Consider the following 72,089-nt stretch of genomic DNA (forward strand, 5'->3'; position numbering starts at 1 on the left):
AGAATAATAAAAGCATGACATTTGGCAAATTTTTGGGGAGCAGGCAAAATAGCATTGTTCTAAATGTCATGCAAAGGAATTTTTTTATTTATGCATCTTTGTTATAGCTAATGAGTTGCTGGAAAAATATATTAAAGCTGCTGATTTACTGAACTCATTTTCCCAAGGCATTTTGTATACCTGCACTGACTGCACATGCTTATGATTCTTAAGTCAATACTGCCTAAATATTGCAAGCATTGCCAAATTTTATGCTTTTATTATGGGTGACATCCATACTTGTACTGCACCTACCCATGGTAGTAGCATGAGTATAGATGTCACCCTCATTCAGTTTTAATTTCATACTAAGTTATTAAGTTACTAAACAAATGGCAACTATTGTTTATTAATATTATTGTTGGTGTTCATTTGTGCATGTCTTTACTGCACATTTTACGTTTCAGTTGTTTATATTTACAAAAGGACTTTTCTCTAAGATTGACAACTGTTGTCTATTCAAGGAGTATTCCTATTACCATGTTGTGTTTAGCGCGTTCAGACAGAGCCAAATACATTTCATGTGTCAGCTTAACTAAATGGCTTGCTTGCTTATGTTTGCCTATTTCCAATATGTATTTCTCATAAAGCAATATACTTGTCCCTAATCTATTTCTTGTTGGAACTCTTCTACAAGGTTTATAGATCTCTTATACAGGGTGATTCCAAAGTTTCCATCCTCATTTAGTGGGTCTACATGACTATGGAGGAATACTTCCTCTTCCTCAGAGAGTTCAACAAGAGATCTTGGTACAACCACATGATTATTTGTTTGCAATTGTGGGGTAGGCCCATCATCATCCACACCATACTCATTAAAGTTGACTGATTCAAAATCCAAAACATCTCGAACTGCTCTGTAGTCAGACTCAGCAAATTCATAAAAACCTGCTGTCCAAAGTTGTAATGGACTCTGATTTCCCTCGGTTCTGATGGGATGATGATTCCATTGGGCTATAAAGCAGTCAAGTGCCCGGTTCACTCTTGGCATGAAGACATATTGTAAAGCAAACATATGAATTTCATTGTCTGTATCAAGGTCACCATTTGCCTCAAGGAAATAGAAAAGATTATGGTAATGTTGCAGCACATATGTGAAGACATCCTTCCACAACCGTTCAATCCTCTGATTGTGGACCGATCTGCCTGTAATAACAGGATTGGATTGTATGTTGTACTTCTGCAACATGTATCTTGCAACTTCCACATTTTCTGTTCCATGATCTGTGCGTACACGACGAGGAAAGTGAAATTTTCTAGTACCATGCAAAAACTGTTCCAAGACAGTTACAGCCTCATTGTTATTAGAACATTGGAGGAACACAACTGCTCTGGAATACCCATCTATACCTCCATGAATCACCATTCTCCATCGTATGAGCTTATGATTCCCATCCAAATGCCTATGAGTAAACATTGCATTTATATTGGTAAATAAGTAAAATAACTAGTAATTGTGTATCCCTTATCTGGTCACCAAAAGCAAATTGCATTGATTGTATATTAGATAATATTCACTTGTATTATTTGATTATGAAATTCTTCCCAGTAATTGGAGGGTAAAAAACAGAAACCCATTGTTACACAAACAACTATTTCCAACACTCCCAAATTATTTCTCCTTGAATTTTTAGCATTGGGAATCCCAATACTAATAATTCCAGGAATAACAACTGGCATTACAAATTGTGCTTAAACGTTCTCCCATATTACATTTACACCTTTACCCACATACAATAGTGCATTTGGTGTGGGGACATTATAAACTCTTCTTTTGATTGAAGTATGTCTTCGAAGCATTCGATTCACTGGATCAACACGGAAAATTGATGCACGGACTCTCTCCCTTTTAACTTTAAGATTCTTTGAAGTAAGTGCGCCCATAACCATTCTTTCTCCTGAGTTTGGTGATGAAGTGAGAATAGATGAAATTTTCTCGTCCAATTTTTCATGTGTAATACAAGTATAAGTGTCCTCCCCAACTGGTAAAGAGAGTTCATGTCTTCGACGTAAAATTGTTTTTACAGACACACCAAGCATATCTGAAATTGCTTTCCATGTGAAGTTCAGTGAACGTAGACCAACAAGCTGGGCAAGGGGTATTAAAAATTTTGGACGTCCTTTCCCAGAATTTTGTCGCTTATCTATTGGGCACACATATTGTAAATCGTCTCTACCAAAGCCATCAAAACGTTCTTCATAAATTCACTTCATGCGCTAAAATTCATTGATTAATGAACAAAAGTCGTTGACTATTTCTTCAGTGAAAGCGACATTCCTTGAAATTGTGACGAGCCCTTCAATGAAGGCAGAACATCGATTATGAAGAACTTCGGCCAAATTTTCGTCGTACGTTAAGCGGTTACGATCCATTTCATTAAAAAGATCTTTTCCGAGAACAAGATATCGACGAATTTGCCCGTATTGTGCATTTCGTTGCACATTTTCTACAATTGTTTCTTCAACTATTTCCGCCTCCATGATTTACAAACTATTTTTTTTCTATTTTCGCGCGTTTGAGGATCCTATGATTGATTATACCTGCGCCCGCGATATTTTCTGAGCCCGCGATCAAATTAAAAAAGAAGTGTTATTAAAAGGAACAAGCCTTTTGCGTGGATAGTTTTAAAATATAGCAACTATTGTTCCAAAAAAAGTATATTATTCTCTTTGAAAAGGTGTAGTTTTTGTAAGATAAGTTTTAAATCCTTTGGAAAGTTCTATATGCGCACATTTATAGGTGTAATTTTCTAAAACAAGTCATGTATTTTAAAGGAAGTATTTTTGTCCCGTCTGGCGCGCCATATTTAATCCTTACTTAATATAAAGCAAGTTTCAAAGTTCACCAGAATCTGAAATGAATCCGAATGTTTACCGCAAAATCTTGTTTATCAGGTTTGAACCTGTTTGAACGGGGGTCAATTCATTAATCAATATTGTCAATGCATATAAATTAAGGTGGTCTTATATAAAAAGCATTTTTGTTTCCTTTTGAAAAATAAAAAAAAATCCTTTCAGTCATGTCATTTTGCAAGCCAAGTCCCTCTGAGTGAAAAAAGACTTGTAAGAGTTTTCAATAACCATTGTTACCTATACCAGACACACCCAATGGTGGAAATTTGACGATTTTTGTAAAAACGATAGCAAACTAGGTCTTAACGCTTGAATGATGGAATTGGTTTTATTTCGTTATAAATATTTTTGCCTCGGAGCTAAACTAGGGTAAATAAAACTTGTCCAGTATTAAATGTTTTACAGGCTATAAATATAAAACTTCTGCGATCTAAAATAAACAGTCGTTATTTTACTTAGACTGAACGAAATACAACACTCAGTTTAGGTTCATGACAGACCCAATTGTCTTTAAAGTCTACCATGAAAATTTGATCAAGTTTGAGTTTTGAGTTACTTACCTTTTCCCAAAACAAGGGGAATGAGAATTTTAGTTTGCTAAAAAAAGCGACGAAAAGGTTTTGGATATATTCAAAAATTATAGAGAATAATACAATAGAACAATGAAACAATAGAATAAGCCAATCGACCCCATTTGTTTGCTCGGGGTGAAACCCTAACTAATAAAACTTTTCGTTTAATTCTCGCGTTCTTATATTTTTTTTGAGTAAAATATTCGGGATTAATTAGGGAGACATTTAAGTTTCCCTCACTTGAAATTTGTATAAGATCACCTTAATATGAGCAGAATTCGTGATGTGACGACATCACCCGACATATAACCTGTCCCGCGCAGGCACGTATTAATACGTTAATTTGTTCATATTCTGTTATGAATTCGGTTTACCGGAAGTGATGTCAGCAAAAACGCATGGAAAAGAAACGAACGATAGACGTTTGGCATAGAACTCCAGATTTATTACAGTGTTTGATGATTCGATTTCAAATTAAGAAAAAAAGGCGAAAGATCTTAAGAGAAGTCCAGTGTAACTTCTCAAGAGAAGTCTAGGATGCAGTTGCAAAGGCGATGAAGGAGCGTGAGGACGAGCCACCCTCTGTCTTGGAATCGATTCCCCCAAGGCCTCATTCGGTGTTGTCGTCAACTTCGAATAAATCAGCCCAAGTTTCAGAAGCACGAGAAAAAGCGCATATTGCAAGATTAAAGTCCAAACAAATCGAAGAAGAGGCCGAAAGACGTAATAGAAGAACAGCGTCAAAGAGAACGAGCGGCTAGGGAAGAAGCGGAAAGGCGCAGCATACATGATTGTAAGGCTTTAGCTGCGCAAGCTGAACTTGCATTGAAGCTCAGTTGACCGAGGCGGAATCAAATGCACCCTGAAAATTTGAAAGAACGGCTCTGAGATTTCGAGGATGAGCCAGGGTGAAAAGTGAACGTTTCTGAGAAAATCACTCAAGGTAAGGTTACCAAATTATCTCAAAAAAATCCTACATGAAAACATTCCACCTAATGACGCTAACAGTGAGGGGCAAAACCGAATTACAACTTGATTGTGCACCTATCACCCCTACCATGGAACTAGTTCTACCAGCTGTTCAACCCCACTCTCCCCAGTCCCTGCCGCATGATAAGCAAGACAGCAATTGAGAAACTGCCAACATCTATGATATTAAAGTGGAACAAACACGCAGGGGCCCACGAACAGTTGTTAACGAGAGCCCAAATACAAGACTCCCTGGAAGTGAAATAGACCATCGCATGGCACGAGTGGACACGAAGGTGACGCAAATACCCAATTTAACAATGCCCTAACAGACCATTCAAATCCTGGAATGCCTACGCCCTGTGCTTTTGGGGATGGAAACCACCCGACCTTCCAGTGTCCACAGTTTACTGCATTGGAACCTGATGATGGAGCTGAAAAGGTGAAAAAAGAAAACTGTGCGTTTGTTCCCGCTTACCTGGCCACCGGTACCGCTTACGTGACTCAGAGTGAATGTAACACTAGTGGCTACAAGAAATGACACCACCCTCTGATGCATGATGCTAAGCGTGTTTATCAGAATCGTAAGTCTGAGCAACATGCTGGACTTCTATCCCAACAACCATCTCAAGTACGGCTTCAAGTTCTACCAGTAATCATTCACGGGCATCGACATGCAAAAGAGAAGAATCGTTGGATTCACTTCGCGGGCAAATCGCCCGCTGCCTTCAGCTAAGGATGTTGATATTACGGTTTTGCTGGGCACTGATGTTTTCGGCTTGATCGTACCCTTGGAAATGAGAACTGGTCCAAAGGGAACTCTAAGAGCAGTATGCACAGCTCTTGGGTGGACAGCGACATCTCGCATTCCAGCACAGCCACCGCACTCAAAGTCTATATAACGACTCCCGAAGAAGTCCATCAAGTCCAACAGTGGTGGAAGGCAGAAACGTTCATATACGCGGAGGAAACCTCCCGATCAGTTGAGGACAAGAAAGCACTGGAAATCTTAGAGACGACCACCAGACACGTCGGGAATCGATACGAAACTCTTCTCCTGTGGAAAGAGAGAGAATTTATACTGCCTGACAATCGTGCTGTGGCTGAGAAACAACTGTTCTTATTTCAACCCGCCTTCTGCCCCCCCTTTTTTGGGAGTTTGGGAGCGTTTAGTTCAATCGTGCAAACGAGTCATCAATGCGGTCGTCGAAACCAGACCTTGACGGATGAAGTCTTGTTGACGGTTATGGTAGAAGTGGAGCCTTTTAAACGGACGGCCACTTACTCATGTTAGCACACATCTTTCGGATAAGAAAGCGTTGACCCCCAACCATTTCCTTTTGAGACGATCTAACCCGAACTTGCCTCCGGTGTGTTCGTACAGACAAAAAGGTTCCAGCCGCAAGCGATGGCGACAGTTATTGTGGATCACGTGCGGGAACGTTGGCTTCAGGAATATGTCCCGAATCTTTTGGAACGACAGAAGTTGAAAGTAAAGGTTCGAAACGGGAAGCTAGGAGAACCTGTTCCCGTAGTTGATAAGGACGCCCCACGTGGGCCGTGTCACGAAGCCAATTGTTGGAGATCTAGGTGTAGTCCGAGCAGCTGAAGTTCAGACAAAAAAAGGACCGCTTGTCCGGTCGGTTGGAAAGCTTGCGTTTCTGGAAGAAGCTGCTGACATTTAGAGTCGTGTACGCCCTAAAAAATCAGGACAAATACAGGGCCGGCGATGTCCCGCCCGGACACGCATTAATACGTTAATTTGTTCATATTCTATTAGTGAATCCGGTTTACCGGAAGTGATGTCAGCGATAACGAATGAAAAAGAAACGAATGATAGACGTTTGTATGAGATAGAATTCCAGATTTATCAACGTAAATGATAAACCTTTTACAGTGTTTGATGATTCGTAACGTAAGGAGCCGAAACATGACCTTTGAGCCCAGTGAACTTTGATAATAAAATCTCGAAGGCTAACTGCACAAATTTGCCTTATGATCCGGCAGTGGCGTAGCCAGCATCGATAATTGGGGGGCCCATATTCATATATTCATGTTAACAGACTGTAAAGACAATTGATTTGAAAAGAAATTAAAGCTGCGTATCACGAATATATGAATATTGACCCCCCCAATTATCGTTCTAGCTACGCCAATGTATAATGATCGGTTATAGCCACCAAAAGTAAAAGAATGTGCAAGAAGTTAGCATATGTGCTGACCGACAAATTATTGAAAACGCTGTATCAAGTTATTGAAAACTATATATGGAGTAATCATTAATCAGAACATGACTTGGGTTGATCACGTGGACAACGTGTGTGCTAAAGTCACTCAAAGAATTGGGATTATTAGACGTATTAGGAAATTGATACCATTACATGCTAGACTAATATTTTGTATAATAGCCTTATCAGTCCTTTGTTTAATTATGTTGATTTTGTATACTCATATAGGGAGATTAGAATAATGTTTGTTTGATGAATCAGCTGCAAGTTTTACAGTACAAGGCTGCTTGATGTACCTATGTATTCATCTGCTACTGAGGCTTTAGAGAATTGGACTGGAAAACTCTAGATAAACACCGTTTATCCCACAGGCTTATAATGGCATTCGAGTACTTTCATGGACATATTGAAATTGATTTAGACGTTAGGTTTAATCGTGATATCAGAGAGGTTAAGATACCCCGGTTCCGGTGTACGGGTACGGGTGAATTACACGTACCCGTTACCGGTAAGACGGGTACGGTTTGCAACTTAAGAATTTTCTTAAATTCCGGGCAAGAACAACACCGGGTAAGAACTGACTATAAAAGTAAATATGTATTACACATCTCCATTGTAAGACCTACTTAACTTTTATATAACTATGGTATTTCGTGTGTTTGTTTTGAAAATAAAAAATATCAAGATGGCGTTCATAAATTATGTTTGCAAACCATTTTTGAGAAGCCTGTACTGTAGCTTGTATATAGACTATATAATTATACAACAATATGAACACTATATTAATACGTAAAATGTATTTTAAACGTGTTAAAGACACTCACCCGCTTCTCCATTTGTCTTTCATCACTTTGACCACTTTGTCTTTGTAGTTACCCGTTCGTTGTTTACGTGTAGACCGTCGTTTACAACGGGAAAATGGGTAGATTTACGGGTAAATATGCTGACATCAGCGAAAAATGGAAAACAAAATGGCGCTACCCGTACCCGTACACCGGAACCGGGGTATCTTGACTTAACCTCTCTATTCATAACTATGATACTGGAAGATCTAACGATGTCCGCCTGCATGCCGCTGACAAAGCGTGATTGGGGACAGCAAAGAGATAATTATATGTCATATTTTTAAGTATTGGAATAATTATATAAGAAATTGATAGTCTCTCTGTTTTTAAACGTATATATACTGTAATTCTCATTGTAATATACGTAATGTATTATTGTAATTAATTCTACAGGATGTCAGGACCTCCCTGAAAACCACGTATGTGATGGGAGCTTTCTGTGTAAATATTACTCTAACAATAATAATAATTATATGGGTTAGGGTAATCCTCTTTCGCAATGATGCTGCATTTGAAGCTTTTTACTCTGCTGCTGAAAGAAGGGTTTGTTCTCCAAACAGATGAACAGAGAGGGAAGTAAATTTTAGAAGACTTTACTGTGAGGTTATTGATTGTACTGTTTTCTATTGGTATGCTCAATGGAAAGTTTAGAGATGCTAAGAGTGAGAGGGTTTCCTTTTTTGATTTAGTCAACCAAAACTGTTTGTTCAGTGGCACGAAAGTGTCCCCAATGATAAAATACAACAACTATAGTAAGTAAATATGGCCCTCTCTTTGATATTCCAAAACTCAAGAGTCAACTTTTATCAAAATCAAGACTTCCTAAGAGAAAACGCCACAGAGCTTTTGGAATTTATCAGATAAATGTTCAGCATTGTATCCCAGACGTTGTGCAGTTACTCAAGCTGAATGGTGTTATGGCTGTCTCGAGTGCCTCTACTGAGAGACCTTTTTCTTGTTTGAAACGAGTGAAAACCTATTTGAGAAATACCATGGGGGATGACCGTCTTGGATCTTTGTGCCAAATATCTACCTATAGAAGATATTTTGAAAAAAAATAAATAAGATAAAAAGGAATTGCATGGGGCCATACTCGAGAAGTTCGTTGAGAAACCAAGAAGGCTTAATTTCAAATATAAATGAGTTCTTCCCTTTTTTCATTACGTGAACCTATCTAGTGCACTATGCTCGTGTGTTGAATAATGATTTTTCCAGGAAGTAGTATTACACTTACACAGTCTAGTACGGGTTATATTGCAAAGTCCTATCATTAATTTCTAGTTAACCATTAAACCACAATGCACCCCATGATCAAGTGTGATCAAGCCCTCTCCCTTAGGTCAGGTAATGAAAGATGCTGGGTGGGGGTTAAAGGGTTAGAAGAATACTTGGATGTGGTGAGTAATTGAGCAATCTCATCTCTATGTAATATCCAAAATGGTCACCCATTTCTAACCAAACTCTTTTTGTGGTGAGGTGTGAAGGCGAGGGTTTGGCACCCGAAAACGAGAAGGCTGTCCATTTTGGAATCACACATACCTGCGCTACCGGTATTGGTGTTTCCTAAACATGCTGATGAGCCTTGATATTGGGCGAAATTTAAAAAGCCTTCATTTTTTGCTCAAATATATTTTTATGTTCAAATATTGATGTACATTATACAATACTGTCGTTCGGTTCAGTAAATGAGAAAATGAAACATTAGTTTGTTCTCCAGATATCTGAACCCCCTGTTTACGCATACGAGAGCATGACCATGTTTTTTTACTACGCTGGCTATTTTTCCTTCAACTGTTCCTGCTTGAATTTAAAGTGTGTATAATTCCACTCGATTTTAAGACCCTTTATATATACCCTGGAATTTACGTGCATCGAGTGAAGTGCCAAAAACCACAATTGATTTACCCCCCAAAATGCGGGAAATCGCATTTGCTGCACTCTAGAATTTCAAAATTTTCTTGAAGTAAGTATATCCGTGTCAACTGATTGTTAGGGTTTGTTGATATTAGGGTTACTGAATGTGACTGTCATTAAAAATCACGTGGCGACTGGGTAAAGCTAATCTCCCATCTCTTTTTTCAGAAAAAATAAATAATTATATACCATGTACATTGTAACAAAATGTCACTCCTGATACAATTAGGTATCTTGAATGCCTCAAGTTTACATGCAGCTAGCATAAATATGGTGGTTTTTTTGGATTCGAATTCAAATCATGTTCTCCACATAACTTCACTACAATTAACATAAAAGATATAATTAGTACATCTTAGCAAAGACCCCTTCCAGGCGAAACAATGGCAAAGGTAAACCCATTGGTTATTCAAACTTAATTATGAGGGCTAATGTGAACAAGCATTGCGTGACAATTAATAAGCAAGCTTCACATACTACAACATAAATACTGTCAACAATTATACCAGCATTCTCTAATCTCATATGAGTGTGTCTAATTTTGTTTTAGCATTAATTCCAAACAAATGCGGCAAAAACCTAATCAAATATAAAGTGCTAAACCCGATATAACTTACGTCTATAATCTCCGTATCGTAGCGTAACGTGGCAAAACGTAGCGTATCTTACCGTGCGCATTTACGCATTGCATTTTCAACTTGTCGATTTTGACGAACCGTACAGAAACAGATAAATGATTTTTTTAATATGGGAGTTGTCAGTAAAAAACACTTTTGCTTTTTTTAGAAAGAGTAAATACAAAAAATCAATATGGGTACGAATACTATTATTTTGAACAACGCAAGACTAAAGCCAAAAGGGAAATCTAACATTTATTAGTTCAAGATTTGCGTTTGTTTGACGACGAATTCTTTTTCAAATATTTTCGCATTACTCCTGGTAAACACGTTGTTATGCAGGCACCAGCAAATTCTGGTTCGATGTTTTCTAATTGTAAAAAAATTATTTCCATTGTCCTAATGGCCATTTGAAATGCGAACTACCAATTTACATTGGTCGATATTGGTGACTCACGACGAAATAGTGATGGTGGTGTAATTTCTTACAGTACAATGGGTGATTCAATTAAGAAAAACAGCTTAGGTGTCCAACGACCAGAAGCACTTCCATATTCTCAGAGATGCTATCCATATGTCTTTGTGGCAGACGAGGCTTTTCAGCTACAGCAAAATATAATCCTAGAGAAGTTCTTCGAATATCTTTCCTTATCCTAGAGAAGTTCTTCAAATATCCGAGCGAGTATTCAACTATCGCTTGTCAAGGGCGAGGAGGTAATTGAAAATGCTTTTGGAATTGTAGCAGCGTTGAAATGGTTAGTAGAATCACACAAGCTGTAGTAATTCTGCACAATTACCATCAGGCTGAGAGATCCTTTTCGCACAGTACAAAATACTGTCCAGCTGGTTTCGTGGACATGACAAACAGAATGTAACACAAACCGGGAAATGGAGAGAAGTTGTTTAAGCAGATCAGGGATTAAGGGGCATCACCAACGCTGGATCACGGCGCTATATAAAACACGGGCGTGGAAACGCGCTCATAGCGCGCTGATCCATGTGTGATGCCGGAATGGAGAGTGGTACAATTAAGCGCGCGTTATGCAAAAAAAAGCAAGAAGAAACAGAAGCCGTGGCGGAAAAAGAGTTTTGTGCGACGTCGAAAACCAAGGAGATTAGAATGTAGATGTAGGACGCCATAGTATAGGAAAGTTAAAGTAGCACTGATAATTACAAGCATTGTGGAAAAATAGTGGGAGCACTGTTTCCATAGCAACAGAGAGATAGAGTAAATGACAAAATGTTTTCAAAACAAGCGTATCCCCTACTCTCTACTTGGATGCCAGGATGCAACGACTCTCGTTTCAACATTTCTGGCAATTTCTGTTGTATAGCAGTCTCCCCAAGACACTCAGCTATAACCACTCGAAGTTTTCCAGGTGTATCATAAGTTGAATCACTTGTTTCCATTCTTCATACAATAAAAATATGAACGACCATGCCATCAAACAGCACTGACTAAAATTGAATACTTCATTAAACACAATTAAAATGTTAGCAAAGGTTTTAAATAGCTCCGAAATTGTTATCGTTAAGCTTCATAATTATTCGTTTCGGTTGGAGAATAAAAGTGACTTTATTGATTATCGATATATGATATTCAAAAAAAAATCTATTGGTTTCTTTTCTAACAACAAATTTTCCCAGAAGCAAAATAAACCCCCTTTAGACTAGGAGCAACGTTTTCAATATTTCATGCAATTTCAGTCGTTGAAGAAGTCTTCCCTTGACACTGAGCTATAACCACTGGAGGTCTTTCAGGTGTATCATAAGTTGAATCATTTGTCTCCATTCTTTTGGCCGAGTCTTCCTGCGCAGTATTCTCCAACTTGTCGTACGGAACAAAAATTTGTCTGACACGTTGCATACCATCATAAACATGGTGACCATCCTCATCAACATTCCCCCACGCATTTCTTAGCCAACCAATAGCTAATGGTCGGAAAAACTGAAGTCTATCATACCATGAGCTTTGCGATAACCCTGTATTGACGTAATCTCCTTCGTGGTTTATAACACCACGTATGTGGCCTGGAATCGGGTCTCCATCTGTTGTCAAGTTTTGATAAACAACACCAGTACCAGTCTCTTGTGACGTACTCGCCCTTTCATTAGAAGGAACAAGACTTATACAGGGAAGTAGTTCGCCGTTTTCGCGAGGCTGATGTTGACCAAGGATTTGTTGAGAAGAAAATTTCACAATAGCGTAAAACGGAATTCCTAAATAGTGAATTGAAATAAAGACACGATATTGTTATACAAAAATTGAGAAATTGATAAGCGGTTTGGTTTGGCGATCATGAATGATTACCATGCCAGGAATTATCATTAAAATATTGATATGAAGACTATACGGAAATTGTCACCTTAATCTCACCTCTTTTTCCACGTCGTTTGCGACGAATGTAAAGATAGCTTAGGATTACGACGACAATCACAAATGTGGCAGCAACGATGAAACTAATCGTCTTGGTGTGGGAAACAACTGAAATATATTGATAAGTACAAAATATTATTACCTTAAATATTATTAGGAAGTAAATATTAGTAAGTATTATCAATAAATGCTGACAAATAATATTGGCGCAGTTCAATTCAAACTCTATTTGATATTGCAAGATACTCAGCACTCCACGTACGTTCTTACCCTGGCAAGCTTTCTTTGCGCACAGTCGATTTTCATGATCCGTTCCCTGCTTACTGCAGTTTCCACCATATTTTCCCGGGGGGTTATCACAGGATCGAATCCAGATTTCAACACCCTGACCACACGTAGCACTTCATGGCGACAATTTTGTCCAGTTGCCATAGTTACCATCAACTAAAAGTATAAATGTTCTTTGTGTCAATTTTGTGATCCTCAAATGATATCAACAGATCGTGCATTCTTATGTTGATCAATCTAGAACGGATTTAGCTATTCTGCGTCAACAAAAAAAATTTAGTTTTTAGTTGATTTCTGTATTGATATCGGATGATAAAAAATAATCTTTTTAAAGAAAACCCGTCGGAAGAACAGTTTGGAGAAAGACAAACTATCCTTGGTTATGTTTATGAACGATCAAAGTTAATTTAATGACTTTAATCCTCACCTGGACATGGTTTTTTGGCGCACTTCGTTAACCTCATTGACTTCCCCAGTTCACTGCAGTTACTGCCTCCGTATTTTGGTTCTGGATTATTGCAAGTACGTCGCCATATTTCAGTTCCATTACCACACGAAACATTGCAAGGAGAATTCAAACTCCAGTTGCTATAACCACCATCAACTAGAAATATGAGAAGAATGATACTGAAATATCTTCTCTCACGTGTACCTGTAATTCATTTGCGAAATATGTAAGTTTGAAGTAAAATCGTTTATAAAACGTCTAATAGAGATTTGTTCGTACTGCTGGCTTCTATCTTGTTGACCATCTTGTGACAGACCCCTCAAGAAAGAGATAGCTAGCTTACCAGGACATGGTGTTGTCTGACATGGTCTGTGCTCAATAGCCTCTCCTAGATGACTACAGTTTGTTCCATCAAACTTTGGCTCAGGATTGTTGCAATTTCGTGTCCATGTTTCAAAACCTTCACCACAAGTTACATTACACGGACTGCTCAATGACCAGTTGCCATAATTACCATGAACTAGTAAAACATTGAAGTTTGTTCAAGAATTGAGACTTTGATGAATACTTTCCTGCATGTTTATTTTCCTGGAAATGGTTCCAGATGACGCTCCAGTTCAAAGATAATTCAAGATTGTTTATGATTATCATACCTGGTGTACATTTAGGGATATCACAGTACTCCCATCTCTTGTTCCTATCTGTAGTAAAACACCAAGGTCGCTGTCCCGAGTTTTTGGGATTGCGACAGTAATTCTTCGCGTTGTTTAATTCTGGATACATGGTGTTCATGGTATGACGATGAGGACATTGTTCTGTCCATGACTGACATGGAATACCTGAGGCTGTCATTGATATGTTCCCATGGTAACTGCTTCCGTTTAAGTACAAACAATCCGTGTGAAAGATATGATAGTTTAATCTCTTTCCTGCTTAAATACAAAAAAAATATTACCGAGGCAGCTCGATGCGGAACAGTTTTTCAACAGTTTTTTCTTTGGCAAAATTTAAAGTTGAATCGTACCTAAAATTGTTGTCCATTCAGGAGATGAAATTGCAGCTAGAAAAAAAAGATCCTTAGTGGATTTTGAGTAGAGTTTTGTCGAGTAAAGATGTACTAGGTTTGTCGAATGATTTTCTAAGAGTAAATTTAATATTTTAGAAAATATTTTAGAAAGTTGAAGTGGTTGCAACACCCGAACTTTGCATCTGGTTCCACCCCTCGTATTACCTGTAGAATTTTCAAGATCACTGTACCAGCATTCTGGGGACTCACCAGCATTTCTGTAAGGCTGTAGTTCGCAAAGGACGCGCCTCTTTGACCCGGGAAATGGATGTCGAAGAACATAAACCTTTGTTATAAAATCCCATACTTTTTTTCTACATTACGCATAAGATTAAGACAAGTTTTACGACAAATTGCTTGATTTTTATATTCGCTCCTGGTTCCCTCACAACTAGGAAAATAATGATGACAAATGAATTCCGTATAGGCATGCATACACTTCGTCGCGGTGTCATTCTCCACATGAAGAAGGCTCCTTATTTTTTCCACACCTAACCTAACCATTTGATCGTACCCTTTATTGGCATCATTATTGAACCACCTTTGTCGATCAGGCGATCTGTATATGAAGTCTGACAAAGTGATGTCATGATTTTGACAAAATGGGCGGGAGAAATTTACCAAAGGATAACATCCACTTGATTTGAGTAATGATGGCTCAGCTTCGGCAGGAGTACACGATCTAAAATGAAGGGAGAGATATGTAAGATTGCAAAAGACGACATCTTACCCGTTCCTCTTATGGAGATAGTTTTCTGTAAGAAATGAATCCAAAGACATGACAAGTCTCTTGGCGTATTCCGGGCGATTATTTGACTTTATCATAGATGTCACGTGCAATATATTTGGTAGTGAAATCGTCGCCAAAATCAGTAGAACAACCAGCAATGCTGATAAAACTGAAGAATTTTTTTGGAAATGCTGTACACAAACTTGTGCACTTTGTTAACTGCCCACATGCGTTCGTTTAAAGGTTTCTCAATGATCACCAGTATTATGGATATTTCAAATGATGTGAACAGTTTTTTTTCAGAACCAAACTGATCCTCAAGTGTACAATGTCCTCAAAGTAAATTAGAACTACAAATATATGCATGCAGCAACCCCTCGCCATTTCAACAAAACATCTAATGCCCCGTTGCCACATAGCCGGATTCAAGTGTATCCAACCAACTGTTTTGTAGTAGAATAATGTCTAAAATCTTTCGTGTCACCTTCAGTGATGCGTCACCCAAGATTAGAGATTGCGAGAAAGATGTTTTATTTGGTCTGTCTTGAAGATGGATTTCATAAGAAGTGGCGCGGCGAAGGATAGGGATAACCTCCCCCTTAATGGTTCCCCAGAATGAGCTTTCAGATTTTCCGAAGTTTCATGCGATGATAAGAGGGGTATAACAAGTTCACTGAAGAAAAGAGAGAATAAATTTAATTCTGAATGATGAACTGTTTGCCGGCGGCGTCACTCCATTGACATCAAATGAACCACATGCTCTACTCTCTTATCAAAGATTTGTATCATGCATAAAACGAAGCGTCATGGAACAGAATAAGGCTGGCCGTACCGAAACTGTAATTGTGTATTGATTTCCTAGAAGCTCTTATCAGCTTCTCAAACCGAGAAGATGCTAAGATACCATCTCGAAACGAAAGTAGTTTGTGGCAGCTCAAATTCAGCCTTGGAGACTTTCAGTACTAAAAAACTCATGCACGTATGTATATTCTGCTTTCGATTCTACTCTGTTTTGCGGAAGTCATGAAGTCTGCCGTTTAACCTCTTCGTTTACTGGTATCACTGGTATGAAGTTAAAGTGTCAAATCTATCAGCATTGGTTGTGGCGTTCTTGTGATCTTAGCAGTGACATTGCTCAGGTTATTCACTTTACCTGTTTCCATGTTGAAGATGTTGATCATCTATAACAAATAAGACAAAAACTAGGTAAAGCTCTTCGCGTAATCCGCGATATTAAATGACCTCATAAATTACCACGGATGTTACCTGCAATAATTGGTCGTGAAATCGTCGCTAAAATCAGTAGAACGACAGAAATATTCATGAAATTAACTATTCTCTTCGCACTGAAATTCACAGGCAATCTAATGAGAGCGTGCAAATATTTGTGACATATCTGCTCAATTGTGTTAGTTCCGAGGTTTTCAAATGACTTCATGTTAGATTATGATTATTTCAAAAATGTAAACAGTTCTATTTTAAAAATATTCTCATTCTCAAGGCTACAACTTCCTCAAAGCAAATTACAAAAGATTTCTTTAAATGGCATTTAAAGGAAGCAGCCGAGCATGTTTAATTGGAGCCAAAATTTCCTCATCGAAATGGAGTCAAAGTTCCTGCTCAGCGAAGACAGTAACTTGTTACTTTATTCAGTTTGAAATACAGAACTTATAAATATATTTTTTTACGAAGACAATGACAATAATTCAGAAAATAAATGCGATTTCATACAATAAAAATATGAACGACCATGCCATCAAACAGCACTGACTAAAATTGAATACTTTACTAAACACAATTATAATGTTAGCAAAGGTTTTAAATAGCTCCGAAATTGTTATCGTTAAGCTTCATAATTATTTTGTTTTGGTTGGAGAATAAAAGTGACTTTATTGATTATCGATATATGATATATGATATATAAACAATGCTTCAAACTAGTAAAATAATTAGAAAAGGCACAACTAAAGAGATAAAGTGATTGGTTTCTTTTCTAACAACAAATTTTCCCAGTTATTGCTGAAGCAAAATAAACCCCTCTTAGACTAGGAGCAACGTTTTTATTTCAATATTTCATGCAATTTCAGTCGTTGAAGAAGTCTTCCCTTGACACTGAGCTATGACCACTGGAGGTCTTTCAGGTGTATCATAAGTTGAATAATTTGTCTCCATTCTTTTGGCCGAGTCTTCCTGCGCAGTATTTCCCAACTTGTCGTACGGAACAAAAATTTGTCTGACACGTTGCATACCATCATAAACATGGTGACCATCCTCGTCAACATTCCCCCACGCATTTCGTAGCCAACCAATAGCTAATGGTCGTAAAAACTGAAGTCTATCATACCATGAGCTTTGCGATAACCCTGTATTGACGTAATCTCCTTCGTGGTTTACAACACCACGTGAGTGGCCTGGAATCGGGTCTCCATCAGTTGTCAAGTTTTGATAAAAAACACCAGTACCAGTCTCTTGTGACGTACTCGCCCTTTCATTAGAAGGAACAAGACTTATACAGGGGAGTAGTTCGCCGTTTTCGCGAGGCTGATGTTGACCAAGGATTTGTTGAGAAGAAAATTTCACAATAGCGTAAAACGGAATTCCTAAATAGTGAATTGAAATGAAGACACGATATTGTTATACAAAAATTGAGAAATTGATAAGCAGTTTGGTTTGGCGATGTCATGAATGATTACCATGCCAGGAATTATCATTAAAATATTGATATGAAGACTATACCGAAATTGTCACCTTAATCTCACCTCTTTTTCCACGTCGTTTGCGACGAATGAAAAGATAGCTTAGGATTACGACGACAATCACAAATGTAGCAGCAACGATGAAACCAATCGTCTTGGTGTGGGAAACAACTGAAATATATTGATAAGTATAAAATATTATTACCTTAAAAATTATTAGGAAGTAAATATTAGTAAGCATTATCAATAAATGCTGACAAATAATATTGGCGCAGTTTAATTCAAACTCTGTTTGATATTGCAAGATACGTGGATACACTCCACGTACATTCTTACCCTGGCAAGCTTTCTTTGCGCACAGTCGAATTTCATGATCCGTTCCCTGCTTACTGCAGTTTCCACCATATTTTCCCGGGGGGTTATCACAGGATCGTATCCAGATTTCAACGCCCTGACCACACGTGGCACTACATGGCGACAATTTTGTCCAGTTACCATAGTTTCCATCAACTAAAAGTGAAATGTTCGTAGCGTCAATTTTGTGATCCTCAAATGATATCAATTTAGTGATCCTCAAATGATATCTTAGGGTGATCAATCTAGAACTGATTTAGCTATTCTGCGTCAACAAAAAGAATTTAGTCTTTCGTCGATTTCTGTAGGGAGGACGACAAACTATCCTTGGTTATGTTTATAAATGATCGAAGTTAGTTTAATGACTTTAATCCTCACCTGGACATGGTTTTTTGGCGCACTTCGTTAACTTCATTGACTTCCCAGTTCACTGCAGTTACTGCCTCCGTATTTTGGTTCTGGATTATCACAAGTACGTCGCCATATTTCAGTTCCATTACCACACGAAACATTGCAAGGAGCATCCAAACTCCAGTTGCTATAACCACCGTCAACTAGAAATATGAGAAGAATGATACTAAAATACCTTTTCTCGCGTGTCACCTGTGATTACGAAATAAGTTGAAGTAACATCCTTTATAAAACGTCTAATAGAGATTTGTTCGTACTGCTTGCTTCTATCTTGTTGACCATCTTGTGACAGACCCCTCAAAAAAAAGAGATAGCTAGCTTACCAGGACATGGTGTTGTCTGACATGGTCTGTACTCAATAGCCTCTCCTAGATGACTACAGTTTGTTCCATCAAACTTTGGCTCAGGATTGTTGCAATTTCGTGTCCATGTTTCAAAACCTTCACCACAAGTTACATTACACGGACTGCTCAATGACCAGTTGCCATAATTACCATGAACTATTAAAACATTGAAGTTTGTTCAGGCATAGAGACTTTGATGGATACTTTCCTGAATGTTTATTTTCCTGGAAATGGTTCTAGAGGACGCTTCATTTCTGAGATAATTCAAGATTGTTTATGATTATCATACCTGGGGTACATTTAGGGATATCACAGTACTCCCACCTCTTGTTCCTATCTGTAGTAAAACACCAAGGTCGCTGTCCTGAGTTCTTGGGATTGCGACAGTAATTTTTGGCGTTGTTTAATTCTGGATACATGGTGTTCATGGTATGACGATGAGGACATTGTTCTGTCCATGACTGACATGGAATACCTGAGGCCGTCACTGATATGTTCCCATGGTAACTGCTTCCGTTTAAGTACAAACAATCTGTGTAAAAGATATGATAGTTTAATCTCTTTCTTACTTAAATACAAAAAAAATAATTAGCGAGGCAGCTCGAATTGTTAAAAAAAACTGGCAAGTTTTGAAGTCGAATCGTACCTAAAATTGGCGTCCTTTGAGGAGATGGGATTGCAACTAGAAAAAAAAATCGTTAGAGGAGTTTAAGTAGAGTTTGTTGAGTAAAGATGTAGGTTTGTTGAACAATTTTCTTAGTGTAAAAAGTGTTTAGATTTAATAAAGCGTTTTAGGAAGTTGAAGTAGTTGCACCACATGAACTTTGCATCTGGTGCCACCCCTGGTTTTACCTGTAGAATTTTCAAGATCACTGTACCAGCATTCTGGGACTCACCAGCATTTCTGTAAGGCTGTAGTTCGCAAAGGACGCGTTTCTTCGACTGCTGATCAGGATGTTTATGGGTATAAGCTTTTGCAAAGTAATCCCAAATTTCACCACATATACGAATAATATTGAGACAAGTCTCTCGACAAATCGTCTGCTCCTTATACACCGCCCGGGTCGCCTCGCAACTCGGAAAATAATAATGACAAAGGAGTGGCACTGAAGCATGTACGCACTTTATCACCATGTCGTTGTCCACTTTAAAGAATCTGCTCATTTTTGGTACACCAAGCCTGACATATCGATCGTACTCCCTATTGAGATAATCATTGTACCATCTTTGCTTATAAGGCGTCTCGTATATGTAGTCTGACAAAATGACTCCATGATTTTGACAGAAAGGCCGGGTGAAATTCATCAAAGGATAACATCCACTTGGGTTGAGTGTTGGCTCATCTTCGGCGGGAATACACGTCCTAGAATGCAACATAAACATTAAAGCAACCTTAAAGAAAAATCCTCTTTAAAGGAAAATAATAAACTTTTTTGTTCCGCATTTAACCACAAAATAATTGTACCCAACTAACTCAAGCTCTATCAACTAACATTGTCATCTGATCTTGGTCGATCGAGTTAAAAATGTTGACATTTTTATTGCTCGTTGTGCTATTGTTCCTGTTTACGTTGGTTAAATTTTGGACTTTAAATACCCTAGCGAAATGAATAAGCATTCGGTGTATAGTAAAGTAAACAAACATTGCCATAAATACCAGCCGTAATGAACACTTTCACAGTTTTACTGCGACGAAATCGACGCATTTATTTTGAATATATAACCAAAACGAACAGAAGGGTTATGGTGCTTATAGTTTTCTATCCAATTACAAGAAAAAATGGGTTTATATGTTGTTTCTGGTCAAAGTCGTCTAAGAATGCGCTTAGGCGCAAACTATTGTAATATCTGTTCCTCTGCACTTGACGTCACAAATTTATTTTCGCATAAATTAGCAAACGAGTCTTTTTTCAAGATGGCGGACGACTGTCAAAAGTTTTCAAAAATATCTAAGGAACTAAACGCGATGGTCAAGTAAAAATAGGAAATTAAGTATTCCATACACATGTTTAATTGATAGCAAGAATAAAAAAAATTATTGCCAATGTCCTTTAAGGGCCTGTTTATATGATCCCGCCCAGCCGGGACGGGACAGTTTCCGAGATCCCGCTTGTAATACAAACACTAATTAGTGTTTATATGACCACTTTTCCATCCCGCCTAGGCGGGATCCCGGCACTTCTTGCCGGGATTCCGCTTAGACGGGACAAGAAATTGCCATATAAATACTCCATCCCGCTTAGCCGGGATGATTCGCGATTAACATACATTAGGAGCATGTGTATATATTGGCATATTCGTTTTCTACAATAAAACATGCCGTCGAAGGAACCTGCACTACAAAATGAACTCCATATAAACACGCCATCCCGCCTAGGCGAGTTTCCCGGCTATCAACATCCCGTCCCGGCTATAGACGGGATCATATAAACAGGCCTTAAATCTGTAAATCTTCATCAAATAGTTCAGCACAATATATACAATTCCGTGATTTCTTGAACAAAAAGCAAGAGATATTGTAAACGAAAACTTCATACCTGTTCCCGTCATGAAGATGTTTATCTGTAAGAAATGAGGCGAAAAAAATATAGTTTCTTTACGTATTCCGTGACTAAATTGACTGATTTAACAAAATTGTAGATATATACCTGCGATATTTGGTCGTGAAATCGTCGCTAAGATCAGTAGGACACTAGAAATATTCATTTTCTCCCGAATTTCTGCCCACAAATCTGTCCAAATATGTTGGGTTGATTCAGATTTCTTATGATTTATTATAAGTAGTTCAAGTGATTTAAACAGTTCTGTTATAGAAACATTCTTATCTTTTCGTGTACTGCGACTTCCTCATTGCAATTATAAACGATTTCCTTCACTGACAGCTGATTAGGAGGGCAGCCAGGTATGTGTCATTGGAACGAGGAATTCATGGAATATGGAAGCAAAGGTAGTGCTTACCATGCAAAGAGCGTTAGTTCTATCATATAAGTTTGAAATGCAGGAGCTATAGTCTTACTCCGCGATTTCAAATTGATAGGATATATACGATCGTCAAATTATGCAAATTTTCTCCCACTCGGAGATGACTTGAGTGTGGTGTCGTATGTCAAAATCGCATGATGTAAGATATGTAACATATATTTATGTAACATATATATATATATGATATGTAACATATATTTATGTAACATATATATAATGATATGTAGTAACATATATATAATGATATGTAACATATTTAGTCAATTTAGCCAATTTAGTCATGCTATGCAAATTTTATGTTATTATCAGTATAGTTGAGGTATTCCGGCAGTAAATAACTAAAGGTTCACAAGCGAAGAGCAAAGTCTACAAGTTAAAGTAAAGTTCTGAGTTATTAGGAAAAAAATGTAAGTCGTCTTTTCTATTTGTATTTAGTTATTGTAAGGTTTGAGTTACACTATATTAATTTAGGTTTATGTATTTTGTTTTATTTAGTCAAACCACGTTGAACTTCAGTTTCACGTTTCACGATTTGCATATCGTCAATTTCGGGTTAAAATATATTTACAGATTATGTACGAGTTTATTATCTATTATTGTCGTTACCATTGGCAAAAGTGTATCTACCCATTCTACGTGCGTTTTGGATTGTTTTCCCGGCATCAATTGTGCTCACACGTAATCACTGTTTGCGTTCGATGGTGTTAGAGCTTAGAGTACATATGCCGGACTAAGAGCCTGTTTACATGGAGCGAGTTATCCCGGCTAGGCGAGGTGAAAACTGCATATGATGATGATGTGATGCGCTTTTTACCTCGCCTAGCCGGATGAACAAGAAAGACCCCATTGGGTTTGATACCTTGAGGGAATAACGTAGGCGAACATCATTTAGGTTCATGATCATTCTTGTTGGCGTGCTGAAAAGTTAGGTAAAAGGTATTTTATTTTTCATTTCATTTTTCATCGCTACCTTTTTCTAAATTGCAAGTGACGTTTTAATTCGTCTTTGAGAATAATAGTGTAGTGGCTTTTATGCTGTTTTTACAAATTCTCTCTGTATTATAACAGACCCCATATCTCCTAGAAAATATTGCCTTGTCACACCCACAGTAGAAGTTTTTGTTTGGGCTTCTCGAAAGATCAACACAGTCCCAATGGTATCACTTGTCGCACTTGTCACATTGAACCCAGTTTAAGCTCCCAGTTTTCTCATCAACTGGGGATTCGTGGCACAAAATTCCGAACACTTCTGGTACGTACACCGCTTTGCTTTCTTTTGTGGGTGTTTGGTCTTATTCCCCTTAGCTTTCCTCTTGCTCTTCCTCGTCTTTTCATGATCTGTATCCCTTAGTCCAGCACTCATTCCCCACGTAGCCTATCAACATTATGTTCACTTCACACATTATCACCACTAATCTCCCCAGCATTGCGTCCACTGCTTGATCCAATGGCACTATTTTCACCTAACCAACTGTCTTCCTCACCAACTTGCCTACGCTATTTTCTCAACTCAACTCACTAGAAGTACCTTCACCACTTAACGCATCCGCATTATTTTCACTAATAAATCAACCATCATTATTTAAACTGTTCATTCCCATTCATTTAACCCAGGAACACTTCCAACATCGTCCGTCCTTTCCTCTGAACCTGAATTTTGGACAAATTCCATACCGTTAGCGGCTTCGATCATTTTGTCCCAGCTTTGCTTCACCCATGTCGGCAGGATCGTTAAACTTTATTCCTTCGGGAAGGCCACATAATTCCAACTTCAGTTCTCCTTTTTCCAGCGCTGTGTAGGACAATCTGGCATGACTGCTTTCTTCCCCTTGAAAATATACTAGAAATACATGCATGCAGCAACCCCTCGCTATTTCAAACCAAGTACACAATTTCCTGAGTTAACCTGACCTAAACTTATATTATGAAATGACACAATAAAACTCAAATCAGTCCTATTATATTTTACCGAGTATATTATAGCTAATGTTTCCATCATTCAATACAAAAATAATCATAAAGCTAGTGCAAATATTGCCCGTTTAATTTTGCTGCATTATACCATGCCAGCAATTAAGTAACGGTTTAAAATCGAAGTTTCAAACGATTAAAACAGTACAAAATCTTCACAGACAAAGAAAAAACTTCAAATGTTATTTCATTCTGTAATTGCAGTCGACGCCGGCGGCTAAAAGTTTTATACTTTATAAATATAGTGTGTATTTTTGATACCAAAATTCAAATTACACTTTCAAAAACACTTTTTGAAGTTAAAGCAAAATATTGCCCGTTCAATTTTGCTGCATTATACCGTGCCAGCAATTAAGTAACGGTTTAAAATCGAAGTTTCAAACGATTAAAACAGTACAAAATCTTCACAGACAAAGAAAAAACTTCAAATGTTATTTTATTCTGTAACTGCAGTCGACGCCGGCAGCTAAAAGTTTTATACTTTATAAATATAGTGTGTATTTTTGATACCAAAATTCAAATTACACTTTCAAAAACACTTTTTGAAGTTAAAGCAACTTTTTAGGTGTAATAGCCTTTCACAGGTTTATGCGTTGCATAAAAAAGCTGAAAATTTAACAAATAGACGGCATACAAAGCCGAAAAGTATACAAATACGGCTCATTCTTATCGCGAAACAAATACGAAATAAACAAAGTAAACACGTACCCTTTGTCTTTGAAAACATTTATAAGTTTGCAGATTATGAATTATTCCTCTTACACGGCTTTGTCTTGACCGTATCCACGTTCATCTTTGCTAACTGTCATGCTTCATATATCTTGTTTCTTCTGGTTTTACTTTCTTTACACAAAGTTTATGAAACGCTTTTACAAAAATGTTTACGAAATGACAGTTAATATAAATTGCTGACGTTCTCATTGAAATACAAACTTTCTGTCTTAGCCAATCAGAACGTTCGTTGATTACCAGATGCCTCGCGCATGCGCATAACTTACAAAACCACCCAACGTCGACCGTCCATGACAAAGAATTTGGACAACTTTGGATTTGGCTATGTTCTACCGGGTTCCGGGTGTAATTCCTAATCTCCGAGCGGAATTAGTACCCTCGCAGGCGCTCCGCGCCCGCTCGGGGAATATAATGCATAATATAGTAATTTTACTACGTTTTGTACTGGTACATTAAATAAAAATATTTACTGTATTTCTTATTTATACGGTCTTCCGTTTCCGCTTTAACCTACTGGCTCTAGACTCTTCGACTGTTGTCTGTACTATAGTGATAGATATACAAGAACATCAAATCAGTTTAAACTAGCCGAGAAGGTAACAACATAAGATATACTGCGATACAACTGGTTTCACTCTTCCTATACTCTATATATATATAAATATATAATTATATATATATTATATAATATATATATAAAATATATATATATATATATATATATATATATATATATATATATATATTATATATATATATATATATATATATATATATATATATATACAGTAGGAGGCAAAAGTTTGAGTCCAGTCGTTGTAGAATTCCAGTATTAAATCCTGGCAGCGTATTGGAGTTAAGACATGCGTGCTAGTGTTTCAGTACTGTAAAACTATATTAATTGCACACTGTTTTGGGTCTAATGATCTAAATATTATAACAAAATAAAGTTCTCATTCCTTTACACTGCCAAGATGGGTAGGAAAAAGGCAAAGTGTGGTGCACAAGGACAAATTAGTTCCATTAAGTATTGAAGGATTCTTTCCTCGTAAGATCGCAGAAGAAGTGAGAATTTAAAAAGGTGGTATGCAACTAACCTTGGAGAGGTTCGAAGAAACTAATCCTACTCAAGCAAACTTTTAGCTGCTTTGGTCATGCTCGGTTTGGCAATATTGAAAGATATAATAGGATCCTAATTAAGAAAAGTATCATCCAATTCTTCAAGGACATGGAATTTCATCTGGTACAAAGATGATCGCACGTCTAACTACATGATATCACCCTAAGCACATGCACATCTTCTATGTGCCAGAAATCGTTTAGAAGCAAACTCATTCTGGTGATCTCGTTGTCATGTGCTTTCCACCTCATATTCCAGATCTAAAACCTATGGAGCACTTGTAGAACCGTTTAACCGGAAGAGGGCGAGGCACAGACCCGCCAGCCAGGCTGACTTGAGGCAAGTGGTCAACGAATGCTGGCAAGGTATTGAACGTGTGACATTAAAAACCTATGGAATCTATGCGAGCAAGAATAAAGGTCATTTCAAGAGCAAAAAAGAGGGAACTAAGCAATGACATGTAAATGCATGTTTGCACATTAAAATACGTAAAAATGAATATCATAACATCTCATAGTTGTTGTACAGCATGTATTTTTCTGTTTACTTGTTTACTTTTTTCTAGTTCACTTTATCGGTAAGGTTTTCTGTAGAATATTAATATATGCTGCTGAAACAAAGAAATACAGTCACTGGACTTCAAACTTTTGCCTCCTACTGATATATTATATATATAATATATATATATATATATATATATATATATATATATATACACCCATTTGCAAAAACGTTGGCCGCAGATAGATAGATAGATAGATACTCGAAGTCTAATTATAATTGCATATGAATACATTTGCATGGGATTTCAATCATATTACACAACATATGCAATTCTAATTAGATTTCGGGTATCTATCTATCTATCTATCTGCGGCCAACGTTTTTGCAAATGGGTGTATATATACATATATATATATATATATATATATATATATATATATATATATATATATATATCTATATATCTATCTGCGGCCAACGTTTTTGCAAACGGGTGTATATATATATATATATATATTATATATATATATATATATATATATATATATATAATAATATATACACCCATTTGCAAAAACGTTGGCCGCAGATAGATAGATAGATAGATACTCGAAGTCTAATTATAATTGCATATGAATACATTTGCATGGGATTTCAATCATATTACACAACATATGCAATTCTAATTAGATTTCGGGTATCTATCTATCTATCTATCTGCGGCCAACGTTTTTGCAAACGGGTGTATATATATATATATATATATATAAATATATATATATATATATATATATATATATATATATATATATATATATATATAACAAATGCTTTTTAACTGTTGTAGATTGAAGAGTGCTCAACACAATTTTTGTAGAGCGATATTTATTAATAGAGCATTGTTTATATACAAGGCGGTGATAACAACAAATGACAGTCAAGACATGAAAGAGTACATTGGCATGACGGCAAACAGATTCAAAGAGAGGTATGGGAACCATAAGAAGTCGTTTAACAACCCACAATACGAGAACGAGACGGAACTTTCCAAATACGTATGGAAATTAAAGAACGCTGGGAAGGACTATACAATAAAGTGGTCTATATTAAAGCGTGCCCCAGCTTATTCGGCAGGCGGAAACACTGCAGGCTATGTACGGAGGAAAAGTTGTGCCTTTTAAAGGCAAAGAAAAGCCTTAATCGAAGATCAGAACTTTTCGCGAAATGCCGCCATGCAGAAAAATTCCACGCGGGAAAATTCACGAGCGCGTACGAAACCAACGGACACGCGCGTGCGTTAAAAAACCGTTAGTGAGTAGCGTCACCAAACTGAACTGAACCAAAGAGTAGATATTATAAAGAGGTTTCACTCTGGCGAAAATCGGTCACTGGTCACACCACTGAGCTATATAATAATTCCTGGAGGACCGGCTCGCTGCCAAATCGTGTCGCCAAAAACATGGCGGATTTTGAGCTTTGCTGACGCCACATGGTTCCTTTTGCTCATGGTGGTTACCACTGACATACCGCGATACAAGGTGAAAAACTGTGTCCATCTCCCTCCTGGTTTTTATAAAAATATTTTCAGCTTTCTGTACATATTTTTTGTTTTTCATATAAAATGGATAAAAGTGTTTCTCTTTTTCCCTGTTCAACAAATGGAAAGGACACGTAGCTTCGTGCTCTGCGTCTGACGTTGTGAATGGCTTAATTCACTTATCGGGGGAATGATTTTTCTCATTCGGCTGTTATTTTATGGCATCCAGGTAAGCCGGTTTTTATAACAATTTCAGTTTTTTGCCTTTGGACTCGAATATAAACTGATTACCAAAGGCTCTGAGCCATATAAATCCATCAAAACTTATGGTACAAACAGCAAATATACTATTTTAGACCTTTGGTACATGTGCAATGTTATATACTCAAACAGACGAAACAGTCAAACTTTATCATTTTTCTTGACTTGTGTGGAGAAGGAATTAAATTCCTGGCAATGTCAATCTTTAAGTTTGGTCTATTTTGTTTTCATGATAACAAACAATAATGTAAATAGGTAAACCTTCCCCTCAGTGAGTCTATTAGATTCAAGCAATAATTACATGATCTAACTGACAAAAGTGCTGAGTGGGTGCTGATACAAAGTAATGCAAAGTAATTGCTGCAAACAGTGTAAATTTCAAATCTGATGATGGTGACTGTTAAAACCTAGTTAATATATTATCTTGTTTGCCTTGTCAAATTCAAATCAATTATCATGGCTTATATTAATTGATTTTTTAACTTCTTGCACCTTGTGAATAAATCTTGATTATATTTCCATTTATATTTTTCAGGATGAAGATGCTATGAAATAAAGCAAGCTAGAGATGGCTTATTAATTAATGAAATAAAGCAAGCTAGAGATGGCTTATTAATTAATTGTCATGCAATTTGTGGGAACATTGAACTGAGATGTATTAAGCATATTATACACATTGTTATGAATCTGCATTGTTATCCTTGATTACCATGTTATCTGATTTTGTTTTGGCTGGTATTTTTAAAACCATTGTTATATTTATAAAGGAAATAAATATAAAATGCACTGTGTGAGCAATGTATTTCAATCTGCAGCCACTTTTATAAGTTTCTGTTTATGGTATCAAATTTCAAGAGGGCTAAATTCAATGGGCTAATCAGGAGTAATTGAGTCTATGGAGGGATGAATATTATTTATTAATAAGACCAGGGGTCCAGGGGTGCAATTAGATAATATTGAAAACTTTTATAGCCCATTGAGGTACAATTAAGCTGATGACCTTAATGAGAAGTATATTATGCAAATATGACTCATGGTTGAAACTATACTCTTGCACTTGGTCAGCTGCCAAGCATCTTGCCCCTGAGCTTTGGCCTCTGTTTCTTTGGATTATACCTAGATATATTGTCCTGAAGACATTCAAGAAAACATTATTAATTGCATACTTTCAGTAATTCTGCAGTTCATGCAGGGTTTAAAAAAGTCTAATTGATGTCCATAAATATCCAGTTGTCCCCAAAATGTCCGACAATAGTGCCAAAAAGTTCAAGCATTTTTTATAGGAATGTATAAATAATGAAAATATAAAAAAACACCTGTCAGTTCGTGTCAGAATTAAAATCTTCAATTTTGTCCACAATTTTTGACGTTTTAATATATATTTGTTCTTGCGTTGGCAATAACAGCGTCTACGACTTGTATTCATTTAAAAAAAAACGCTTTATATTTCAAAAAAATGCAATTAATGATGTTTTCATGACTTTATATTTCAGAAAAACAAAACAAGTTTTCACGGGAATTTTTTTATAAAGGCCAGGGGGGAGAATCTGTTATTTACTAAATCCAGGGGGGAGAACTCCCTTGTAGCGGGCTCATATTTGAGCCCGATCAGTGGTAAATACCATGGCCAAAAGGAACCATGTGGCGTCAGCAGAGCTTCTGCGGTTGCGCAGAAGGGCGAAGTCCGCCATGTTTTTGGCGACAAAAAGATGGCGGCGAAGTTACCGAAAAATGACGAGCCGGTCCTCCAGGAATTATTATATAGCTCAGTGGGTCACACGCATAGCTGAGCCACACTACGCATGCGTAATATTCCAGCCAGTACCTTTGTGGTTTTTAATGAGGAAAACACCAATTTTTATCATAAAAACAACGATTTTAAAAAAACTATCCAAGCAATTTGCTGTTTTGTTACAAGTTCAAAAGAATGGGTTGGGATGGACATTTTCAACAACAAATTGGGCTGTGAACAGTACTTGAACACGGCGAAAACGTAAAATTATACCCGAAGGAGTGAAGTTCGAGAAGAACCTAGAATGTTTAGTGTTTACAAAGTCAAAAGACGAGGAAAAAGTTGTTTTATATGAGACTTAATGCGCTGCCTTGTGTAGTCTCTGTGGGAAAAAGCTCAGATGTTGTTGAGAAATGACGGTTCGGGATATTTTGTATGATAATGTAGTGGTAAGAACTTAAATTCACTTCTTGTAAATAGTGAAAAACTTGCGAAGAACAACAAAGAACAGCACTTGACCGAAAGCGTCTTTTTTTCCTAAATTCCCCTGTTTTATCCGTCTTTGTGCATTATGTTATTGATAATTTTTATGCTTGTAACTTATTTTCTTCTCTGTCGTGTTTTTTGTACATTAAATACTAAATAAAACGTATAAACACAAGAATAACAAACATTTAAATAGACCGGCATGGCCGCTACTGTGGGCAGATCGCTCCTTCAAGTTTCAAAACCAAGTGAACGTTTCTCAAACGATAAACCGTACTCCTTAGGTGGATAAAAATGATCGCTTACTATCACTGTTCAAAATTTTTTACCTTTTATGGGGATCTAAAGGATCGTTTCCTTAATATCGCCACTTTTTGCATTTCGAACTATGTTTTCCTATACTTTTCTATGGAAAATCCGGCCATGGTACTGGCTGCTGCATATTTTAACATTTAAAAATGTTTATTTGGCATATTTAATTTGGCCTTGATGGCGCAGAATGGCGTGGAAATGGCGTGGAAATGACGTGTCACGGAAAATTCATGTGACATGCTAAAGTATTGAATTTCGCCAGAGTGAACCCTCTTTATAATATCTACTCTTTGACTGAACTATGAACAGTTGCCTGATGATTGCAAGAAGCATGAAACTTTAAGTAGCAGCTAATACTGTTTTAAGATTAAATAAATATATATATATATATATATATATATATATATATATATATATATATATATATATATATATATATATATATATATATATATATATATATATATATGTATATATATATATATTAAGAACTTACTGACTGAGAGTGAGGTCTGTACGGTAAAATATCAAACCGAGGTCGTGCCGTATTGACCGAGCGATAGCGAGGTCAATACACCAAGACCGAGGTTTGATATTTTACCGTACAGACCGAACAGTCGAAGTTAGTAAGTTTTTTATTATATGGCATATTTCATGCAGACATTGTAATGATTAGTTAGTTTTTGCCGTGAGTTTTGCCTTGTTTTCACAGGGCAATAAGAATTGCGTATTGCCCGTGGGCAATACGGGGAAATCCGGACCTGTCAGCAGCCAATCAAATTGCAGAATTAACCAAAACAAGCGCTTGCCATATAATAAATATGTGTAAAAATTACCTAAAAATGGCATATTAAAGTGAGTTAACAAATTCTAGTATTTTATGGTACGTATTCTGTCTGTTTCAATGAAGTTTAACTAGAAACATTTGACAAATGGATTAGGTTTTTTATTTTCTGTGTATATAATGACATGTTGGAAAGCGTTAAAACAAAAATTAGCTATTTTGGTTTGGACTTTGTTCCAAATGTTTCATGTCGCATGGGGGGATAAAATTCGTTCGGTAGCCCGCTAATTTAACAAACAATTTTGCATCAATTCTGCTTGTTATTTTCTTAATATGCCTCGTTTAACGATAACTACAACAGGTTGTTTGAGTTTTCACAGAATATATGCCAGGGCTAAAATTCTCAAGAAGTCATATCAGGACAAACGTTGAAAAGGAACATTACCTTTTCTGATTTGATATGCCATTATTGTGCCGGAGTCAGTGCAGGGTCAGTGAGAGGCACTTGAATATTTGGAAAACATCGTGTGTTAAACTTTGTTGCATAGTTTTTTCTTATTCAATATCGATATCTGCATGGGAGCTCGTTTGTACTTTGCCCCTTGACCCCCTGCTGGTAAAAGACTGCACGCCATTGCTACCCTCTATTCCGGCGTTCCTGTTTCGGTAATTTAACTGATTTTCTTACTAAAAAATAGTTTTTACTCTCGGAATTCTTCTTACTTTTACATTACAAATATCATGAAGTAAATACGAAAAAACCCCATAAAATTGGAGCTCGTATATAATACAGTTATAAACACCCTGGGTACACGTTTATAGCACGCGTATAATGTAACAAAAGGACAGTCTCAGTACCTCAGGGAAAAGCCCGCATATTTTCGTGCGTTGTGGCACAAAATTATTTGAATAACAAAATATATTTATCGATTATTTGTATTTTATATCAGCCCAATCAGAAGCACAAAATAAATTAAACTAATATACCGGCGAAATATTTGCATATACTTTATAATGCATTTACTTCATAAATCGCCTGATCGCTATTGCATGCAAATATTTCGCAAAAAAACCCTCCAGCAGATATCTCACCTCGACATGACTTCTCTCAGCAAAAGATTTGTGACCAGAGATTTCGATATAAGTGAAAAATTTCTTACAGCCAGACTGGGGCGATCGTACAAACGTACGTACGTTACACGGCTGCCAGGCCGTACGTTTTAGCCTTTAAACGCGGCTATCAGCCGCATGACTTAGATGAACCGGGTGACGTCAAAGCCATGTTTGCTCCAAACATTTTAAGTCTGATGACTTTTTGGGAATTTGCATGGTTTAGAACAACGCACATTCCCTCGACTGAAGAGAGACGAAATTGGGGTTACCCCGTATCCAACGATACAAATTGCGGTCGAAAAACAGATGGACTTATCTGCGAAATGTTACAGTTACTTATGTTACTTATATCTCTCATAATTCAAAAGTGTATTTAGAATGTTGAACTCTAATGAATTACCGACATAATTACTCGATAAATAAGTATAAGACATGAGTAAATGTAACATTCTCACCTTGCATCGAATCGCCTTGCAGATCTCGCAGATACGTCCATCTGTTTTTCGACCGCAATTTGTATCGTTGGATACGGGGTAACCCCAATTTCGTCTCTCTTCAGTCGAGGGAATGTGCGTTGTTCTAAACCCGGCAATTCCAAAAAAAAACTCATCAGAGCAGCAAACATGGCTTTGACGTGATAGCTCCCATCCAACACGCTTAAATTTAACGAAGTCTATCCATTTCTTTCGTCTTCTTACTGCCTCTGGGCGCAAATCTCCATTGTAAATTTGATTATAAGCATCTGGTGTGTTGGAACAACCGTATACGACACATCTAGCTGGTATTTTGCAACGCAAAGTATAGAAATTTTGATGCATACAACATACATATTCATTGTAATGCGACACTAGTCGATTTCGTTCCGTGCTCGGTATGACTCCAAAACTCTAATTAGTTCTCAGACTCTTTCCTCCCGGCCAGCTATTGAAAAAACCTATATTTTGGCATGTTTAATCAAACATATCTTTAGAAGTATTTATCCGACCGGGGAATGATACATATCATTCGAATCTCCTGATTTTTGCGAATTTTTGGTGAAAAAATGGTAATAATGTCATATGCACTTTAATAGAGAGATTAAATTACCTGAGTCTCAAGTCATGCAGCTTCTTCAAGCAAGCAAGCTTCCCATCTGGTGTCCAGTGGATGGCTGTTCGGGTGACACTTTCCTGTTCCTTCCTGATGACGTGACCGATCCATCATCTCCACCCTCTCTGCATCATGATTGTCGCATGTTGTCCTGCTTGCAATGAGCAAGTGACTGCTAGTTGGATCTTTTTAGGCAAGAAAATACCGAGAATCCTCCTCGGTCCTTATTGTGGGTAGATGGATAGCTTGTTGATGGCACTCATTGTCATTTTCCAGCATTCTGAACCATATAGCAGGGTGGACAGTACATCCTCGCTCTACGAATCATATTTCGCGCGCAAAGTTTTCGCAAACCTATCCGCCAGAAAGGATCATTTAATTGACAACTACATTAAATAAATTTTCCTCAGTTTAACCGCGATCAGACCGAGGTTTGACCTGGGTTAACTGCGAGTTTTGTTAAATTATTTCAGGACAGTACTGTAAGTGCGGATAAGCTGCACGATACACAACATGCAATGTGCAGATAAAACCTCAATTGAATTTAAAAAAAGCTAAAACAACGCTCGGTAATATTTTTTTAATGAAAATCAAACGAGAACAATGTAATTAGTTTTTTTAATACAGATACTTTATACAACGATTCGCAAAGCAGTTAAGCAAATATAAGCAAGTAAGCAATTTAAGCAAGTGATAGCAAACGATAAGCAATGATATTTGCTGCAATTGAGATGTGCAGAAATTTAAATTCTTGTTCGAAAACACATCGTGAAGTTTAGTTGTCGTGTACACAACTTAGTCAAAGTTAATTTATCTTGTCTGAATATCTCGCCTTCATTCTTTACTGAGAAATCTTCCATTTTGTGTTTACGCTAGAACTCTTTTGTTTTGACGCTGGAACTCTTTTGTATGGACGCTGGAACATTTTTGTAACGACCCTGAAATTTCTGGAACTCTTTTGTGTGGAAGCTGAACTCTTTTGTGTGGACGCTGGAACATTTTTGTGAGAACGATGGATTTGTTGGAACTCTTTTGTGTGGACGCTGGAATTCTTTTGTGTGAACGCTGGAATTTTTGTGTGTGGACGCTGAACTCTTTTTTGTTGACGCTGGAACTCTTTTGCCTGTTGGAACTCTTTCGTATGGACGCTGCAACACTTTGCAAGTGTGGACGCTGGAACTCTTGTGTGTGGACGCTGAACTCTTTGCATATGTGTACGCTAAACTCTTTGCATCTGTGTACGCTGAACTCTTTGCATATGTGCACGCTGGATCTCTTTGCATATGTGGATGCTCGAACTTTTTTACATATGTGTACGCTGGAACTCTTTGCATATGTGCACGCTGGAACTCTTTTGCATGTGTACGCTGGAACTCTTTGCATATGTAGACGCTGGAACTCTTGTGTGTCGACGCTGGAACTCATTTGCATGTGTGGACGCTAGAACTCTTGTGTGTGGACGCTGGAACTCTTTTGCATATCTGTACGCTGGAACTCTTTGCATATGTGGACGCTGGAACTCTTGTGTGTGGACGCTGAACTCTTTTGCATATCTGTACGCTGGATCTCTTTGCATATGTGGATGCTCGAACTTTTTTGCATGTGTGTACGCTGGAACTCTTTGCATATGTGGACGCTGGATCTCTTTGCATATGTGGATGCTCGAACTTTTTTGCACGTGTGTACGCTGGAACTCTTTGCATATGTGTACGCTGGAATTCTTTGCATATGTGTACGCTGGAACTCTTTGCATATGTGTACGTTGGAACTCTTTACATATGTGTACGCTGGAACTCTTGTGTGTGGACGCTGAACTCTTTGCATATGTGTACATTGGAACTCTTTGCATATGTGTACGCTCAAACTCTTAGCATATGTGGACGCTGGAATTCTTTGCATATGTGTACAGTGGAACTCTACATATGTGTACGCTGGAACTCTTTACATATGTGTACGCTGGAACTCTTGTGTGTAGACGCTGAAATCTTTGCATATATGTACGCTAGAACTCTTTGCACATGTGTACAATGGAACTCTTTGCATATGTGGACGCTGGAATTCTTTGCATATGTGTACGCTGGAACTCTTTGCATACGTGTACGCTGGAAAACTTTTGCATGTGTGAACACTGAAACTTTTTTGCATTTGTGGACGCTGGAACTCTTGTGCGTGGACGCTGAACTCTTTGGATATGTGTACGCTGGAACTTTTTTGCATATGTGTACGCTGGAACTCTTTACATATGTGTACGCTGGAACTCTTGTCTTTGGACGCTGAACTCTTTGCATATGTGTACGCTGGAACTCTTTGCATATGTGTACGCTGGCACTCTGGATATGTGTACGCTGGAACTTTTTGCATATGTGTACGATGGACCTTTTGTGTGTGGACGCTGAACTCTTTGCATATGTGTAGGTTGGAACTCTTTCCATATGTGGACACTGGAACTTTTTGCATATGTGTACGCTGGAACTCTTTGCATATGTGTACGCTGGAACTCTTTGCATATGTGGACGCTGGAACTCTTTTGCATGTGTGGACGCTAGAACTCTTGTGTGTGGACGCTGAACTCTTTGCATATGTGTACGCTGGAACTCTTTCCATATGTGTACGCTGGAACTCTCTGGATATGTGTACGCTGGAACTTTTTTGCAAATGTGTGTACGCTGGAACTCTTTGCATATGTGTACGCTGGAACTCTTTGCATATTTGTACGCTGGAACTCTTTGTATATGTGTACGCTGGAACTTTTTTGCAAATGTGTGTACGCTGGAACTCTTTGCATATGTGTACGCTGGAACTCTTTGCATATGTGTACGCTGGAACTCTTTGCATATGTGTACGCTGGAACTCTTTGTATATGTGGACGCCAGAACTCTTTTGCATTTATGAACGCTGAAACTTTTTTGCATATGTGGACGTTGGAACTCTTTTGCAGGTATGAACGCTGGAACGTTTTTGCATGTGTGGACGCTAGAACTCTTTTGGATGTGTGGACGCTGGAACTCTTATGTGTGGACACTGGAACTCTTGTGTGTGGACGCTGGAACTCTTTTGCATGAGTGGACGCTGGAACTTTTTTGCATATGTGTACATTGGAACTCTTTTGCATGTGTGGACGCTGGAACTCTTAGCATATGTATACGCTGGAACTCTTTGCATATGTGTACGCTGGAACTCTTGTGTGTGGACGATGGAACTCTTGTGTGTGGACGCTGGAACTCTTTTGCATGTGTTAAAGCTGGAACTTTTTTGCATATGTGTACGCTGGAACTCTTTTGCATGTGTGGACGCTGGAACTCTTTTGCATGTGTGGACGCTGGAACTCTTTTGCATGTGTGAACACTTGAACGTTTTTGCATGTGTGGACGCTGGAACTCTTTTGCATGTGTGATCGTGGAACTCTTGTGTGTGAACGCTTGAACTCTTGCATATGTGTACGCTGGAACTCTTTGCATATGTATACGCTGGAACTCTTTGCATATGTGTACGCTGGAAGTCTTTGCATATGTGTACGCTGGAACTCTTGTCTGTGGACGCTGAACTCTTTGCATATGTCCACGCTGGACATCCTTGCATATGTGTACGCTGGAACTCTTTTGCATGTGTGAACGCTGGAACTTTTTTTAATGTGTACGCTGGAACTCTTTTGCATGTGTGAACGCTGGAACTCTTTGCATATGCCAACGCTGGAACTCCTTGCATATGTGACGCTGGAACTCTTTGCATATATGGACGCTGGAACTCTTTTGCATAGGTGAACGCTTTAACGTTTTTGCATGTGTGGACGCTGGAACTCTTTTGCATGTGTGATCGCTGGAACTCTTGTGTCTTGACGATGGAACTCTTGTGTGTGGACGCTGGAACTCTTGCATATATGTACGCTGGAACTATTTGCATATGACGACGCTGGAACTTTTTTGCATATGTGGACGCTGGAACTCTTTTGCATGTGTTAAAGCTGGAACTTTTTTGCATATGTGTACGCTAGAACTCTTTTGCATGTGTGGACGCTGGAACTCTTTGCATATGTGTACGCTAGAACTCTTTGCATATGTGTAGGCTGGAACTCTTTGTATATGTGGACGCTGGAATTCTTTTGCATGTGTCAACACAGGATCTTTTTTGCATATGTGGACGCTGGAACTCTTTTGCATGTATAAACACTGGTACGTTTTTGCATGTGTGGACGCTGGAACTGTTTTGCATATGTGGACGCTGGAACTCTTTTGCATGTGTGGACGCTGGAACTCTTTGCATATGTGGACGCTGGAACTCTTTTGCATGTAGGAACGCTGGAACTTTTTTGCATATATGTACGCTGGAACTCTTTTGCATGTGTGGACGCTGGAACTCTTTGCATATGTGAACGCTAGAACTCTTGTGTGTGGATGCTGAACTCTTTTGCATATGTGTACACTAGAACTCTTGTGTGTGGACAATGAACTCTTTTGCATCTGTGTACGCCGGAACTCTTTTGCATCTGTGGACGTTGGAACTCTTTGCATGTGTGATCGTGGAACTCTTGTGTGTGAACGCTGGAACTCTTGCATATGTGTACGCTGGAACTCTTTGCATATGTATACGCTGGAACTCTTTGCATATGTGTACGCTGGAACTCTTGTGTGTGGACGATGGAACTCTTGTGTGTAGACGCTGGAACTCTTTTGCATGTGTTAAAGCTGGAACTTTTTTGCATATGTGTACGCTAGAACTCTTTTGCATGTGTGGACGCTGGAACTCTTTGCATATGTGTACGCTAGAACTCTTTGCATATGTGTAGGCTGGAACTCTTTGTATATGTGGACGCTGGAACTCTTTTGCATGTATAAACACTGGTACGTTTTTGCATGTGTGGACGCTGGAACTGTTTTGCATATGTGGACGCTGGGACTCTTTTGCATGTGTGGACGCTGGAACTCTTTGCATATGTGGACGCTGGAACTCTTTTGCATGTAGGAACGCTGGAACTTTTTTGCATATATGTACGCTGGAACTCTTTTGCATGTGTGGACGCTGGAACTCTTTGCATATGTGAACGCTAGAACTCTTGTGTGTGGACAATGAACTCTTTTGCATCTGTGTACGCCGGAACTCTTTTGCATGTGTGGACGTTGGAACTCTTTGCATATGTGTACGCTGGAACTCTTTGCATATGTGTACGCTGGAACTCTTTGGATATGGGTACGCTGGAACTCTTTGCATATATGTACGCTGGAACTCTTTGCATATGTGTACGCTGGAACTCTTTGCATATGTGTACGCTGGAACTCTTTGTATATGTGGACGCTGGAACTCTTTTGCATGTGTCAACACTGGACATCTTTTGCATATGTGGACGACGGAACTTTTCTGCATGTATGAACGCTGGAACTTTTTTGCAAATGTGGACGTTGGAATCTTTTGCATGTATGAACGCTGGAACGTTTTGCATATGTGAACGCTAGAACTCTTGTGTGTGGATGCTGAACTCTTTTGCATATGTGTACACTAGAACTCTTGTGTGTGGACAATGAACTCTTTTGCATCTGTGTACGCCGGAACTCTTTTGCATGTGTGGACGTTGGAACTCTTTGCATATGTGTACGCTGGAACTCTTTGCATATGTGTACGCTGGAACTCTTTGGATATGGGTACGCTGGAACTCTTTGCATATATGTACGCTGGAACTCTTTGCATATGTGTACGCTGGAACTCTTTGCATATGTGTACGCTGGAACTCTTTGTATATGTGGACGCTGGAACTCTTTTGCATGTGTCAACACTGGACATCTTTTGCATATGTGGACGACGGAACTTTTCTGCATGTATGAACGCTGGAACTTTTTTGCAAATGTGGACGTTGGAAATCTTTTGCATGTATGAACGCTGGAACGTTTTGCATGTGTGGACGCTGGAACTCTTTTGCATGTGTGATCGCTAGAACTCTTGTGTGTGGACGCTGGAACTCTTGTGTGTGAACGCTGGAACTCTTTTGCATGTGTGAACGCTGGAACTGTTTTGCATATGTGTACGCTAGAACTCTTTTGCATGTGTGGACGCTGGAACTCTTTGCATATGTGTACGCTAGAACTCTTTGCATATGTGTAGGCTGGAACTCTTTGTATATGTGGACGCTGGAATTCTTTTGCATGTGTCAACACAGGATCTTTTTTGCATATGTGGACGCTGGAACTCTTTTGCATGTATAAACACTGGTACGTTTTTGCATGTGTGGACGCTGGAACTGTTTTGCATATGTGGACGCTGGAACTCTTTTGCATGTGTGGACGCTGGAACTCTTTGCATATGTGGACGCTGGAACTCTTTTGCATGTAGGAACGCTGGAACTTTTTTGCATATATGTACGCTGGAACTCTTTTGCATGTGTGGACGCTGGAACTCTTTGCATGTGTGAACGCTAGAACTCTTGTGTGTGGATGCTGAACTCTTTTGCATATGTGTACACTAGAACTCTTGTGTGTGGACAATGAACTCTTTTGCATCTGTGTACGCCGGAACTCTTTTGCAGTGTGGACGTTGGAACTCTTTGCATATGTGTACGCTGGAACTCTTTGGATATGGGTACGCTGGAACTCTTGCATATATGTACGCTGGAACTCTTTGCATATGTGTACGCTGGAACTCTTTGCATATGTGTACGCTGGAACTCTTTGTATATGTGGACGCGGGAACTCTTTTGCATGTGTCAACACTGGACATCTTTTGCATATGTGGACGACGGAACTTTTCTGCATGTATGAACGCTGGAACTTTTTTGCAAATGTGGACGTTGGAAATCTTTTGCATGTATGAACGCTGGAACGTTTTTGCATGTGTGGACGCTGGAACTCTTTTGCATGTGTGATCGCTAGAACTCTTGTGTGTGGACGCTGGAACTCTTGTGTGTGAACGCTGGAACTCTTTTGCATGTGTGAACGCTGGAACTGTTTTGCATATGTGTACGCTGGAACTCTTTTGCATGTGTGGACGCTGGAACTCTTTGCATATGTGTACGCTAGAACTCTTTGCATATGTGTAGGCTGGAACTCTTTGTATATGTGGACGCTGGAATTCTTTTGCATGTGTCAACACAGGATCTTTTTTGCATATGTGGACGCTGGAACTCTTTTGCATGTATAAACACTGGTACGTTTTTGCATGTGTGGACGCTGGAACTGTTTTGCATATGTGGACGCTGGAACTCTTTTGCATGTGTGGACGCTGAACTCTTTGCATATGTGGACGCTGGAACTCTTTTGCATGTAGGAACGCTGGAACTTTTTTGCATATATGTACGCTGGAACTCTTTTGCATGTGTGGACGCTGGAACTCTTTGCATATGTGAACGCTAGAACTCTTGTGTGTGGACAATGAACTCTTTTGCATCTGTGTACGCCGGAACTCTTTTGCATGTGTGGACGTTGGAACTCTTTGCATATGTGTACGCTGGAACTCTTTGCATATGTGTACGCTGGAACTCTTTGGATATGGGTACGCTGGAACTCTTTGCATATATGTACGCTGGAACTCTTTGCATATGTGTACGCTGGAACTCTTTGCATATGTGTACGCTGGAACTCTTTGTATATGTGGACGCTGGAACTCTTTTGCATGTGTCAACACTGGACATCTTTTGCATATGTGGACGACGGAACTTTTCTGCATGTATGAACGCTGGAACTTTTTTGCAAATGTGGACGTTGGAAATCTTTTGCATGTATGAACGCTGGAACGTTTTTGCATATGTGAACGCTAGAACTCTTGTGTGTGGATGCTGAACTCTTTTGCATATGTGTACACTAGAACTCTTGTGTGTGGACAATGAACTCTTTTGCATCTGTGTACGCCGGAACTCTTTTGCATGTGTGGACGTTGGAACTCTTTGCATATGTGTACGCTGGAACTCTTTGCATATGTGTACGCTGGAACTCTTTGGATATGGGTACGCTGGAACTCTTTGCATATATGTACGCTGGAACTCTTTGCATATGTGTACGCTGGAACTCTTTGCATATGTGTACGCTGGAACTCTTTGTATATGTGGACGCTGGAACTCTTTTGCATGTGTCAACACTGGACATCTTTTGCATATGTGGACGACGGAACTTTTCTGCATGTATGAACGCTGGAACTTTTTTGCAAATGTGGACGTTGGAAATCTTTTGCATGTATGAACGCTGGAACGTTTTTGCATGTGTGGACGCTGGAACTCTTTTGCATGTGTGATCGCTAGAACTCTTGTGTGTGGACGCTGGAACTCTTGTGTGTGAACGCTGGAACTCTTTTGCATGTGTGAACGCTGGAACTGTTTTGCATATGTGTACGCTAGAACTCTTTTGCATGTGTGGACGCTGGAACTCTTTGCATATGTGTACGCTAGAACTCTTTGCATATGTGTAGGCTGGAACTCTTTGTATATGTGGACGCTGGAATTCTTTTGCATGTGTCAACACAGGATCTTTTTTGCATATGTGGACGCTGGAACTCTTTTGCATGTATAAACACTGGTACGTTTTTGCATGTGTGGACGCTGGAACTGTTTTGCATATGTGGACGCTGGAACTCTTTTGCATGTGTGGACGCTGGAACTCTTTGCATATGTGGACGCTGGAACTCTTTTGCATGTAGGAACGCTGGAACTTTTTTGCATATATGTACGCTGGAACTCTTTTGCATGTGTGGACGCTGGAACTCTTTGCATGTGCGAACGCTAGAACTCTTGTGTGTGGATGCTGAACTCTTTTGCATATGTGTACACTAGAACTCTTGTGTGTGGACAATGAACTCTTTTGCATCTGTGTACGCCGGAACTCTTTTGCATGTGTGGACGTTGGAACTCTTTGCATATGTGTACGCTGGAACTCTTTGGATATGGGTACGCTGGAACTCTTTGCATATATGTACGCTGGAACTCTTTGCATATGTGTACGCTGGAACTCTTTGCATATGTGTACGCTGGAACTCTTTGTATATGTGGACGCTGGAACTCTTTTGCATGTGTCAACACTGGACATCTTTTGCATATGTGGACGACGGAACTTTTCTGCATGTATGAACGCTGGAACTTTTTTGCAAATGTGGACGTTGGAAATCTTTTGCATGTATGAACGCTGGAACGTTTTTGCATGTGTGGACGCTGGAACTCTTTTGCATGTGTGATCGCTAGAACTCTTGTGTGTGGACGCTGGAACTCTTGTGTGTGAACGCTGGAACTCTTTTGCATGTGTGAACGCTGGAACTGTTTTGCATATGTGTACGCTGGAACTCTTTTGCATGTGTGGACGCTGGAACTCTTTGCATATGTGTACGCTAGAACTCTTTGCATATGTGTAGGCTGGAACTCTTTGTATATGTGGACGCTGGAATTCTTTTGCATGTGTCAACACAGGATCTTTTTGCATATGTGGACGCTGGAACTCTTTTGCATGTATAAACACTGGTACGTTTTTGCATGTGTGGACGCTGGAACTGTTTTGCATATGTGGACGCTGGAACTCTTTTGCATGTGTGGACGCTGGAACTCTTTGCATATGTGGACGCTGGAACTCTTTTGCATGTAGGAACGCTGGAACTTTTTTGCATATATGTACGCTGGAACTCTTTTGCATGTGTGGACGCTGGAACTCTTTGCATATGTGAACGCTAGAACTCTTGTGTGTGGACAATGAACTCTTTTGCATCTGTGTACGCCGGAACTCTTTTGCATGTGTGGACGTTGGAACTCTTTGTATATGTGTACGCTGGAACTCTTTGCATATGTGTACGCTGGAACTCTTTGGATATGGGTACGCTGGAACTCTTTGCATATATGTACGCTGGAACTCTTTGCATATGTGTACGCTGGAACTCTTTGCATATGTGTACGCTGGAACTCTTTGTATATGTGGACGCTGGAACTCTTTTGCATGTGTCAACACTGGACATCTTTTGCATATGTGGACGACGGAACTTTTCTGCATGTATGAACGCTGGAACTTTTTTGCAAATGTGGACGTTGGAAATCTTTTGCATGTATGAACGCTGGAACGTTTTTGCATGTGTGGACGCTGGAACTCTTTTGCATGTGTGATCGCTAGAAATTGGAAATCTTTCCATATGTGGACGCTGGAACTCTTTGCATATGTGTACGCTGGAACTCTTTACATATGTGGACACTGGAACTGTTTGCATATGTGTACGCTGGAACTCTTTACATATGTGTACGCTGGAACTCTTTTGTGTGGACGCTGAGTTCTTTGCATATGTGTACGCTGGAACTCTTTGCATATGTGTACGCTGAAACTTTTAGCATATGTGGATGCTGGAACTCATTGCACATGTGTGCGCTGGAACTCTTTTCATATGTGTACGCTGGAACTCTTTACATATGTGTACGCTGGAACTCTTTGCATATGTGGACGCTGGGACTTTTTTGAATGTATGAACGCTGGAACTTTTTTGCAGATGTGGACGCTGGAACTCTTTTACATGTATGAACGCTGGAACGTTTTTGCATCTGTGGACGCTGGAACTTTCTTGTATGTGTGATTGCTGGAACTCTTGTGTGTGGACGCTGGAACTCTTGTGTGTGGACGCTGAATCTCTTTTGCATGTGTGAACGCTGGAACTGTTTTGCATATGTGGACGCTGGAACTCTTTTGCATGTGTGGACGTTGGAACTCTTTGCATATGTGTACGCTGGAACTCTTGTGTGTGGACGCTGAACTCTTTGCATATGTGTACGCTGGAACTCTTTGCATATGTGTACGCTAGAACTCTTTGCATATGTGGATGCTGGAACTCTTTTGCATGTGTCAAACTGGAAATCTTTTGCATATGTGGACGACGGAACTCTTCTGCATGTATGAACGCTGGAAATTTTTTGCAAATGTAGACGTTGGAACTCTTTTCCATGTATAAACGCTGGAACGTTTTTGCATGTGTGGACACTGGAACTCTTTTGCATGTGTGATCGCTAGAACTCTTGTGTGTGGACGCTGGAACTCTTGTGTGTGGACGCTGGAACTCTTTTGCGTGTGTGAACGCTGGAACTGTTTGGCATATGTGGACGCTGGAACTCTTTTGCATGTGTGGACGCTGGAACTCTTTTGCATATATGGACGCTGGAACTCTTTTGCATGTGTGGACGCTGGAACTCTTTGCATATGTGGACGCTGGAACTCTTGTGTGTTGACGCTGAAATCTTTTGCATATGCGTACGCTGGAACTCTTGTGTGTGGACGCTGAACTCTTTTGCATATGTGTACGCTGGAACTCTTGTGTGTGGACGCTGAACTCTTTGCATATGTGTACGCTGGAACTCCTTGCGTATGTGTAGGTTGGAACTCTTTGCATATGTGGACGCTGGAACTCTTGTGTGTGGACGCTGAAATCTTTTGCATATGCGTACGCTGGAACTCTTGTGTGTGGACGCTGAACTCTTTTGCATATGTGTACGCTGGAATTTTTGTGTGTGGACGCTGAACTCTTTGCATATGTGTACGCTGGAACTCCTTGCATATGTGTACGCTGGAACTCTTTGCATGTGTGTAGGTTGGAACTCTTTCCATATGTGGACGCTGGAACTCTTTGCATATGTGTACGCTGGAACTCTTTACATATGTGGACACTGGAACTGTTTGCATATGTGTACGCTGGAACTCTTTACATATGTGTACGCTGGAACTCTTTTGTGTGGACGCTGAACTCTTTGCATATGGGTACGCTGAAACTCTTAGCATATGTGGACGCTGGAACTCTTTGCATATGTGTGCGCTGGAACTCTTTTTATATGTGTACGCTGGAACTCTTTACATATGTGTACGCTGGAACTCTTTGCATATGTGGACGCTGGAACTCTTTTCCATTGTCAACACTGGATCTTTTTTGCATATGTGGACGCTGGGACTCTTTTGCATGTATGAACGCTGGAACTTTTTTGCATATATGTACGCTGGAACTCTTTGGATATGGGTACGCTGGAATTTTTTGCATATGTGTACGCTGGAACTCTTTGCATATGTGTACGCTTGAACTCTTTTGCTTGTGTGAACACTGGAACTTTTTTGCATTTGGGGATGCTGGAATCTTGTGTTTGGACGCTGAACTCTTTGCATATGTGTACGTTGGAACTCTTTGCATATGTGAACGCTGGAACTCTTGTGTGTGGACGCTGAACTCTTTTGCGCATGTGGACGCTGGAACTCCTTTGCATGTGTGGACGCTGGAACTCTTTTGCATGTGTATTTGTGTTCACGCTGGAAATCTTTCGTGTGGAAGCTGGGACTCTTTTGTTTGACGCTGGAACTTTTTGTGGTAGACGTTGGAACTCTTTCGTGTGGACGCTGGAACTCTTTTCGGTGGATCTAATAATTCTTCTCTTTTGACGCGAGAACTCTTTTTGTAGTGGTTGGAACTCTTTTTAAGGACACTGTTTTGTGTCCTCGGTGGAACTGTTTTGTGTTGACATTGAACTTTTCTGTGTGGCCGCTGGAACTTTTTTGCAGGTGTGGATGTCGGAACTCTTTTGTGAGAACAGTCTTTTGTTTGGACGTTGGAACTCTGATGTGAGGAAGTTGATACTCTGATGTTTAGGCGATGCTGGAATTATTGTCTTTGGACATTGAAATTCTTGTAAATTGACATTGGAACTTGTTTTTTTCAGTTGTTGTTAAATCTTGTGAATTGGGTGTTGTGTTTTGAGAGGTTTATTGGCTTCCTGTGGCGGAAGCTGTCTTTTTCTTGTAAAGATCACTTGGTGTAACAGTTCTCGATAACTTCATTTTAAACCATTTTGTTCTTTCTTCTTCGATGTTTTGTTCTTCATAAGAACATGCTTTCGATTTTGGTTCCTTGAATGTTTTCCCCTTCTTTGCTTTTTTAAAGAATTTAAATTTGGAGGTCTTGTGTTGTTTGGACGTTGTTTCCTTTTCTTCGTCGATTTCTTTTGGCTGTTTAATTTTTTTTTCATGTTTCCAAAACATGGACCGTTTACTTTTCTTGGCGGCAGATGTCTCCGTAGAAGATGACGCTATTAAATTAAGATTCATTTGTGAAATGTTTAGTTGTTACGTGTGAAACTAACAGCACCTGTGTATGTAGTAGTAGACGAAATTGAGCTCACTTTCTTTCGCCTGAAAAACGATGTTTACCTTCTGCATCTGCTTTCTCAAGAGTTCTGTTGAATTCATCATCTTGTTCGACGGGGAGAACAACTCTGGAGTGGATGTCACTTGACGTTGATCCTTGAAACATCTTGTAGATATCACATGGTTTCTTCATTGGACAAGGTTCAGGTTTCACTGAGTTGTTGCCTGCAGTCGAATCACATAAAGGGTTCACCTTTCTGTGCTTTCGTTTCATTCTTTTTGAACGTTTGTTCTCTTTGACTTTGATTTCTTCTTCGGCAAGCTGAAGTGATTGTAAAGAACCCAGGTTAATAGAACTTTCAATGGCGAGCGATATTTTATTAGTTTGCTAGCCTTCTTCCGAGAAAGTGCATCCTATGCATGCTTGATTGGTTTCGCTTACCTCACAAAGAGGTTCTACATTCAATTCTCGGACATGGACGCTTGAGTCGTAACTCTCTGCATTGACATATTGCCCTGTTTTCGCAAGGTGTTGTGCAGGCGTGTCAGAAATGTCCGACTTTAATTTCAACTGTTTGTCCTTTCTTTCGTTGTCGTCTTTTGCCAACTGACGACACTCGACGGCAATTTCTGAGGCTGGAAATAAGATGAATTGTATTGTTAATGAGCAACGCGTTCCACATTTGACGAAATGTTTCCCTGATAGCATTGCCTAACTGAAAAAATTCCACGCTCAGCAATATCACAGGCAGTCTATAAGTTTAATTTTATTTTACCAGCGCGGTTTTTATCTGAAATTTATTTTAAAACTTCGAAAGGTACAGTTTGGGCTGGTCATGTATGTTGTGGTATATTGCAAGCAGTGGAAATCTTCAAGTTACTTACCGATTTGACGAGTTACGTCTCGGCAAGTGAGGTCTTCTGTGTGAACTGTGTCACAGCATGGTAAGTTATCGCTACCGTTGTCTTCATCGTTGTTTTTATCAAATATCACTTCAGGAAGTTGAACTTCTTCATCGCTCTTCCTTCTCGGTGTCTTTTTCGTGTGGCCACAATCTGTATGAAGAAAAAGAAAAGAAAAATAATTATGATAGCAATTGTACTGGAGCGCTCATATGTTTCTTTCCATGTTCAAAAGCTATTAAAAACAAGTACGATCGTACTACAGGGTGTCTGAAAAAAAACGCAACCACTTAATATTCTAAAATTCATATTGCTCATAAGCTCAATAGATTTTATGCCCCTGGGATTTTAAAATGGCTTCTAATCGTACAGTTCAACTGCTAATAGTCAAATCAGCTAAACTAATAATGGTGCAGCTAACAACCGAACAACGAGTTTTTATTGTCGTGCATGATAACTTGAATGCTAACTGTCGACCTTATAAAATAAATTGTAAATAAAATTTTGCTCGTTAAATACTTTCAATTCAGCTCGTTGGTTTACGCACCCGACTTTGTTTACCGACGATTGTTCCGCTAGAATATGATTACAAGCTTTCTCGCATTCCAGGGGCCAAATGTCTTTTGTGTTGTAGAACAAAGAGGATATTCATGAATATTAAGTGGTTGCGTTTTTTTTTATACACCCTGTACAGGGTGTCTCAAAAAAACCGAAAACTATTGAAATCACCCATAACAATGCAATTGTTAGAGTTTGAATGCCTAAGCACTCTGTTGGGACCCACAGGTGTATAAATGTTTACCATACTCCTTTTTATGCATGCATATGCAGTAAAATTTGCTTGTTCGCAAAAATGATATTTACTAACAATATTTACAATTTACAAACATGGATAACATTATTTAAATGTGCATCTCAAGGACCATGACCTTTGACATGTCCTCTTTCTCTAGCAACACAAAGCATTTAGCATTTTATAAGTTGCATTAAATCCCCACGGGCTGAAATTCGTGAACACGGCATTCAAATTTTAACAATGAGTGATTTCAAAAGTTTTCTTTTTTTGGGACACCCTGTATAGTGGACCAGGAACTGCGTAACCGAGTTTAATTTCTGAACTGCATTGTATTTATAACAATGGAGAGGACAATGCATTTCTAATCGTTTCCGTTTACTTTTACAGGGTATCCCAAAAAAAAGGAAAACTATTGAAATCACCCATAACAATGTAATTGTTAGAGTTTGAATGCCTAAGCACTCTGTTGGGACCCACAAGTGTACAGGGTGCCTAAAAAAACCCGAAAACTATTGAAATCATTTATTGTTAAAATTTTAATGCCGTGTTCACGAATTTCAACCCGTTGAGATTTAATGCATCTTATAAAATGCTAAAATGCTTTGTGTTGCTAGAGAAAGGGGACATGTCGAAGGTCATGGTCCTGGATGCACATTTAAATAATGTTATCCATATTTGTAAATATTGTTTATAAATATCATTTTTGCGAACAAGCAAATTTTACTGCATCATATGCATGCATAAAAATGAGTATGGTAAACATTTATACACCTGTAGGTCCCAACAGAGTGCTTAGGCATTCAAACTCTAACAATTGCATTGTTATGGGTGATTTCAATAGTTTTCGTTTTTTTTGGGACACCTTGTATATAGGCTGAATATTAATGACATGTATATATCATTTGCTGCAAATATATCAAGAATTGCTTGTAACTTGCTTCAAAGGTCAAAAGTAAAAATTCGAACTCCGTCAATCGATGCGGAATATTGCTTAGAATAATTGTGCCAAGTTTCATTCCGATCAAACAAGTAATGCTAGAGCCTTAGGGTTTTTTTAAAGAGCGTCGCCCCCTAACAACAACAACAACAACAACAACAACAACAACAACAACAACAACAACAACAACAACAACAACAACAACAACAACAACAACAACAACAACAACAACAACAACAACAACAACACAACAACAACAACAACAACAACAACAACAACAACAACAACACAAACAAGATTAGCAGCGGTTAGGGACCAGTTCCTGGTCCAACAAGGCCGCTTTAAAAATTTGCACAATAGAAAAAAACAAGATGACATTTAAAAAGGCAGAAGCGTAATTTGATTAACCCTTGTAAAGTTCACTAACCTTCTGTTTCGGTGTTGACGGCGAACAAATCGTGGTACATTTTTTCCTCTGCGGACATCTCCCGTGTTCCGCCAACACAACCAAGTCTCTCTGGAATAAAAAAAACACGAAACCATAAGTTAGCGCGATAAAATCCGGAGTTATCAGCCTCAAAAACTAAAGAATTCTTCGACACTTGGATTACCTGCAAATCTTCGTACAATCTTTAACTGATTATCACTCGCTAAGCCGTCGTTGATTCGAGTTTTTTCAATTTCCAACAGTTCACCTTCGCCAACCCTTGTCCTGCGTCGGAAGGGTTTTGATAATGAGGAAAGGGAAAACATACTTTTCAATTAAACACTTTTTATCGCTCTGTGAATTATTTCGCGCGCAAAATTTTTGCAACCCTATCCGCACGAAACGATCATTTAATTGACAACTATTGAATTAATTTTTCGTCATTTAATTGAACCGCCCCATGTGCGTGCGTTTTCGATGACTGATTTTGCGTTGAATGAAGCTAAAAACTAGCAGTAATGACATTCGTGATCACTGAACGGCAACAACTTTTAAAAAGCTTTAGCTCTGTTATAAAATAACCCAAAAACAATGAAAACTCAAAAACAATGAAAGCTCAAAAACAATGAAAACCAAAAACAATGAAAGCTGTTGAGCTGAAAGCCTGAAATAAACCCCTTCGCATACGGGCTGACAGCCTAACTTAGATTTTGTTATATAAAAGAAAATTATATTGATATTAGAATAATAACGGCGTTACTATAAGCATTTGATTTTGCATGCAGATGACCTTTAAATTTTATATGACAAAACACTTCCGCTTGATTACACTAAAGAGTAATTATTTCTGAAACTAGGAATAAAATAAAATAAGTTCCATTTAATTCTTGGGATTTTTTTGTAAAGGCTTATACGATTAAGAACTCAAACCCTGAGACGAGAAAGCTCGTACGATGCAAACTACAACCTTATAGAAATGCTGTATGCTGACTCCGAAGAATGCTGGTATATTGATCTTGAATGGTCTGCAGGTTATAAGAATGAGACAATAAATACAAGAATGTCGGATTGCATCGTGTGTGAAAAAAATATTCATAACAATCTTTGCCTCTTTTAGCTGCAATTCAAGCTCCGGAATGGACAACCTGGACAATTTCAAAAGAACTGATAGAGGCGGTTTTTATGTCTGTTGCATGGGCATGCAGTGCCTAGTATATAAAATATACGCTATAAACTGTTAGATAAAGATTGAATAAGGATATATATTTGCATGTAGATTGTCTATACTTAAACGGAAGCAGCAACCATGGCAACATATCAGTGACAGCTTCAGGTATATGCCATGTCACTCACGGACAGACCAATACACATCGTCATACCATGAACACAACATATCCAGGGAATAAGGGAATGGGGGAGTTATTACTATCCCAGATTGAACATGGCGGACGTGAAAATTTAGCTCCGATAAATTTCTTATAAGATTTCAACATGTTCAACTTAATAAGCTGTCTAATAAGCTCCAAACTGGTACAAGAGTTATAAGTTATTTGATTTATGCTATGGCGATAACAAACAAGCTAAGTTTAGCTTGGAACGGGGACTATGAATCGTTGAAGAGGTTTGTTTATGAAACCTTCAAACTTGATGGTGTTTGGTCTCAACCCGGCGGGGATAGGAAGCTTTTCACAACCGAAGATTCGACGATCCTCTGGAGAAAGAGTAAGAACTTGTTGTCCTTTAATGGATCGAAAGCTAACAACTTCAAGAAGGAATTATGTAAGCGTATATGTGAGTGTGAAGACGACATTTCAGAACCTGTGTCTGTACATGACATGGGCAAAGTTCATTCGGGTGAATCGCCTGATTTCTACACTGATATAGAATGTATGAAGCAAGATCAACAAGTGAATAGCGAGGCAATTCAATCATTGTCGAACTCTATCTTGCACATAACTTCAGTAATTTCAGAATTTCAAGATTTCATCAGGAAGAATGAAACAAGCCTTACAGAGGGGTCTTCGACAAAGTCAATTAACCATAACGAAGAAAGAGAAAATGTAAATCAAGTTATTGCCCAAGACTGTATTGAAACTGACGCTAATGACACCTTAGTGTCAGATCAATTAAAAAATTCTATAGGAAGCAATGAAGCAGGATTCACTAGTCAGTCGGATGAATCTGACGAGACTCTTACTGATAGAGAAGTTGGCTGTGTTGTGGCGCGTCGAGAATCCTATGCCCAAGTGGTTAAAAGGCATCAAAACCCCGTAAACCTAAGGAAAAACCAAATATGGTTAATAACCCTGAGATACTTTACTAAGTGTCCCATTACAAAGAAATACTGAAGGTGATGGCTTTATTGGGGTTGACAGAAGGCGGAAAAGAGTAAAGAAACTTTTCCTGTCTGGAATACACGAGAGCGTGCAAGAGAATCAGATCTTATCCTATTTAGAGCAACGAAATATAATACCTACTCACATTGCTCTGTTTCGAAGTCAACGAAGAGGAACCCAATCTGCTAAAATCCACATACCATCTTCAATGTGGTCTGAAGTTCAATCGGAAGGTTTCTGGCCAAGATTTGTCAAATGTAATCTGTGGCAATCGAAAAGCACTAGAAATTCCATTAGACGTGAAATCAAATTTAACACCACCCATCATGGGAATTTTTCAACATACGTCTAATGGCTCACATTCCAATCAGATTCAATAATATTCCCGTTGTGATAACCCAACGTAAATATCGCTCACGTTTATCAAAGCGTAATACAGGAAACCTTGTTCCTGTGACATTGTCGGACAGTACTGAGGTAAATAACACACAAAGTATTCCTGTTAGAATAACAGAACAGAGACAAAGTTCACCAAATAACAATGTCAGAACGCATTGCGTTAATAACTGTATCAGAATCCACCCTGAAAAAGCACAACGCCCCCTGGATAATAATAGAGCTGTCCCTAATATTATGATGCTGAATGCAAGATCATTAGTCAATAAGGTAAATGAACTTGAAATCCTTAGAGATAAGTATATTGCTGACTTAATTCTTGTGACAGAAACATGGTTAAGAGATGTAATCCCTGATGAGGTTGTGAATGTTTCTGGTCTGAACATTATCAGAAAAGATCGATTGTGTGGTAGAGGTGGAGGGGTAGCAATATATGTCAATGAAAGTATACCACTAAAAACGCGTGATGATTTAAACGATCAACTTTGAATGCTTATGGATTACTATCCGCCCAAAGTGGTTACCAAGATCAATTTCAAGGATTGCAGTAGGATGCGCATACCTTCCACCAAACCTAAATGTATCTGAAATTGACAATTTCTATGATTATATCAACAACTGTTATGACCAGCTTTGTCTAGAAAGCCCACATACGGCAATTATTCTAGGAGGCGATTTCAATCCAGATAGTAATGGGTTCCAACAAAACCGTTTAAAGAGGCATTGTCATCTTAAACAAATTGTAACGCAACCTACCAGAAACAGAAACATCCTTGATTTAATATTCACTGACATGGCTGACTGTTACGAAACTCCGGAAATCCTAGCCCCACTGTCAACGTCGGATCATAATATCATCAGCTGGAAGTCCAAGTCTCATATTACGGAGAAAGGAACTACGATTAAAATCAAAGTGAGAAAAATCCGACAGCAGCAGTTAGAGAATTTCGAATCTCTACTAGCAAGTTATAACTGGTCTTCGGTTCTTTACACCTCCGACATCAATGAAAAAGTCAATACCTTTCTTCAGGTCACTGAGAATATGATTTCTGAATATTTTCCGGAAAAAACGGTTAAAGTTTATAGTAAGGATAAACCTTTTATGACAGCTAAAATAAAATCGTTGATTCTTAAAAGGAATATGGCTTTTAAAAATAAAAAAGTTGAGCGTGTGAAAAGTCTCAGAAGACAAGTCTCGGCAGAAATTCGGAAAGCGAAAATTGATTTCTACGAGAATAAAGTAAGTCCAAACTTTAAAAACAACCCTAAATCTTGGTGGAAACAAATGAAGGGCTTGATCGGCAAGAAAACTGCTAAACCAATAATGTTGGATCCCAATACTGGGTTTCAGATGGATGATAAGCAGTCTGCTCATTATATAAACGATTATTTTGCAAACTTAACTAAGAATTATCCGAAAGTGAACGAAAATTGGTTGGAATTTCAATGTATAGAGAATCTACCTCTAATTACTGTCGACCAGGTACAACGAGAATTGCGTAAAATTAACCTTAATAAAGCTCCTGGTCCTTATGATCCCTCTCTGAAGATCTTGAAGATTTTTACAAAATATTTTGCTGTACCTTTGACCGAAATCTTAATGAATCTTTTCAATCAAAAATTTTTCCTGAGATCTGGAAAAAATACAAGGTATCTGGAATCCCTAAATCTGTACCATGTACGCATGTTGAAGAGTTAAGACCAATTGCTTTAACTAGTGTCCTAGCAAAGGTTCAAGAATCTTTTGCTGTTCAGTGGATATATGAAGATACCGATGAAAAAATTTCTGATTCTCAATATGGGGGTCTACCACGATCATCGACAATTAATGCGCTGGTTAATTTAATACACAAGTGGCATAAATCATTGGATGAACTGCACAGAGTGATAAGAATAGTCTTTTTGGATTTCCGAAAGGCATTTGACCTTATCGATCATAATAAACTCTTAGAAAACATGCGAGAAATTGGTGTAAGACCTGCTCTGATCAAATGGTATGCATCGTACCTGGACGAGAGATCTCATTTTACACAGTTTGGAAACGAAGTATCTGATTTTGCGAATGTTATGGGAGGCGTTCCGCAAGGCAGTAAGCTGGGACCTATTGCTTTTGTGGTTAAAATTAATATGTTACCTAGTGTTATAGCAGAAGCTGTTGTAGGAAATGGAAATAATGATGTCGTTGTGGATGAAGATACGATTCTCTTCATGGACGATACAACGATTAGTGAGGCACTGGATGTTCACAATCATATCTCTGGCACGGAAATTGGTAATATACCCCAAAAAATTAATTCGGTAAAGAATTTTGCGGAAATTGAGAGAATGGAGTTAAACCCAAAAAAGTGCAAAGAGATGATTATCGACTTTCGAAAGGATAGAACAGCTATTCCTGCAACAGAAGTCGATGAATGCATCCTAGAAAGAGTAAGCTCGTATAAATTACTTGGATTGTGGTTAGACGATGATCTAAAATGGAGAACAAATACGGAATACATTGTCAAAAAGGCAGCTAAACGATTATATCTTTTAAAAATTTTAAAAGGATATAATGCTCCGCGAGATGACTTGAAAACTATTTATACTTCGGCAATTCGATCAATCGTAGAATATGGAGCTCAAATTTGGCATGGGAGTTTGACAGAGGAACAATCTAGGGATATAGAGAGAATTCAAAAGCGTGCAATGAAAATTATATGCCCGGAAAGAATTATGAACAAGCATTAACTGAATGTGGTATTAAAACTTTAGAAAGTCGAAGAGAGTTAATGTGCATAAACTTGATAAAGGATATAAAGGACCCTTCACATAAACTCAATGATTTGCTACCACCAACTGTAGGTCAATTACGGGAGAGAGACACGAGACTTAATGTAAATAAAATTTACAATTTTAAATGCAGAACAGAGCGCTTTAGAAATAGTCCTCTAGTATATGCGATTCGTAAGTACAATCTCAAAATTGATGATTCTTAACTATTTTATTAGTTTCTTAATATTTAAAATATAGCTTTTGTAATTTACTTCTAGTTTTGTAATATAGATTAGAGTATGAATTATTGTAATTCTAAAATGTAATATTTCTTAAATTATTTTTATGAACCTGTAAATCACATTGTAATTTAGCTGTCTAAGCTACTTTATGTGTATTTTTTAATAATAATAATAATAATAATAATAATAAAAAATTAAACGTCAAAAATTACTGTCTTAAGTCTCATTTACGGGATATAAATTTTTAGGACGGCCCGCTCAAAATTGGGCCCGATGACCCACTTTTATGGCCCGTTTGGCTCGTCAAGTTGCGCTTACACGAGAAGTAATACCGGGCCATAAACTTAAGTAAACGTAAGCAATACACGAAGGAGTGAAATATGTTTATTTTTATCACAAAATTTATCATGCACAATGCGCATATAGTTTAACTGAACCAGTTTTAAAGTGGAAGTCAAGTCCGTTCTGCGCATAGGTTCCGCTCATAACAAGTGAGGGCCCTCTGAATTGAAAATTGCCTAAATTTTTCGCATGTTTCTTATTTTTTCTTAACATAAACTCTAGTTCATATTAATTTAGAAGCGTAACGAACCTAAATCATCATCATCATCTAGGCCTATTGCTCCAATGAGGCGCACAGGGCCTGATAACGAACCTAAATAGTGTGAAATATTCAGACAGCACATCGTATTTTAAAAATAGTGAAGTTCAAAATGTAAACAAACCGTTTGTTTACATACGGACTTGACTGGCCCCTTAAAGAATATGATAACATTAAACGGTCATAGTATAGTCAGTATTCTAACAAAACGCATGCATGAAATAGTTAATAATTGTGTCAATAAAGTTTTATTTGAAAACTAATTGTAATCTCGGACATAAAAGGTCTCCCATGAAGAAACATCGGTGAAATAAGTATAATATTGGCAGTTTACCACACCTCCACCGCCTTCCCTCCGCTCTGTAACCCCTGTACCATCCATGCGAATGTAACAATTACGAAACTTGAAACTTCGAAAGGAGTGGCCACCATTGCGTTCCCTTTTCATGACAAACACCTCATAGGTGCCTACTCCGGCTTGGCAGTTCACTTCACCCCCTCCTTGACCTGCTCGAGCACTCATGCCATTACTGTTCATGCGGAGATACACACCACTGAACTCCGCACTCTCGATGGCCACCTTACGTACTAGCGCTAAGGCAGACGAAGGCGTGACTTCCACTGGAATTATTAGAAAACTCTCCGAAAGAGATGGCGGTTGGTACTGACAGTTGACTATGCCAGATCCCTCCGGTTTTCGTGTTTTCACATTCCTGCCATCACAGCGAAGGTAGACACCACCAAATTCTACCGACTCCAAAGTTTTCGGTTTGAGGAAACCGATGTGGTTCAGAAAACGGGAAATCATTTGTTTGGTAAAACGAGTAGCAGAGTTGGTGACACGACCGGCTGATACTCCATAACTATGAATACCAATCACCGTCCAGTAACCACCATGCCAAGTGTAGACAGGACATCCACTTTGACCACCATAAGTGTCGTTCTTGTAATGAATCTTGTTCGCTGTGACTCTTTCAATTTTTCTTCCCGTGATCCACATGGTTCCAACGCGCTTGTCTGCCGGAAATCCACACACACTTACAAGTCGATCGGTCATTTCGGCGTCGGGAACAATTGTGGACCATCCAAAGCCAATATCACAATCACCATCTCCTGGCATCAGAATTAGGCCGTAGTCGTAGTTCTCATCATCGTTTTCAATAAACTCGGGTGGTGCAAACAGGTCTTCGCTCGTAGCATCCCATGACGCTTCTCCTGGAAAACGGACGGTGATTTTTGAAACATATGAGCCATAGATATACAGGCAATGTCCAGCAGTAACGACGGCAGAACGATTGACCCCGGGGATGTGAATCTTGAACCCACTACCAACATAGCGACTTCCTTCGTTGCTTACTATCTCAAGATCGCAAATCCATTTATATGGCTGTGAAGTCATCGGTGAAATTTGAACACGTTCATCACTGTCAATTACGGACTCGGGCATTCGTTCCATTCCTAATTTTGTTGATCGTTCTGATGCACTCTCGATTGTTACACGTACAAGATCACTGAATTATTTTCGTCTGGCTGTTTGCAGCCAATATATAGCCATGCCATCTTAACGTCATATTCTTTCTTAACCAATAGACGGGCATTCATGTTTTGACAACGGGAAGAGGGAGCTGACCTTGACTACACGTTTGTTACGTAAGAGGGAACTGAAAAGACACTTTGTACAGGAAGTTGCTTCAGCTAATTTAATTAGTAGAATTACGAACGAGTCACAGAATAACGTGATGCTGAGCATGATGAAATGCGATCTGTCAGGTCCTGTCTCTACTCAACCGGATTTAGGTATAACGTCACTAACGTGCATAAGTAGTTTTGAAGTGTTGTTCAAAGCTACCTACTGGCCTAGCGCATGCAAGGGCTCGCATTATGTGACAAGTTTTCTTTGTTGACTCATACAGACGAACGAAATTTGTACTATGACTCTTTGACAATTTTTTTCGAATGACAAGTACACTTGTTCAAAATCAAGTATACTTTATTTTGAACAAGTGCACGTGTCATAGAAGAAGTTGTCAAAGTTGGGCGTACAGACAAACATTTAAAACTTTTCACAAAAAACTTTTAGAAAACTTGCTCGTCTGTAAAAGGCTTTAATTATTAATCTTGATCTCAACTAGGATTAAGTAACGTGCATATAAGCCTATTAGTGGTACACGGTTTTCTTAAAATCCATAATAATAATCCCCTTTAACAATCTCCCTCCTTCAATTTTAGATCTATAATTACAACCACAGGCACGGCCGACAGACTCGTTGCTAAATTCCTCACGAGAGACCTTAAATCGACGTTTAACGACAAACTGGTGACCGGAAGCTTCAGTCTTTAACGCCAGTTCACACTTGACATTTTTGCTGCGATTTTGTGCGCGATTTTCTTCTTTTGATAGATGTGAACGAGTAATTAGTCAGGAGTGATCTGATTTGTACTAGCTAATTCACTGGTTCATATTTATCAAAAGAAGAAAATCGCACAAATAAATTGCAGGTTTAAACAGGCAATTTATTAATTACTGTCTTTCATGGCCATTCAACACAGCTAATTGTTAAATGACGAATGCGGCTTTTAGTCTGCCGTTTAAGGTTCAGCTAGCTATTCACTAAATCCTTACTTATACTATATTAAAAATTCTGTATTAAAGATACATGCAGATAGATCGATGCTGCAGCATATATAATATCAATACGAATTACAAAACATAACAGATAGCTTCATAAAACATAACTATGTTTATTTATCTCAAAACAAGAAGACACCATGCATACAGTATACTTTTTATAAAAAGATACGATCTGAATAATGAGTGGGATTATCATGGGATTATTTACACATGCACACATTAATAATATCCCACGTAAATTACTGATGGATATAGATTCGTTTCTTTGACGTCATGTCGCTTTTCACTAAGGTCCCACTAAAAAAAACTCGGTCAACATAATTTTAAAACGAAGCCATATATGATGCTAAATTGCATTCTTAACTTCATGAACGCAGCTAACTAAATTAAAAGTAACGCGCCCTCAAGAAATTACTTTTTTTTCTATTTTTCTCACTGCATTAACAATGAATATTATTAACATTGTGGCGAAAATGCGTAAAACGTCGTGTTTGTCTATAAGATTGTGGTGTATTATAACATATATATTCATTTATGTTTAAAGATAGAAAATTTAATTAACAGTGTAATTCGGAAAAATAATGCACACGAACAGACAAACTGCCCGTGTTCATCGCAGAGATACGGAACCGCCATACAGTCCTGACGTAACGCGTTAACGTAAACGGATGCAAGAGGGAAGCAGTGCATTAGAGAGTGAAGCCTGTGAAGGATCTGCTTTGTAGAAGAAACATCCTTAAACGTATAGATAAATTGCAGAAAGGAAGTCAATCAAAAATAAAATAACATCCCCTAGCTTTAGATATACGAGCAGAATTGTATAAGCTTTAGTACATTGGTTACTAATTGTATTGTCAATGTGTGATGTCTTGTCACTGTAACGTTGTGTTTTGAGCGTGAGCGAGTGTGCCCTTCTTATAAACGTGTTGTCCTAAGAGTATTGTGTATGTAGACCTGCACTACATGACTGTGTAAATGTGCCTGCACAGGGTTTTTAACTTTAAATATACAGTCCAAAGTTGTGATATTCGTCGAACCTGGTGACGAAGTTGCGAGACACTGATAATTCTTCATGGGGATCGCCCTTAGTTCCTATTTTAGCTTACTGATTATAATAACATAGCTAACTTAATAATAATAATAACAAAAATCTTGACCATGAAAATGTGAACTAAGACATGCGAACTAAGATATCGAAAACCCGTAGGGTTTACTTTCAAACGTGATTAGGCCTAAAAGTTTTCCGCTTCCGGTTACCAGTTTGTCGTCAATCTTGTTACTCAGCGAAAAGCGACATGACGTCAAAAGAAACAAATTTATCATCAGCCAGCAAACAATTTACGTGGGATTTTATTAATGGGTTTAAAGATGAGGTAAAGTCCGTTCTGCGCATAAATTCCGCGCATCAACACATTCCATCAGTGGGGGAGCAACTTTTGGAATGTTAATGATATGCGATATTAGCGCGTTGTATTACAAACGGCAGTTCGGGAGCAAAATTATTTTATTTTATGTCGCAAGACGAAGAGGCTCGAATTGCGAGTCACGACGATAACTTATCTTATCATAAAGCTGCTAGAAAAAGCAATATTATGCTGAAAGGAATGCTCCAAGAATTTATTTGTTGAATAAGGCCCGAAATGGCGAGGCTATTTGTTGTCGCTACAGACGCCACCTTCTCGCTTGTCCTACAATTACAAATATATAACGTTTTAAATAACGGCCGGTTTATTTACAAGCTTCGCTTTATATTTTCTTCAAAATATAACAATATTTTCTTCAAAATATAATAAAAAATAAGCATATTCATCACAGATCACAGCCCGTCGAGCGAGAAGAAAATAATAAAATTATAACGACGCATACGTCATGTAAAGATTATATAACCAACGTAAACAAACATTGTTATGCGCAGAATATATGCTCAGAACGGACTTTACATCATCTTTAACAGCCATCAAATGTATCTTTTAAACTAAATTCGTTAATAAGGTAAAAAGTAGAAATTTAGGAATGGGTCTGTAAACGGGTCTGTACCTCTTGTGTCATCCAATTTATGGATTTTAGGAAGACCGTGTGTTCGAGCTATTTGAGTAGAGACAGGCCGTATTTCATCATACTCAGACTCGGATATAATTTCACCACGACTAAGTTCATAAGTTCATATATAGCCTTGAATAACACTTCTAACGCATGCACGTTATAGTTAATCGTGGTAAGACGTACATGCAGGTCGATATAATCAGCTTTAAGTGTTGCTCATGAATATACTACTTGACATGCTATAATGACGTTTACGCAATGAAGCTATAAGATCGTAAAAGTAATACTTTCCGTACAAGAAAAAAACTCAGGACAGCTTGTGTATCGACAACACCGCAAAAATAAAATGTAATACACAGTAGTAAAGATTGCGAAATATCAACCCGTGTTTGTTGTCGTCCTTTGGCCCCGCGCAAAAATCTCACATGCAGTATAGACAGTTATTGGTTCATTGCTGCGGCGAGCCTGAAGCGAACGAGCAAGGCAGCATATTCAAATTTCTGAGTTTCCGAGTACCAACAGAGAACATACGAATAGCGATTGTAGGGTGCATTCAAGAAAATCAATTGTTACATTTTTGTATAAATTTTTCATGTATTTTGGGGGGTCATACCATTCCACGTTTACACTATCTTATTTATATTGTGAGCACAAGGCAAAATTTTGTTTACAATTTTACAATATTTTAACTCTATACCAGGAGGCTGAAATCAATATCGATTTATTCCCATTAGGGGAGTAAAAAAGTACAACACATATAATTATATACTTATAATCACTTTTAATTTGCAAACGGCGAACTAAAATTCGTTGTCGCGATGTTGGTAGATCTTGACCATGAAGATCAAAACATGAAATGTGAATTAAGACGTCAAAAACCTGTAGGGTTTATTTTCAAACGTGATTAAAAGATTTAAAAGTTTGCCGCGTCCCGTTACCGGTGGGTCGCTAACGTCAATCTTAAGGTCTCCGTGCATGAAAAGCGACTTGACGTCAACAAAAACGAATCTATATCCGTCAGTAAACAAACAGACGAAAGTCAACATAGCAGAAAATTGGCTTCAAGTGCAACTCTCTGAAATGAACAGTGTATGCAGAATGGCATTGAATATTTTTATTGTACATTGTTAATTTATTAACCGATAAGTAAAGAACGACTCCTTTTTCAGAGTAGAGTAAATTAAAACCTGTAGGGTTTACTTTCAAACGTGATTGAAAGTTTTCCGCTTCCGGTTACCAGTTTGTCGTCAATCTTGTTAGTCAGCGAAAAGCGACATGACGTCAAAAGAAACAAATTTATATCAGCCAGCAAACAATTTACGTGTGATATTGTTCATGGGTTTAACAGCCATCAAATGTATATCTTTTATACTAAATTTGTTAATACAGGTAAAAATAGGAATTTAGGAATGGGTCTGTAAAGGGGTCTGTACCTCTTGTGTCATCCAATTTATGGATTTTAGGAAGACCGTGTGTTCGAGCTTGTTGAGTAGAAACAGGCCGTATTTCATCATACTCAGACTCGGATATAATTTCACCACGACTAAGTTCATAGGTTCGTATATAGCCTTGAATAACACTTCTAACGCATGGATGCTATAGTTAATCGTGGTGAGACGTACAGGTCGATATAATCAGCTTTAAGTGTTGCTCATGAATATACTACTTGACATGCTATAATGACGTTTACGCAATGAAGCTATAAGATCGTAAAAGTAATACTTTACGTACAAGAAAAAAACTCAAGACAGCTTGTGTGTCGACAACACCGCAAAAATAAAATGAAATATACAGTAGTAAAGATTGCGAAATATCAACTGTGTTTATTGTCGTCCTTTGGCCCCGCGCAAAAATCTCACATGCAGTATAGACAATTATTGGTTCATTGCTGCGCCAAGCCTAAAACGAGCGAGCAAGGCAGCATATCCATATTTCCGAGTACCAACAGAGAACATACGAATAGCGATTGTAGGTACATTCAAGAAAATCAATTGTTACATTTTTGTATAAATTTTTCATGTATTTTGTTTTTTGAGGGGTCATACCATTCCACGTTTACACTATCTTATATATATTGTGAGCACAAGGCAAAATTTTATTTACAATTATACAATATTTTAACTCTATACCAGGGGGTTGAAATCAGTATTGATATATTCCCATAAGGGGAGTAAAAAATAGGGATTCTAACCAAACCAAAGTACAGCACATATAATTATAAACTTAATCACTTTTAATTTGCAAACGGCGAACTAAAATTCGTTTTTTCGCGATGTTGGTAAATCTTGACCATGAAAATCAAATCATGAAATGTGATTTAAGACGTCAAATTCGCATGAATTGGTTGAATTCCAAAGTTAACGGGCTCTCGGTTTGGGTCGCCGCGTCTTTCGTTGTCGTTGCTGGCGTTTGGGTGGCTGTGGTTGTTACTGGCGTCGTTTGAGTAGGCTTTGGTACGAACATTACAGGAATATACCGGACGTACGGCTCCTGCGGGGTGTTCATAAGGCCGTTCCTCCACCAAATTGTTAACAAGTTTCGATACACGCGAGGCAGGAGATCTTTACAATAGGTTAACTAATGTTCTTAATGTTCTCTTCTTGGTCTGCTCTTGCTCTTCGAATCTTTCGGCGTTGCTTTCTGCATGTCCTTTCGGATTCTCGTTGTTTTCTGTCTTTTGTGTTGTTTCTGTATTGTTGAGCTTCTCCAACGTTGCGCATGGTTTTTACTCCGTTAGTCCACTGAAGGTTCGGCTTGTGCACACCCTAGCTTTTATAGTAACGGTTGAGGGACACTTGCATACGTCATCAACCAGAGTGGGCTGATTCTTATCCAACCAATCAGCGTTGTGAGTGTGAACTATGGGTTGGAGTTAAAAGCTCGTTCCAGCTCTCATATCTTGTTTATTCAAGGCGTTGTCGCACTAGTCGAGTTGGTCTTTAGCTCAATCGATCCATACTTAAAAATGTTCACAACTTAAAATAATTATTATTAACAACTATTAAAATTTCCAAACATTGCTTCTGTGAACCTTATTTTACTCTTAACTACTCACTACTATTTTAATCGAATTAAGCTTTCTCTGACGTAATGCTTAAAATGCTCGACCCCGCAGAATACAAAACACACAATTCATTGACATAAGAACTTTGCAGCTGCCTGAGGCACATTTGTTTTTAAGATTAAATTTAGCTTCGCTTGGGCTTTTATGATATGTAAACTTTACATGTTTACCTAAACCCACTGTTTACCTAAGAATGACAGATTGGTCAAAATGATTGACACTAAGATTATTACTACATTAAAGATGATGTAAAGTCCGTTCTGCGCATGTATTCCGCGCAGCGACACATTCCTCCAGTGGGGGAGCAACTTTTGGAATGTTAATAATATGCGATATTAGCGCTTTGTATTACAAACGGACAGTTCGGGAGCACAATTATTTTATTTTATGATACAAGCCGCGAAGAGGCTCGAATTGCGAGTGACGAAGATAAGGCTGCTAGAAAAAAGCATTATTATGCTGAAAGGAATGCTTCAAGAATTTATTTGTTGAATGAGGACACTAGATGGCGACGCTATTTGTCGTCGCTACAGACGTTACTTTCTCGCTTGTCCTACAATTACAAATATATAAAGTTTTAAATAACGGCCGATTTATTTACAAACTTCGCTTTATATCTTCTTCAAAGTATAATAATATTTTCTTCAAAATATAATCAGTAGAAAATAAGCATATTCATCACAGCCGGTCGAGCGAGAACGAGAAGAAAATAAGAAAATTAAACGACTTATCATACGTCATGTAAAGATTATATAACTAACCTAAACAAACATTGTTATGCGCAGAATATATGCGCAGAACGGACTTTCCATCATCTTTAATTATTCACCCAAACTGTCAAGCTTGGAAGGAAAAGTAATTGATATTTGCGAAAGACCAAAAATTATATTTACCCATGCATTTTGTGGCAATAATTAATCACCCATCCGCGCATGGCAGGTGATATCTCCTAATTTATTTGCATAACTGCTAACTATTTGCTAACTATTTCAATATGCATATAACTGAACATAATAAAGCCTTGCGTAACATAGACATACACCTATAGGAACCACAATTATAGAATATATATGGTTTGGAGACCAGATGGAAGTACAATACAACTCATTATCTATGTTATTGTCCAGGTTTATGCAAAAAACGGTTCCTTATCCGTCACATGTCTATGGATTAGCTCCTCAACCGTGACTTGAACAACATGTTAATTCAGACCTTACTATTGGTTTATTTGTTCAAAATACAATAGACACGTGACGAATAAGGAACAATTTTTTGCATAAATGTTCCTCGACATAGTTAACGAGTTCTATTGTACTTTTATGCTTTTATGTAGTCTCCAAACCATGTATATTCTATTAACTATGTAGCAACTTAGGCTATGTGCACACCAGCGTCGTTTTCGAGCGTTTCAAAGTCGTTTTTGTCTTTTTTATTGTTTAGAAACCCTGTACACACGATCGAAGAAAGAAAAAATATGCCAAATATGCTAAATTAGCTTCAACTTTTACTGTAAATTGACTGTGTTTGAAACCGTTTTGGCATGAAAACGAACGTGAAAACGCTTGAAAAAGTTACCGTGTGCACATAAACCTTATAATCGAATAGTATGGATGCTAGTTGGAAATAGTATGGAAGTTTACAATATCCATACGGCTAATGGCCATTTTCATACTATGGATCATAGTTTTGGGAAACGTATACAGTCCATACTAATTACCATTAGTATGCGTTTTAAAAAAATTTTCAGTGTTTTGAGCATTTTATTCACGCGAACTCTGATATATGAAAAGCATGGGTGAAAAGAAATACGATACTTCCTCTAGCTAAGAAGCTGTCATAATACAATTCTCAACAGGGTTTGACAGATTTACATTTATCGTGCAGACAAGTGAAGAACATTTTACTGATCAAATTTTATGTTTTAAACAATCATGGGTGTAGACAGGCAAAACCTTGCCATAGGAACCGTTCTAATATTCGTTATTTTGTTGGGCGTTCCTGCAAATATAGCCGTCATAATATCCATATGTCGTACGAAAAGACTTTTCAAAAATCATCACTATTATCTTCTTCTCCACATGGCAATATGTGACTCGATCAATCTGTTGTTTTATATACGGGGCGTTTACAACATTTTAAGTAGCACCGTTTCAATCGCGCCGAGTTCCACACTATTTTTATGCAAGGTTTATGGACCTGCCCACACAGGAGTTTTCATCGCGGGAATAAACTTTTTGGTCATTATTTCTGTGCTACGCTACCGGGCAGCTGTATATCCATCCAAGCCATCTATAAAGCGAGATTCATTGAAAATACTTTCGGTATCTGCTTACCTGTTGGCAATAGTCTGCATCATCCCTTATGTAGTGGTTCTAAGGTTTGATGGAAAATGTTTTGAAGTCTGGCCATTTCACTCCCTCAACGTTGCCTATACTATATTTCTTGGAAGTTTTCAATATTTTATACCAGTCACAATTTTAATATTCATTTATTTCAAATTATGTAAAAAAATCGTGGCTTTCCAGAAAACGATGAAAGCCGCTGCAAATGCAGGCGACGTGGAACTTCAGCAACGAAATGAGTTCGGACCGACAAAGGCGATAATCAGGTTACAACATTCAGCAACGCGGAAAAATAAAGCATTCCTTGTGTGCTTCACTATAGCTGTTAGTTTCATCATCGCTGGCGCCCCATTTCAGGTTTGGTGGATTGTTTCTGTGTCTATTTTGAATAAATTTCCGAGCTATCAATTACAACTATGGCTTTCTACATTTTCTACACTCGGAATATCAGCAGTCAATCCCTACGTATATGGAGCGTTGGATAGGAGAATTTTTGCTTTTTTAACAAATCGCCGAAAGAGTATGACCGCGAGAAGGCACTAGAGCTATTTAACAGTTTATACCATGAGCTCGAGTCGTATATGAGCTCATGGTCATAGAGGCGAAGCCGAGAAGATAGATCGGCCATATATATTTGTACGACTAGGTTACCCAAGCTGCATGAAATACAATTTCATTGTTCCTGTACGGAACTTCTCTTTAAGAATTAGGTAATGCCCAAGGAACGAGATTGCAGTTTTGTCAGACACGTGGAGAGATCAGCCTGTACGAAGGCTGATTAACTCAACTTGGTTAAACCTAGTAGCCTTTGATATCAATCCCAGATCCAAGTGGATCTATCAGGTGCATAGAATAGTTCAGTTTTATCCTAAACCATTTGTCGCGTCGTCTTCGACACAGAGGAACTACATCATTAAACTGTGTCTTTGACATTTACGTCCTCATGCTAAGGCCTGATTCACACTAGCTCCTAAGTATCGGGGATCCATTGTATAATTGTATTCCTTTCCGATAGACAAAGCATTTTGCGCACCAAATAAAATAATGTGCTGGGGCCGGTTGTTCAAAAGCCGGTTAACGCTAACCCAGGGTTAAAAATGCCTAACCCAGGGTTAAATTTTAAACCTTGGTTGATTTGCGTTGCACAAAGCTCGGTTAGCGTTAACCCTGGGTTAAAATTGATAAAAAATTAACCCTGCTAGCTAGGTGGGTTAACTTTTTAATCCTGGGTTAACTTCGATTCAAAATGGATGAATAAGGAGCTGAAACACGCAAACACGTATTATTCGTCATGAATTTTACACTTTTGAAAGGTTTTAGGAATAATTTCGACAGCAAAGAATTATTTAAGTTTGACTTCGTTCGGTTTCAGCTGATGTATTGATTTATTTATCTTCGCTTCAATGCAATACACGATAAATGAATACAACCGTACAAATTGGAACATCGTAATCGAAATATTTGTTTCGGATGCCAAAATTCGATTCTTTTGATTGGCAGCAAGTGGTAAGGCTACGTTTGTTCCTGAATTTTGAATAATCAAAGAATGCCTGAAATTTAAAATAGATTGTTTATAATTTCCTTAATTTTATTTCACATCGACATTGTTTATCATACAAAATGGCCTTTCATTTCGAATCTTTCCAAAATTCTTTGCACGGAAATTGCTGTTCAAAACAACGTCCCTGCGACCCTGCCCTCACGGCATATAATCTTTCGACTGACAATATATCCTCGTCGGGTAAAGTTTTGACGCTCTTTTATTGACCAATCGAAAACGTTCTTATATCCAATTTAGTCGTTAAAATACATTTAATCTTAGGTTAAATATTTTAACCCTGGGTTAACTAACCCTTCCGCTAACCCAGCTTTGAACAACACAGTTTTAACCCAGGTTTAGCTAAACTAGGGTTAAGGATTTTAACCCAGGTTTAGCACTAACCCAGGGTTAAATTTAACCTGCTTTTGAACAACCGGCCGCTGCTTTGAACAACACAATTTTAACCCAGGTTTAGCTAACCTAAGGTTAAGGATTTTAACCTAGGTTTAGCACTAACCCAGGGTTAAATTTAACCTGCTTTTGAACAACCGGCCCCGGGATACATGTACGCAATTCATGTACGCTGGCGGATCTATTTTTAATGACCAGGGTCCAGTCTCTCCTTCGCGGTTCTATCGTGTTTCCATGGCAACTCTTCTGGAGCTGCGGCTAAAAGTTTTCAAAATATTTGGTTTATATTGGTAGAAATTCATATTTTTTATCGTATTTAGATGTTTTGTGAACTTTAAGTTTGATTAAAGATAATTTACATGAAATTCTTTACATCGTCTACTATCACACAGCTGTTCGCTTTACTTTTAAGTACAGTACATCGATGAAAACATGGTAAGTGAATGTACTATGCGAGCTCTTTATGACTTTCTAGTTTCTAATGTTTTAAATGCTTTCCATATCTTGTAAGCCTGGTTTGTGTGAACATATATGCCGAACATTGAGTAGGGCTACTAAGATTATTTTTTTAACCGTATTAGAAATTAAACTAGGACCTATCACCCGGCCTGTGCCCTGAGCCCCTGACTTCCCTCTGTATGCTTGCCTTGTCTGCAGGAAGTTAGGAACTACAGTTGCTATAGTTGGCAAGAAAGGGAAGGAGTTGGTTTTTCCACCAATCTTTGCCAATACTATTGTTGCAAATATCTAAGTCATTATAAATGTTGCTGAAGAGAGGCGACACCAAGGTTCAATCTTGTTCAAATATCATGTGCTACAGTATTTGTGAGAATAGACTTAATGCATAATGATGTAAACAAGCTGTGACATCTGCAGAGATATCTGGTCTTAGTAACAGCAATTAGGAAATTCAAAATTCCTACTGTGACTATACCATAAGACCAGAATATTTTCCTTGGAAGTGTGCAGCTTGTCACATCATTATGCATGATTGCATGTGTTGTGTTATTTATGTCATCAATTAAGAGATTCTGTTTAAGATCAAGCTTTGATCCTGCATGCCTAGGATCCTAAAAAGATCTTTAGGTACTTATAAGATCCTGCCTAGAAGAAAGATTCGTATAAGTCTAAAAGAATATTTAGGAATTTATAAGATCCTGTCTAGAATCATAAAAGAATTTTAGGAATTTATAAGATCCTGCCTAGGATTCTAATTAAGAAACTTGTAGGATCCTATAGGAATCTTTAAAATTCTACTTAAGATCTCATGTAAGATCCTTTAAGATCTTATAGGATCCTATATAGGATTGTATTGTAAGATCTTATGCAAGATCTTATGTAATTAAGATCCTAACTAGGATCTCTACCAGGGTAAGGTCTATTCGAGAGGAATTGTGTTATACAGTCTTAAGTGATACTAGAGTTTCTTTTGTTGCCATCAAAAGATCTAGAGTTTCTTTTGTTGCCATCAAAAGATCATCTTCAGAGCCATCAGAGGAATTAAGGCTCTTGTCCACTCATCGTAAAATCAACTCACAAGCTCGCTGCGAGTGTTTGCATCTAATTAAAATACTATCAAGCATTGTGATTGGACAAAATTACCTGTGTCTTTGATACATAGTTCTATGTTCTTTAGATGTGACAAAATCTGCTGGCATCATTTAAGAATTACCTAATTAATGGTGGTCAGCTTTAATTATAAATGTGAATCTTCAAATCCCTGCAAACGTATAGCCTTGGGCACAATGTTTTTGATTAAATGTTAGTATTCCTAAATTGAAGGCTTTATTTAATGATTATTAACTCAAAATCTGTTGCTTTATTGCTTTTCAAGCATTTCTACATCACTGTTGAAAAAATCACTATATCTTTGCAGGCAGCTAGTGGATAGCGCTATATCCAGCCTTCGTACTGTCAGCCTCTACAATCTGTTTGTGTTGTTGACATTGAGATTTTTATTGTCACTGGTGATATAGATTGTATTAGTTATTTTTGCAAGAGTTGAACATTCATTTCTTCCAAATTTTCATTTATGCAGCCCCCAAAGAAAGGTGGTAAGGCAAAATCTCCAAAGTTAAGTAAAGCTGAAAAAGAGAAACTAAAGAAAGAAGAGGCAGAACGAAAAGCTAAAGAAGAAGGTAAATAAATACTAATGGTATTTAAATACTAATGGTATTTATTATTATTAATAACTTATAGTACGTCACCGTATATATATGTACTAGCTGCATTATAATTAAGAAATGTTCACTATCACCATATGAATAAATTAACCCGATGACTGGGATATAGCATTATAGATAGTTGATATGTACATTTTTCTTAACTGCTCCAGTCTTGAATGTTAGTTCATGTGTATGATTTCCACAAAAAATTAAACTTTAAACCCTTATATAGCATTATATGTAGTAATTTTACAATGTTAATGAGCTTAAAGCAGAAATGCAAAGTGCAAACCAGAAATATTTTTGTTAATGCACAAATTAAAGAAGCTAAAAACAATATTATTAAAATCAATGAAAACATCCAATTGAGATTTTTTCAACAGTATCGCTAGACCGCTTAATTGGGGGGCGGAAGGTGTACATTATTCAATTTATATTCATGTGATAGGAACAATAGCGTACAAAAGAAATCAGTCGGACATGGGAATAAGCAACAACCCCTTCCCCAATTATGCTTGTAACTACGGCCCTGTGTTAAGCGTCACAAACTGTGTTGCTTACAGTTGGCAAAGTAATACTGACAAAAGCCCTGATTTGTTTCAATCTGTCTATTTTAGGCAGTTTCCATACCACGTAATCATTTGATGCATGCATTTAAGACGCTTTAAGACGTTATACCATACTAATGGTTTATGTTTTAGAGGAAGCTCGACTTCAAGCAGAACAAGAACAGAGAGAAAGAGAAGAGAGAGAGCAACTTGAAAGAGAGGAAAAAGAAAGATTAGCTCAACAGGTTGGAATTAAAATTATTGTAGCTGTACTACATACACATTGGCGTCAATTGAACGTTAATTGAGGGGGCCATATTCATATATTCTGCTGTGCCTGTTTTTTTTGGTTTTTTTATTATTTTTCGTCATCGCAAGTGTCTTTTGGCGCGAGATATACTTGTATTTGAAAACTACAATGCTCATTTGTACCCAGGACTTCACTGGATGCGACGCTCATTGAAGAGCGTATGTGACCGTATTTATATACGTCAAAGTTTTGTCTCCCAAGTGTTGTGGTGCACTACTCGCTCGCATGTTACGGAAATTCCTCAAATAAACCGTTCTTTTCATGCTGTTCGATTAAGTTTAGATTTAATCGGTGTAAGAATATATTTAATACATGGAGATTCTGGTTCTATTTTAATACTATCGCTGAACTTCTATACTTTTTTAAAGTACGATGTGCTTCTGAATGTCGAACAACATTTAGCGGGTTCACAACGCTTCTATACTTTAAAACACGGTGTGTTGTCTGAATATCAAGCAACATTTAGGTTCGCAAGGCTTCTAAATCAATGAGTATAAACTGCATGTAGTGTTTATGTTCAGAAGCTTTATATTGAAGACTAGGACGTGCGGCACGCTGGAGTTAACGCCAGAACAGGCATTTTGTTTCTTTTGAAAACAATTTCACTTTCAATAGAAATTAGCCTGGCATTAAAAGTTCTGATGTCAAACTATTTTTTACATGCATTTTGCATTACATGATGTGTATAAGTTATATTACGAAGTATAAAATATTTTCTCTCTGGAATGATTTCGGCACGGTGACAAAAGTTTGGTCTATCAAAAATATAATATAAGAACTCAATATAACAGGTAATAATTGAAATATAAAAACTGTGAACGCTATTTTTTTTACTATCTTTGCAGGAGAGAGAAGCGCACGAGGCTGAGGTGGATGAATTAAATGGATTGCTTGAAGATAAATACAGCCAAGTTAAGAACACCGATGAAAGGAACAGGGAAAATGCAAAGGTAAGTAGAAAAACATAAACCATGCAGCTTCTATAAAATACGCCGTACCAGTGAAACAGTACCAATTAGGCAAGTTAAAATTGGTTATCCTTAGAGGCTGTTTACATGAGTCCGGTTACCCGAGATTCAACGAAGCATGAGATGATTTTGAGGTATTGAAATGAGCAGATAACATGATCCTGGCTGTCGTATAATCACCACAACAATAGCATGTGCTTCTTTGTTGTCATAAATACTTATTTCAATACCTCAAAGTCCCCTAGCTCACGCTT

General features: G+C 38.1%; 4 protein-coding genes and 1 long non-coding RNA gene across 5 annotated transcripts in view; 1 reads left to right on the forward strand and 4 right to left on the reverse strand.

The window, feature by feature from the left end:
• Positions 1-11,738: 11,738 nt before the first annotated feature.
• On the reverse strand, positions 11,739-14,105 carry LOC114541405 (coadhesin-like). Its single transcript, XM_028561328.1, has 6 exons — positions 13,804-14,105; positions 13,494-13,670; positions 13,130-13,306; positions 12,685-12,858; positions 12,415-12,522; positions 11,739-12,257 (listed from the first exon to the last, which is right to left on the reverse strand). The coding sequence occupies exons 1-4, from the start codon at positions 14,000-14,002 to the stop codon at positions 12,818-12,820; spliced, it is 594 nt and encodes a 197-aa protein (XP_028417129.1). The 5' UTR covers positions 14,003-14,105; the 3' UTR covers positions 11,739-12,257; positions 12,415-12,522; positions 12,685-12,817.
• Positions 14,106-16,886: 2,781 nt separating this feature from the next.
• On the reverse strand, positions 16,887-18,411 carry LOC114541404. Its single transcript, XM_028561327.1, has 4 exons — positions 18,375-18,411; positions 17,979-18,152; positions 17,706-17,813; positions 16,887-17,546 (listed from the first exon to the last, which is right to left on the reverse strand). Exons 1-4 carry the CDS (start codon positions 18,409-18,411, stop codon positions 17,020-17,022), a joined length of 846 nt encoding a protein of 281 aa, XP_028417128.1. The 3' UTR covers positions 16,887-17,019.
• Positions 18,408-21,865, reverse strand: LOC114541397 (coadhesin-like). Its single transcript, XM_028561323.1, has 7 exons — positions 21,400-21,865; positions 21,289-21,313; positions 19,648-20,114; positions 19,398-19,433; positions 19,041-19,283; positions 18,731-18,907; positions 18,408-18,550 (listed from the first exon to the last, which is right to left on the reverse strand). Exons 1-7 carry the CDS (start codon positions 21,455-21,457, stop codon positions 18,408-18,410), a joined length of 1,149 nt encoding a protein of 382 aa, XP_028417124.1. The 5' UTR covers positions 21,458-21,865.
• A 30,851-nt stretch (positions 21,866-52,716) lies between these two features.
• LOC114541403 lies at positions 52,717-53,747 on the reverse strand. The gene is made up of 3 exons (XR_003689271.1): positions 53,239-53,747; positions 52,975-53,114; positions 52,717-52,802 (listed from the first exon to the last, which is right to left on the reverse strand). It is a non-coding gene; the product is annotated as an uncharacterized LOC114541403 (long non-coding RNA).
• A 14,510-nt stretch (positions 53,748-68,257) lies between these two features.
• LOC114541401 (protein CASC1-like) overlaps positions 68,258-72,089 on the forward strand; it is a 12,585-nt gene continuing 8,753 nt past the window's right edge. Inside the window, exons 1-4 of the mRNA XM_028561326.1 lie at positions 68,258-68,279; positions 69,883-69,982; positions 70,711-70,802; positions 71,713-71,817. Of these exons, the coding sequence (XP_028417127.1) occupies positions 68,277-68,279; positions 69,883-69,982; positions 70,711-70,802; positions 71,713-71,817 (300 nt within the window). The 5' untranslated portion in view covers positions 68,258-68,276. The remainder of the gene's footprint in view (positions 68,280-69,882; positions 69,983-70,710; positions 70,803-71,712; positions 71,818-72,089) is intronic.

The sequence above is a fragment of the Dendronephthya gigantea genome, unplaced genomic scaffold, assembly GCF_004324835.1.
Source record: "Dendronephthya gigantea isolate DGI-Jeju-01 unplaced genomic scaffold, DenGig_1.0 000288F, whole genome shotgun sequence".
Taxonomy (NCBI): Eukaryota; Metazoa; Cnidaria; class Anthozoa; order Malacalcyonacea; family Nephtheidae; genus Dendronephthya; species Dendronephthya gigantea.

Excerpts from the sequence above, each read along its gene's own strand:
- LOC114541405 (XM_028561328.1), bottom strand. The coding sequence starts at position 14,002 with ATGACAGCCTCAGGTATTCCATGTCAGTCATGGACAGAACAATGTCCT. Across the intron at positions 13,671-13,803 it reads TATCCCTAAATGTACACCAG|TTCATGGTAATTATGGCAAC; the intron begins GTATGATAATCA and ends ATGTTTTACTAG. Across the intron at positions 12,859-13,129 it reads CGCCAAAAAACCATGTCCAG|TTGATGGTAACTATGGCAAC; the intron begins GTGAGGATTAAA and ends TTATACTTTTAG.
- LOC114541404 (XM_028561327.1), bottom strand. The coding sequence starts at position 18,411 with ATGAAGTTAACGAAGTGCGCCAAAAAACCATGTCCAG. Across the intron at positions 17,814-17,978 it reads CGCAAAGAAAGCTTGCCAGG|TTGTTTCCCACACCAAGACG; the intron begins GTAAGAATGTAC and ends AATATATTTCAG. Across the intron at positions 17,547-17,705 it reads CAAACGACGTGGAAAAAGAG|GAATTCCGTTTTACGCTATT; the intron begins GTGAGATTAAGG and ends TTCACTATTTAG.
- LOC114541397 (XM_028561323.1), bottom strand. The coding sequence starts at position 21,457 with ATGAATATTTCTAGTGTCCTACTGATCTTAGCGACGATTTCACGACCA. Across the intron at positions 20,115-21,288 it reads CATCTTCATGACGGGAACAG|GACGTGTATTCCCGCCGAAG; the intron begins GTATGAAGTTTT and ends GTTGCATTCTAG. Across the intron at positions 18,908-19,040 it reads TATCCCTAAATGTACCCCAG|TTCATGGTAATTATGGCAAC; the intron begins GTATGATAATCA and ends ATGTTTTAATAG.